At 46.0% G+C, this 72089-nt stretch overlaps 1 protein-coding gene, 2 long non-coding RNA genes and 1 pseudogene across 4 annotated transcripts; 3 read left to right on the top strand and 1 right to left on the bottom strand.

The window, feature by feature from the left end:
• Positions 1 to 18174: 18174 nt before the first annotated feature.
• LOC122942552 lies at positions 18175 to 22031 on the bottom strand. The gene is made up of 2 exons (XM_044300214.1): positions 21902 to 22031; positions 18175 to 20127 (listed from the first exon to the last, which is right to left on the bottom strand). Exon 2 carries the CDS (start codon positions 19882 to 19884, stop codon positions 18937 to 18939), a length of 948 nt encoding a protein of 315 aa, XP_044156149.1. The 5' UTR covers positions 19885 to 20127; positions 21902 to 22031; the 3' UTR covers positions 18175 to 18936.
• A 490-nt stretch (positions 22032 to 22521) lies between these two features.
• On the top strand, positions 22522 to 54864 carry LOC122942554. Of its 2 annotated transcripts, XR_006390590.1 has the most exons (4): positions 22522 to 22642; positions 48507 to 48602; positions 54432 to 54575; positions 54705 to 54864. It is a non-coding gene; the product is annotated as an uncharacterized LOC122942554 (long non-coding RNA). The 2 variants fall into 2 exon arrangements; XR_006390589.1 differs by lacking the exon at positions 22522 to 22642 and having other exon boundaries at positions 48469 to 48602.
• A 200-nt stretch (positions 54865 to 55064) lies between these two features.
• LOC122942555 lies at positions 55065 to 56797 on the top strand. The gene is made up of 3 exons (XR_006390591.1): positions 55065 to 55090; positions 56503 to 56652; positions 56736 to 56797. It is a non-coding gene; the product is annotated as an uncharacterized LOC122942555 (long non-coding RNA).
• A 5791-nt stretch (positions 56798 to 62588) lies between these two features.
• On the top strand, positions 62589 to 69250 carry LOC122940648 (annotated as a pseudogene).
• The last annotated feature ends 2839 nt before the right edge of the window (positions 69251 to 72089 follow it).

The following is a 72089-nucleotide window of genomic DNA, read 5'->3' as shown; positions in this document are numbered from 1 at the left end:
ATTTTTGGTGATCTAAGGCGCATGGGAGATATGACATCTCTAGTGTTAGAAATGTTTGATTTTTATTCTATATGTTTTTGTATCTCTACGACAGTAACTGGTTAATCTCAAGTTGTTTCAAACTTCTCCTCATTTCAGGAACCTCCCCCCTCCCCTTTCTGCTGTTACTCGAGCTCTGTCTATGCAACGCTATGAGGAGAGGAAGGGGGGCAGGGAGCTGCGATGTGGTTTGGGCAGGGAAGGGGGGCAGGGAGCTGCGCAGATGCTTTGAAGAAGTGTGCACTGTGAAAGGATGCTAGAGTGTTATCTCTTCTCCTCCTATCTCTCCTTCCCTTTTGAGCCAATGAAATAATGCCTGGGCCTCAAAGTATTGCCCTTTTAATCTGAGTCATCTTTTGGCAGGGATGGATATATATGTGGGATATTTCCTAAATAGGGAGGAGGGAGCTTCTGGAGTGAACCCCTTGTCAATTCTTTTTCTAACTCATGTTTCTTTTTATATCCCTCCCGGTTCACTGCCGTCTTGTTGTGAACCCTTTTATTTGGTCTATCATATCATTATGGTGCATAAGTAAGCCAATTTTCCCCTCATAATATGGGTAAGCATTCAGTGAATTTATACTCTTCACCCCCTCCATCCATCCTGCCATATTATCCACCCAGGGAGTAACTAAATAATAATCAGTCCCACAGACCCAGGCTACATAATCCTTACATGTTTCTCCTACATACGGAGGGGGTGGAGAGACCTTCCCCTGCTTTGCACCCATTTCTTATAACTTAATTGAGACGGAGGCAGAGCAAAACTGTCCCCAGGACTGGCTGTACAGAACCGTGAAGGACTTATGTCTATGCACAACCTCCTTCTCAACTGTCTGTTAGTATGAGCCCTTAAAACAGTTACTTGCATTCACTAGTTTCTGGGTTAGTGGGTCATCCAGGACACACACAATAAAGTTTGTACATTTGTTACAGTATCATTTGCTGCTTACCTTCAGCATAAAAATTACTTAATGCTTCATAACATCATAACAACAGAAAGCATAGAAAGCGACAGAAAAGAAGCAATAGAAATATGGGTGACAAGAGAAATCAAGGAACAGACTCTATTTGAATTCTTCCCAAAAGAATTCCTCTGGTAAATCCTTCCCTAAAGAATTTATCTGTTAGAATTGGCCAGTAGTCTATTTACAGTCTATCTTGCCTAAAGATAGATACCATTTCTTTCATTCTATCTTGCCTAAAGATAGATTCCCTTTCTTTGAGTGTGTCTAAAGCTGGTTCAAAATAGAAGCAACAGAAAGGGTTACGGAAAGCATCGGACTGTCCCCAGTCCTTAAAGACAGAAATGTTCTGTTACTTACCAAATTCCTGTGTACTCTATTCCGCGGACGAGCCCCCAGCTGAAAGTGTTGTTTCCTTCTCAATGCGCCTTGATTCCTTCCTTTGTCCCTGAAGACAGGCGCCTGGAGAACTTATTTCTCAATGACACATGCAGTATGATGTCAGAAACAGTTTGGTTTATTCCTTACCATACGGGCCTTTTATACATCCATCCATATATACAGGAACAGCTGCAGCTCTCATTACAATAGTGCTGACTAGGAACAGTTCCTTATATAGATAGAAGGTCAAATGTAAATATAGTCACCCTCTAATATGATGTCACTCAATCTCCTGTCCTTCATACAGATCATACAGCTAATTCTATTTAACCCTTCATCATTCACAAGCCTCTGAAAGGTGGCTGGCGCATTCTTCATCCCAAAAGGCATTACCGTAAATTCGTATAAGCCGAAAGGGGTGATGAAGGCAGACTTCTCCTGAGCCTCCGAGGTCAGGGGAATCTAATACCAATACCCCCTGCTCAGGTCCATGATTGTCAGGTAGCCGGTGCCTGCCAACTTATCTAACAATTCATCGATCCTGGGCATGAGGTAAGCATCAGAGGTTTTGATGGCATTCAGTTTCCGATAATTCACGCAGAACCTGGTTGTCTGATCTTTCTTAGGGACCAGAACCACCGGCAAGGCCCAAGCGCTTTGAGATTTCTGAATAGCTGGGATAGCTGCAACATCTCTTCAATTTCCTTCCTGATGTCTGCCTGAACCTCTAAAGAGACACACTAGGCAGACTGCTTGGTGGGAGAATGTGTACCTGTGTCCACATGGTGCACTGCAAGGTGTGTCCTCCAGGTAGTCCTGTAAAAGTGTTGTGGTCCCAAAAGCTGGGATTTCTGTTGGGGCGAGAGTTTTGGGTTGATGTTTAAGTCAGCTCCCAACTCTCGAGTGTCGGCAGGCAAGTCTAGCAGGGGGTCAGCCTCCTCCCTCTCAGGCAGGCTGCAGACTGGCATGACATTTGGGTCTCTCTAATGATGCTCCTTGAGCATGTTTACATGAAACGTTTTCGGTCGTCTACCTCCTTCTCCAAGGCTCACCACATAATTCACTTTGTTCAGACACTTTACAATTGGGTATGGTCCCTCCCATGCGGCTTGCAGTTTGTTCTGTCGCCTAGGAAGCAGAATATATACCATTTGACCCTCCTGGTATATCCGCTCTCTAGTAGTGTGGTCATACCACTGTTTCTGCTTACTCTGGGCCTGTGCCATATTCTCTTTGACCATACCAACAAGTGTCTCCATTTTGTCTCGGAACCTGAGTACATAGTCTACCACAGAGACCTCAGTTCCGGTAACCTTACCTTCCCAAGACTCTCTGGTTAGATCTAGGGGGCCTCTTACTCGTCGACCATACAGGAGTTCGAAAGGTGAAAACCTGGTTGACTCCTGGGGGACTTCTCTGTAGGCAAATAGCAAGTGATGCAGATACCGCTCCCTGTCCCTCCCTTGCGAGCCCACAAACGTCTTTAGCATCTGTTTCAACGTCCCGTTGAATCGCTCACACAGGCGGTTTGTTTGTGGGTGGTAAGGGCTGGCCACGATATGATTCACTGTATTTTCCTGCATCAGCTCAGACATAAACTGCGGTCCTTGGTCGCTGAGAAGTTCCGCTGGGAACCCCACTCTTGTGAAGATCCCAAGCAGGGCATCTGCAACTTTGTCCACTCTAATGGAAGACAATGCCACTGCTTCAGGGTAGCGAGTGGCGTAATCCACCACAGTCAAGATGAATTGTTTGCCTGAACTGCTGGGGATCGCCAATGGACCAATAATGTCCACCGCCACTCTCCGGAAAGGTTCATCCATTACAGGCAAGGGATTCAGCGGAGCTCTGTGACCATCTCCAGCTTTTCCAACTCGCTGGCAGGCGTCACAGGACCTACAGTAATTTGCTTTGTCCGTTCCGATGCCAGGCCAGAAAAAATTCTGCATCACCCGGGATTTTGTCTTTGTTATTCCCAGGTGACCAGCTAAGGGGATCTCATGAGCCACTTGCAGTAATTGTCCCCTGAACTGCACAGGTACAATGAGCTGCCTTTTGAGTGGCTCCACCCTACTGTCACTGCGGGAGCTTTGCTCTTTATACAGCTTCCCATTGTCCCAATACACCTTGCATTTATACCCCTCTGGGGGAGTGTTGGCAGCTAAGCTTCTCAGCTGCTCCAAACTAGGGTCATCCCGCAGGGCGTGCTCAAAGGCGGCACTACAAGTCCCAGCCAGCTGTCCTGTGGCAAACAATGACAGCTGCTGAGGCTCTGAAGCAGCTGAGTCCACTGAGGCAGAACAGGTGGACATTGACACTTCCACCTTCTCTTCCCTGATGGACTGATCCGCTGCGGCCTTTGCAGCACTGCGAGTGACAGGCAAAACAGGTACAACAATATAATCACATTCAACATTTCCATCACTTGAATTGAATAAATATACATCTGTTACCTGTGTACATACACCTGCTATCCCTTCCACATCTCCTGTCTTAGGAGAACTGCTCCCACACACCCCACTTCCCACCTCCATCTGTCCATCCCCAAGGTGATCTGGTTATACAAACATCCTCATACAGTACCTCGGTATGTCTAGGGGGTTCTGTTAGGATGGGTGAGTCCTGTGTGCTTTCAGGGGGCACATAGCACGAGACCAATCGTCCCAGGTCAGTGCCTAACAAAACTTTGGTAGGGATCTCCGCAGAGACCCCGACTTCTCTTACTCCACTTCCAGCTCCCCAATCAAGAAATACACGAGCAAGGGGAACATTGGGACTCGTCCCCCCAACTCCAGTGATTGGGAGACTTTTGCCTGGAATAAGCTCCTTGTTCGGACCGGACTAGTGTGACCTCTGAGCTGGTGTCACGGAAGCCCGTGGTGCACAGGTTGCCCACAGTAACAGCCTGTAGATTGTCTGTGTTGCTCTTAGCACTCCCACTCATGAACAGCACGGCTGATGGGTTGCTGGCAGGCTTGCTAGGTGGCGCTGACTTTTTCTTCTCAGGACAGGCGTTGCTAAGATGTCCTGGCTTGCCGCACGCATAGCACGTGCGCAAGTCTGTAGGTGCTGGCTTGATTCTGGCAGCTCCAGTTGCTGGTCGGTGGAAGCGTTTGTCACGGAAGGTGTACAGGAAACAAGAAAACACAAAATGAATATACGACTGACTGGATCCAAAACTAAGGAACAAAAAGGGAGAGCCCTGCATCAGACCTGGCTCTCTCCCTTACTGCTAAGCCTATGCGAAAATCCCAATGATAGATGATTGCATATCCTCGTACCTCGACTGTATAACACCTGAACACCCTATAATAGTGAGGGGACACGACCACCGGCTCCCTACACTAGATACGGAGGGAGTCAGGGTCACCTGGGATCCAGCAAACATAAAAACACAAATGAATGAACAAAACTTATCTTGTAGAAGACTCAGAAGTAGGATCAACATGCACACACTCCAGGAAGTAATATAAACCGCAAACTGATGCACTATGGGAGGGATTTAAAGGGATGCAATCAGTGCAACTACATGACAGCTGAGAGAGGCTAACGAGATGAGAAAATGAAAGCAAAACAAAGGAACCTCAAGGAGGAGGTTCTGAAAGGCATCTGTCAGAGCTTCTCAGATGTCTGGTGGTGACAGCGTTGCTTTGCTGGGAATGAATATTTCTCAAACGGGAGAAAGAATAGCCATGTGGATCAGGTGTCACCTTAGCAAGATATTAATCGGCTATGTCTGCGGCCTCGGCAGCTATTGCTGGCTTACGCTCCTCCACATACTTCTTGATGTCAGGGTATTTGTGGCACATTTCATAGAACTGCTCTAGGACCATCAACTCTCTCAGGGCCGCACGGGTGACAACTGTATAGGTTGCTCGTCGTATCAGCAAAGGAGTCGGCAGGTCCCTTTTCCATGGACCTAAACTTCCTTCTGTAGACCTCTGGTGTCAACTGATATTTTTTAATAATAGCATTCTTAAGGGCCTGATAATCATTGTCCTTTTCAGGTGGTAATGCCGCATGGGCCTGCTGGGCTTTGCCTCTCAGCCCGGGTGTCAGGTACCTGGCCCACTGTGACTCAGGCAGTTTATGGTAACTTCTCAAAAGATAGCAAGAAAACCTCAGTGTCACAGTTCTCATCCATAACTGGAAATGTGGTCCTTGCAACTAGAGGTATCTCTCCGCCCACAGCGGGTCGATCTGACTGCTGATGCTGCAGCTTTGCCAGATCCAGTTCATGCCATACAATGCCCTGACAGCATTTTATAACAGTTCTAAAACAGGAGGTGCCAACAATTCTGCCCACCAATGGTACAAACGTGTGGGCAGGATCGAGAAGGTGTCAGCAAGGTTTATGACTCAGCTAAGGTCAGCCCAGAATGTCCTTATTCTGGCTGAGCCCACAGTTCTGTGGAACCACTAAATACAGCTATGACATTTAGGTATTACTGACCCTTATGATTTTACAACAAAACCAAACTTGACTCTGCTGGGGCTTGTGGTTCTCCAGGACGGCTTAAAGCTGGCGTTTCAGCCTCCCAAGGGCACAAGAACATACTGTTTGATATCTCCGTGATCGTACTGGTCCACGAAGGTTGAATCCAGCCTTAGCCAGTGCAGAATATGCCTACAACCAGAGATATGAAAAATGACTACCTTTTGAGTCCCTCAAAGGTTCAATAGGTTGCTTTCCCATCTTTCTCTGGTTCCTTGCTGTTATTGTAATCAAGATGTCTGGCTAATTTTAGCCAGGTGAGTGTGTGTGTATTTAAAAAGGGGACTCTACTTGGGGTACCCTCGTCACAGTCTGCCCCCATTTTCTTCTCTTCTTTCTGAATACTGAATACTGTACATTGCTCCCAGCCAGAAGGCTTCTAATGCCGCCCGCACTGTTAATCTCTCTAAGTTATCTTTGCATGTACATGCAATCTGAACACTTTCCTAACTCCCTGAAGCTAGAGGACAGCTGCCGATAACCTGTTCTCTCCTTCTGGAAAGGGGCATATATGTCATATGAGCCCGTCCTCATTTTCCGAGGATATACGTTACAACAACCTATACTCCATCCACTAATATGACTCTCTTTTTCATATTAACTGGAAGACATCTATCGGTGTGACAGATACGCGACACCAATAGGAACATGCCTACCAATGTGACAATAGTCTACTGCTGGTAGAACGAGTAAATATTTTTAATCATCAACTGTCTAAAGTTAAGGAATGTAAACTATAGATAAGTGGGGAGTGATCCCGGATGCCAGCGCCATCTTGTAATGGCTTCAGATCTTTCAGTCTCATATCCATAACAGGAGCAGTGGTTATATGAGGGATCTGGATATCCAAGACAGACTACTAAGGCTACTTTCATACTCACGTTTTGACTTTCCTTTCGTAAGATCCGTTCAGGGCTCTCACAAGCGGTCCAAAATGGATCAGTTTTGCCCTAATGCATTCTGAGTGAAAGAATCCGCTCAGAATGCATGAGTTTACCTCCGTTCAGTCACCATAACACTTTAGAGGCGGACACCAAAATGCTGCTTGTAGCGTTTTAATGTCCGTCTGACGAAACTGAGCCAAACGATCTGTCCTGCCACACAATATAAGTCAATGGGGACGGATCCGTCCCCTATTGACTTCCAATGGAGTTCATGACGGATCCATCTTGGCTATGTTAAAGATAATACAAACGGATCCGTTCAGAACAGATGCAGATGGTTGTATTCTGTGAATGGAAGCGTTTTTGCAGATCCATGACGGATCCACTCAGAACGCAAGTGTGAAAGTAGCCTAACAGAGAGGATTGTTAGATTTATGGAGAACCTGTTCTGTTACACGCTGATACAAGTAGCGGGCCCATGACAGAGTGGAGAGGGTGTTAGCAGTAAGTTTCTGTTGACGTTTATTTTTCCCTTCTTCTGATCTGTTACAAGAACAGCCCCAAAATAATGGATCCTGTCTTTTGAGAATCCGTCGTCACATAGTGAGTAATTGGTCAGTATTGGTAAGGCAAAAACAGGAGTGGGTCCAAAACAGAGATGACACGTGATGGTAATATTTGCATGTCTTCTGTGTTTTGGACCTCTCTTGCTTTTGGCTTCCAACTCATGATCAAATCCTGATGCAAAATACTGACTGTGTGATAGAGGCCTTATGGATGCAAATACAGGATCCGTTGTGGTTTTCATTTTTTTGGTTCTGCTGACAGATAAGAAGAAGAGTCAAATACATGGTGATGACAACAAGGCCAAACACAGACACTAGTGGTGCGAGGGTGGCAAAAGCAAGAGGAGTTAACATAGTGGTCCTGTTCTGGTGTGGCAGCAAACTGCAGTCAGAACATTACTGCCAGAATGATCTAGTCCAGGCATGCTCAACCTGCGGCCCTCCAGCTGTTACAAAACTACAACTCCCAGCATGCCTGAACAGCTTACAGCTATTAACCTAGAGCAAGGCATGGTGGGATTGTAGTTTTACAACAGCTGGAGGGCCGCAGGTTGAGCATCCCTGATCTAGTCTGATGCATCAGGGATCGGTGTGTAGACATCATGGCTGATCCACGCCTGATTCATCTTTACAAAGGTTAATCTCCCTACATTTTGTGTTCAAAGGTGAGTTCTCTGAACACCCTCTCTGATGCCACACTACTGGCCAGGCAGGAAAGCTTGTCCAGAGCAAACACCGCCAGTTGCGGCCACGATTCAAGTTTGCCTGCCCAGTAGTCCAGGGGATCTGGGATTTCAGGGTACAGTCCAAGTATACCATCAGCTGCTGGTTCCATGTCCTGCTGCTGGGTGGTTTGTTCAGTAGGCAGGTGAAGAAAAGTACTCATTCGAGGCTCAATACTTAAAGGGGTAGGCCACTTTCCGGCTACCGTTTATCAATGTGTTTGCAAAATGAGTATATAGCACTTACTAATATAGTCTTTGCTGATATTCTGCAACATTTTCTATATTTAATAAAGTAGTCTCTTTTTTTGGCCAAGTCCTTTGTGCTGACCACACAGCAGTCCTTTCCATAAAATGGCTGCTGATGGAGGGTCATGTGACCAGGCAAATTACTCACCACACCTGCACTAAACTCTTCAACTTTCAAGTGCAGATAGCAGATATGGTGCATTTGAGTGGAGAAGGCTGAGTGATGTGTCTGGAGTTATTTTTGCTTGGCCACATGACCCTCCATCAGCGGCCGTCTTATGGACAGATCTCCTGTGTGGACAGCACAGAATATTTGCCCAACAAGGGGACACGACTTATAAAATATAGCAAATGTCACATAAAATCAACAATGGCTATATTAGTAAGTGTCATATAATCATCTTACATGCATATTGATCAACAATAACCAGAAAGTGGCCAACCCCTTTATGTTGTTGCTGATGGAGCTGGTGCTCCTCCTGCCCCCTTCCCCCCAGCAGTCATGGCAGTGGAGCGTGAGCTTAGAGGGTCCCCCGGGTCAGACCTTTGTGAGGATGGGCAATGGGGCACATAGGCAAAGACCAACCGACTACATAGGATGTCTCGATAGTAGTTACATTTATCATTCCTCAGCAGGTGTAAAAAGGCCCCCATTTTGGCCTGGTAGTAAGGGACTAACATGGTGGAGAGCCAGTAGTCACCCTCTTCCGAATGGTGATAATGCAGTTGTCACTACGCAAGCAACTCAGCATGTATCTGGCCATTTGCACAAGGGAATCAGAGGGACTCCCTGATTCTATCTCCACTGCATACTGTCACGGTCTGTTGGGGTCATCTGCCTGGTCTTCCACATTACTCTGCAGCTCATCATGTTCCTCTCCTGTCAGTTGGGGAGATAAACCACCTATTTCTGTATATAATTCCTGTGCGTCAATGTCCTCCTTCTCGTCCTCCTACTCCACCAGTTCAGCCCCCACAGGGCTCAGGTGACCGTAAAATGTAAGCACCACGTCTCCTGTCCCCTAGCCAGCCAGACATATAAGCATCTGCTTCAGGATGTCAAGGAGTGGAATGGCATCATTCATCCCATAGTCCTGGCGACTGTCAAATAAAGTGGTCTCCTCAAAGGGCCTAAGCAAACGGCAAGTGTCACGCATGAGCTGCCACAGGGTAATGTCGAAGTTACATAGGGGAGTACCCCTGTCTGATTGCATCATCAAGAAATCATTGACACCTTTTCTCTGTTCGTATAGTCAGTCCAACATTTGGAGGGTGGAGTTCCAACATGTGGAAACGTTGCATATGAGGCGATGTTGGGAAACACTATTCTGCCTTTGCAGCTCAAGGAGGGCATGTTTTGTACTGTAAAAGTGACTGAAGTGCACCATGGTTCCGATATTCAGTTGACGAGGATTCGATTTCATGGTTGAAGACGTGGAGCGGTTTCTCCCCGATGTGACTCAGTTCGCCATGCTGGCCAGGTGCAGAACAGCCTGACACTGCCATGCTCTGCATAGGTGGTAAACTGAAGGTGGTGCTGGAATCACAGCTTTAGAACACGGAGGCGGCATTGCAATCACCTGGGCAAGTTGTTGGTGCATCTAGGCTGGAACCACATTTACCCAGTGGGCTGTAAAGGATGTATATTGTACTTGACCATTGTTACAGCATCACACTTCGGCGGTGCCATGAACTTTGCCAGACACCGACAGGCTCAAGGACTAGCCCACCTTCTGCTGTATGTACGTATGCAGGGCTGGTACAGCTTTTTTAGAGAAATAGTGGTGGCATGGGACTCTTCACCTTGGCTTGGCACAAGCCATCAGTTATTTGAAATGTGCAGAGTCAACTGTAGTACCAGCAACTTGGCCAGGATCACGTTCAGATTCTGTACTGTTGGATGAGTGTACGCATACTGTTGTCTTTTTGCAATAGCCTTGTGATCAATCGCTGACGAGGAGCATCAGGACCAGTAGACGATGGGAAGGAAACTTTGTTCCCTTCTGCTGAGGTGGTGGAACCCTGACTTTTGGAGAAAGTGTACAGGCTGCTGGGAGATGGGTCAGGCTGTACCACTACATTAGCACCATGGTTTTCCCAGGTCACTTTATGGTGACGCTCCATGTGTCGACGCAGGGCCATTGTGACACCATTGGCACCATGGCCACTCTTCACCCTCTGCCCACAGATCCTACATATGGCCACGCTGACGTCCTCTGGTGACTTGTTTAAAAATTCCCACACCAGCAAGCTTGGCATTTTACCCCCACCACTGCGTGCTGACTGACTACCGCTGTCTCTATGAAGACTTGCACCGCTAGTTGTTTCCGGAGAGGTAGGCTCCTGAGTAGCAGATGGTCTACCCTGAGCACGTTTGGCTCCAGATCTCACACTGCTGCCACCCTGCTGGCTCAAGGCCACGCTTGCAGCCTGCTGACTCAACCACATGCTGCTGCTCTGCCGCTGTCTTAAGGACATGCTGGCATTCTCACTCCCTGATGATGAAGCCCGCTCTTCACCTGGCTCCCATGTGCGATTGGCTACATCATCCACTACTTTTTGCTTATCACTTACAGTTTTGCCCTTAATTATTCATAGCCCTGGCAAATTTTGACTTAAAGTTACTGTTATTCAACCAGCAAGTACTTTTTTGACGGGAAATGACATAGGTGTCTCCTAAAAGATAATAAGACGATGTACAAGAGGCATTATTGTGGGGGAAAAAAAATACATTTCTCAGCTTTTATTTACATTTGAGCAAAAAATACAAGATGTTCCGCACAGGGTGGAAAATCTCAGAGGACTTGGTCGGAAGCCAAAAGTGACACCTGTGCTGGCCAGGAGGATAGTTAGAGAGGTGAAAAAGAATCCAAGGATCACCACCAAGGCCATCCTGGTGAATCTCGGCTCTGCTGGTGGCAATGTCTCAAGGCAGACAATCCAACGGACACTGCACACTGCTGGGTTCCACGGATGCAGAGCAGGCACACAAAAGCTCGCTTGGCCTTTGCAAAAGCTCATCTGGACAAAGAAGACAGACTTCTGGTCTTCTGTGTTATGCCCAGATGAAATAAAAATTTAATTGTTTGGTCACAATGATGTTTCCTTCATTTGGAGTAAAAAAGGAGAAGCCTTCAACCCAAAGAACACTTTCCCCACTGTCAAACATGGTGGTGGGAACCTAATGCTTTAGGGGTGTTTTTCAGCCAATGGACCAGGGAACCTAATAACAGTAAACGGCACCATGAAAAAAGAGCAATAGATGAAGATTCCCAAATACAACATTAGGCAGTCTGCAGAGAAACTTGGCCTTGGGCACCAGTGGACATTTCAGCATGACAATGACCCAAAACACACTGCAAAAGTGGTGAAGAAATGGTTAGAAGACAACAACATTAACGTTTTGGAGTGGCCCAGCCAGAGTCCAGACTTGAATCCAATTGAGAATCTGTGGAGGGAGCTAAAGATCAGGGTGATGGCAAGAAGACCCTTTAACCTGAAAGATTTAGAGCTCATTGCTAAAGATAAATGGCCAAACATACCTGTGGAGACATGCAGAAAAGTTGGACTGCAATTATAGGAAGCATTTGATTGCTGTAATAGCCAATAAAGGCTTTTCTATTGATTTTTGAGAAGGGTATGAATAATTTTGGACTGGACACTTTTTGCTGAAATGTAAATAAAAGCTGAGAAATGTTTTTTTTTCCCACAATAATGGCTCTTGTACATTGTCTTATTATCTTTTGGGAGACAACTATGTCATTTCCCGTCAAGAAATTACTTGCTGGTTGAATAAAAGTAACTAAGTCAAAATTCGCCAGGGGTATAAATAGTTATGGCAGCACTGTATGTCACCCTCACCAGTCTCATGGCCGCATCCTTGACCGCTCGCAACATCTGTTGCAACAACTAATCTGTCATCGTCACTACTTGGAAGAAACAGGAGGAAACAGCGGACCTTATCTCCAAATCTGGACTGGGCAGTAGCTGCTGACTGTCCTCAGTAATATCTTCCTCACTAAAAAGCGGAGCAGAGCTGGCGGCATACATCGCTTGCCTGGCAGAAGGAGCAACAAAAGAAAGAGGCAGGTTCAGGAGAGGTGAGGGCAGAGAGCTTGTTCCTGGGCCATGCCACCTAAGTGTGGTGTTAGAAGAACCCACCCTCTCCTGGCTGTGTGTATCTGATGTCAGTTGATATGATGTTGAAGACTGAGTCAACCATTTCAGGACAGCGGGAATGATCGTCAAAACACAACTGCTGGATGACTGTGGAAGCTCTCGCCTGTTGCTGCGGTTGTTGCTACCACCCCCATCCTTCTTCTGCTGTTACTTCTTCTGGCTCCAGCAACATTTTTGCCACTGCCCTTCCTTTGGAGGGCCCTGGCATCTCTTTTTTTGGACATTCCTAAACGGAAGGTGTGTTGTACAGACCAAACGACATTACTAGATACTCATAATGTCCGTTACGGGTACTGAAGGCCGTTTTCCACTCATCGCCTTCACGGATACGGATTCAATTGTAGGCTCCATGCAGATCCAGTTTAGAGACTATCCTGGCACCCCAGAATTTAACAAAAAGTTCAGAAATAAAAGACAAAGTGTGATTTTGTTTAGTCCACGATAATCAATGCAAGGACAAAGAGATTCATCTTTCTTTTTTTACAAAAAAGAAGCCAGCCCCAGCCAGATATATGGACTTGCGAATTAACCTTCTTTCCAGATTTTCCTTGATATAGTCAGCCATCGCTTGAGATTCAGGTGAGAGGAGATACACCCTACCATGAGGAGGAGTAGATCCAGGCAACATATCAAAGGGGAAATCGTATGGATTATGAGGAGGAAAAGTCTCTGCTCCTTTTTTATTGAAGACATACACAAACCGATGGTTTACGGTAGGTAGGCGTCCTAAATTTGCAGTTGGTTGGGAGTGAACTTTTGGCTGTACATAGGTCAGGCACTTGCCCTGGCACAACTGTTCCCAGTGGATTATCTCTCCTGATTTCCATTCCAGGATGGATTCATGGACTCAGAGCCAGGGAAGCCCCAACATGACAGGGTTCCAGAAGTAAATACAGGGAAATCTCCTCAGAATGTAGGACTCCAACTTGAAGATCCAGAGGCTCCGTGTCATATAACACAGATTCGGATAGGGCTTTGCAGTTGACTGATGTCATAACCAAGGGATTCTTGAGTAGTCGAACTGGTATTCAATACTGATCCACCACAGCCTGGTGCAGAAAGTTTCCTGCTGAACCAGAGTCAATAGAGGCTGTCACAGAGAACCTAGCATTACCAAATGACAGTAAAACAGAGGTTTACAGAAATTAACTATCTTCAATTAGGGTCATCTCTACTAATGACCCAATGCTCTGGAGTCCCGACTTCCTAGGACAGTTGTGGACATGATGGCCGGAACTACCACAGTATAGGCAAAGACCAGCAGAGAGACGGTGCCGTCTTTCCTCATCTGACAGCCTAATGTGATTCACCTGCATGGGTTTAGGAACAGCAGACACAGTAGACAGAGCCACCCAGGGCATAAGTGTTCTGGTAGAAGACTCTCTGAGGGATTCATGGGATGTCGATTCTACAGTAGTAGCCAGAGTCACTATGGCTTCCAAAGCAGATGGAATCTCTTTTCCCTCCAAGTACATCCTTGATTTCCCAGAAGGTAGCAATGAGAGCATTTTCATTCCAGGACAGTTTATAGGATAAAGTACGTAATTCAATGGCATATTGTCCAACAGAGCGCGCACCTTGACAGATGCACGGGAGAGCTGAGGAAGCAGATAAAAGACGATCTGGTTCAATCACTTTGCAAAATTAGTCCAAAAAATAGAGCAATATTGTTAGTGATGAGACTGGCTCTCTCCCAGATAGGATTTGCCCGTGCCAAGGACTTTCCTTCTAGATAGGAAATAATAAATACCACTTTAGCACGTTCAGAAGCAAATTGGTAACATAAAAGTTCAAAACGGATGATGCACAGTTTCAGGAATCCTCTGCATGATTGGGATCTCCATTGTAGAGAGGAGATGGAGACAAACAAGGACCAGCATTAGGATGAGCAGTAATAGTCACAGGAGTAGTGGCAGATGAACCCATAGGAGCCTGTGCAGGTTGAATAGCCGCAGAAAAGGAATCCAGATGAGCAGTCACATGCTAAAGATAAGATGTTACTTGCTTTTGAATGGTACGCTGTTGTTGCAGTTGAGATAGGACTTTGGCCATGTCAGGTTATGAGTCAGCGGAATCCATGGCCTGAGCGTACTGTTACGACTAGTGGGTGGGACCTATTGGTCAAACCAGAGATATTGTGGATTCACTGTGTCAACCTAGGGATGGCAGCCACTAACCCCTAGGGTGTTATACAGCACTCTCCCAGGAGACAGGACAAGACCCAGCAAGAGAGAAACTGAACCACTACCTACAGGATTAGTAAACATGGCTGACTTACTGAGTAAGACAACAGGTAACACTCAAATAGCTCAAGTTGTGGTTAGAACGGCAGTGTTAGTGTGACCTTAGTCCAATAGCAGACACGGTGGTGAGAAGTGGTAAGCTGCAGAGAGGACTGGAGTAATGGTAGCAGATGATAATGATGATGATGATTGTCAGAGACAGAAGCTGAAGCATGGTCAGAGACAAGCCAGAGATCAGAAGCCAGTACCAGGTAGGAGTGCGGTGCAGAGGATCAGACAATTTCAGTGTCAGACAGGTCCGGTGTTCGATGCAGGCAGCAGCCAAACATGGCCAAGAATGGTCAAACAGGCTGGGTCAAACACAGAAGATCCGAACAGAACACATTCGCTATTATTGTTAGTTTCTCAATGCTCAGCTAACTTCCTAGCAGAGGAAGCTTCTATTTATACTTATATCAACAAGGAGAGCAGGTACCACAAAATACCCAAAGTATCAAAAATTTATTGAACATAAAAACATGAACACAGATACAAATAAGTAGAGACAATACAAAGTGCCCACAACGGCAGCTCACAAAGATCCCATAACAATGCAGCTAAAGGAGATCACATATGATATTCACAGCAGGAATACTCGAAATCTGCATAGCATATATCTAATAAGGAACATATCTACCATAATAGCTAACTTCAATATGCGATGTGAGTATAGCGGGTACAGATGATATATGTGCAATGTAGCCGACTCGGTAAATCAAGTGTATACGTATATGCATCAGTAAGGTGCAAATCATATGTTTACCGAGCAGGTCAGTGCCTGGCAGTGACCGCTGTGTGTGAGTGAGCGGTCACTGCCTGGCGTGGTCCTCTACGCACGTTTCGCGTTAGCTTCTTCAGGAGAATTCGCTATCTATTAGCACAGGAGGTCTTTAAACTATCTTGTGGCCAATAGTTGGTTTCCCTCCAGTCATGTGATCTATCAGGTGTTGACTCCACTTACGGCGCATCACGTAGTCAGCCGGTCGGGTATTCAAAGGACTTCCGCCCTTCCGATCGCGCGACTCTAGTGAGGGCAGCACACGTCTGACGTCACTAGGATCACGCCTGACGGAACGGCGCAAGTCCACCCACCTCCGACCCGTGATGCGCACCGAAGTCATTCAGCTCACTTACTAAGTCCATGGGTGCATAGAGGTAAATTGCTGGTGTTATCGAATATATTATTAATTCCCTCTTCTAATGGATGCGACTATGAATGCTGACTTATTCAATAGTCGCATATGGTATATATAACGTATATCTCCACTCCACACATAGGGGAAATGTATATAGTTATGAGTGGTATATATTTAGAATGTACATCAGGGTGAGAGAGATCCAGACCCGCTCGGAATCTATACATATACAGTAGCCAACATACAGGAAAGCATGTGGGGGAATAAGTATATATCTAATGTGAATTAATATCCCATATACATAAATATCCATAATAAATATGTGCAAAAACAAGCGTATAAAATGCATATTCGGATGCGTGTATACAATAATAAATTATTAATTAATACATATAAATACAATAGTGTACATAAAGACGGGTGGGTCTAAGCCGAACAGGACACGACAGATCCTGTCTATCCCATGATACACCGACCCTCCGTGCATCACAGTGCCCACAATATATATGTGCCAATCCATGTGACGACATGGATAAGTGGACCGGGGAGCCACCCACCTCAGGGTATACCCCCGAAGCTGATTTTGGCCACAAGGAATCAGTTAATTAAAGTGCTCAGTGCATACCTAAATTAATCAAGAACTATAGTGTTATAGCTTATACATCTATGTCGCCACTCATCAATGGTGCGATAGTAGTGCTTAATAATATATAATACATCTATATTAAAGTGCTAATTTCATAGGCTATCTCCATCTGTATTATTATACGTGATATATATTTTATGTAAGTATTCTCTCTTTACATATAATTTATAATCAGTTGTTGGTTCTAAATATACTCAATATGTATTTATTTTTTTCCTTCCACAGGTTCCCATGGACTTCCATGGATTGGAGGATCCAGCCATCAGCCTAATTTCAAGGCGACCACAGGTAAGTTCTATAATAAATCAAACAAGACAGTATTAAAATACAATATATATATATATCTATTAACATAAAAACATAATTAAAACCCCTTACAGTTTTACAAGAAGGAACTAAATCCCAAGGTTTTGTTTAAACTTTTAGGTGCCATAGTGCCCAATTGAAAGATCCATTTGCTTTCGATTTGGGCCAGCCTCTTACTGAGGTCCCCCCCCCCCCCCGCATTCCCATGTGTACCTGATCTATACCTATAAACTTCAACAATTTTTCATTACTTTGATGAAACCATTTAAAGTGTCGGGGTATCGTTTTAAGATTGTTTAGGTCCTCTTCATCTTTACTTTTCTCTATATCCCGTATGTGTTCCCTAACTCGCTTTCTCAATTCCCTGGTTGTCAGATCTATATAGATCTTATTACATGGGCATTTAGCGTGGTAGATAACACCTTTTGAGGAACATGAGATATATTCTCTAATTGTATAGCTTTTATCATGGTTGAGGCCTTTCAATTCCGTAGATCTTACCATATTTTTGCAGGCCTTGCATGTTCCGCAGGGGAAGGATCCTTCCAATTTATCATTATCTTTGCTCTCTGTTTTTCCTATATAGTGACTATGCACCAGTAGGTCTTTAAAATTTTTTGCTCTTTTTGCTGTCACAAGAGTTATTTCGGAAACACATTTTTTCAGGGTCAAATCTGTTTGTAATATATTCCGGTGTTTCTGTAAAATTCCTTTATTTTGCCACCACTGGCTATTGTATTCCGTAAAAAATCTGGTGTCAAATGATGTCTCTTCAGTTTTTATCACATTAGGGCATAATAGTTGTTCTCGGGTCTTTTTCTTTATTTTTCCAGCTCCTCTTTTAATTTGTCTGTTACTATATCCCCTGGCTTTGAATCTCTCTATCATATTTTTACTTTGTTCTTTATACTTTCCTTCATTAGAACAGATCCTTTTTATCCTAGCTATGTGTGGAGTGGAGATATACGTTATATATACCATATGCGACTATTGAATAAGTCAGCATTCATAGTCGCATCCATTAGAAGAGGGAATTAATAATATATTCGATAACACCAGCAATTTACCTCTATGCACCCATGGACTTAGTAAGTGAACTGAATGACTTCGGTGCGCATCACGGGTCGGAGGTGGGTGGACTTGCGCCGTTCCGTCAGGCGTGATCCTAGTGACGTCAGACGTGTGCTGCCCTCACTAGAGTCGCGCGATCGGAAGGGCGGAAGTCCTTTGAATACCCAGCCGGCTGACTACATGATGCGCCTTAAGTGGAGTCAACACTTGATAGATCACATGACTTGTATTGCCATGTTTTTGGCGGTGCTAAGGCCTCACCTTTCCTCTCACTAGCTTCCCAACTAGGAAACACACAGCATACAATTTCTCTCTGTTATTAATGATTTATTATATGAATACTTATGTTAATATACAGTTTTCTAAAGTATATAATGAAATCGTGGATAAATCATAGAGTAAGAATCAATACATTACCGGATATTGCATCATCACTCCATATCGGGGGACCAGCGATTCATCAGGAGGCAGCGCATACACATCACACGGCTCGTCAGCAGTGGAAAAGTCCCAACCAAATGGGAAAGATCCTCTGCCTATATGCCCATAACTCCACCCATCATCTTGTTGCATCCTGGGGATGCTCAGTCATGAGCTTCATTATGATTGGATGGCTTGTAGCCATTTCCTCATGAACAGCACTAGTTATAGTTAAGTACTGCTTGTGCGCGCTTACTATTACGCGCATTGCAACATACTATTATATAAGAGTATCACGTTCTACGCAAGCTCAGTACTCTGTTTTCAACGGGCGGTGTCCCTATGAACCAATTGTATGATTGCTGGTATGAGCTATTTTTCGTTATCAGTAGATGATTACAGCTCACACAACATGTCTTTATGAACTGTAGTAACCTAATGTTCTTGTAGAATGGTTTCTTATGAGACGATCAGCATTACCTAAGATGTAAAATGAATTCTTATCTACCTATCCTTTATATAACTATGGGGGCCCTTTTCCTATAGCCCTCCAGTCATGCACACATTCGTATCAGATTTACATCACATTCGGTCCTTAATGCTGACCGTTGGTATAGGAGACCATTATCATTTTTCGTTTTTTACAACATATACCGTAGGCTACATAACAATTCCAAATAGATAGTACAATTACTACTATGATGACTACCAACAAGGGGTGAACCACCCAATCCATGGTAGTCCTGGCCGATGGGGAATACCCCATGAATATGTCCCACCAATGATGGGATGTAGCGTCCGCTATGGTGGATCCTACTTTTACTATTTTATCATACACTACCGTAGTAAAGAGCTTGTGTCCCGTGATACTCCTGTTCAAATTTTTAATTGCTGCATTAACTTCTATCGATTTGTCCAGCAAAGCTTTCAGTCTAGTCAAATTTAGATCCCAATTAGGGACTTCTAAAGCCGTGTCTTGCCATAACACCTTGGTGCTTAGCTCATTATCTGGATTTAACATAAAAGTTTCATTTTCCCATTGAATAACCGTGATGTTGTGTATGCATCCTGCAAAAGGCACCCTCATTTTAGGGACCACCTGACGATCTGTCACTACGCATATCACCTGGGGTGCTACTTCAACCATCCATCGGTATGACGTAGGCATTATGGTCCACTCGCATTTATTTACAGTGTTCTGTAACAAGCAAGGCTCATATACAGCAGACTGTAACTTACAGATTTTACCTTCAAGAGTGTCATCACAGAAAGTTAAATCATGTGTGCTATTATTGCTATCAATTACTTGTCCATAAAATGTAGGTACCCAAAAATGTTGATTACCTTCTGGGCCCATTAACATTGGTAATACTACAAACTTGCACATTATATTACTTTTAGTCACATTGTAGTAGACCAATTTACCGGTGCAGGACGTATCATTACACCTTATTTTAGGCGCTTTGATGTCCAGCCAGTGTTTTTCCCTTACAAAAGAGTTAAACACGGTCCTCCAAACTTCCTCATTCCCCGTCAACAACATGGTTTGGGACAACCCTTTCTGTTGTTGCTGCTGTAGGGTTTGCAAAGAACAAATGCAGAGTCAATTGGCTTCACATGTAACACTGTCCTGTTTCCTGGTTTTAGAATGGTTTCTCCATCCCCACGTCCAATTTCTGGATTCAGCCAGGCTCAGCTTGTGTCCGGGTGTATTACCGTCTGCGTAGGATGCCAACCACACGATACCAAGGAGACCAAGGGCGATGCCACAATGTCTTAGTGGATTCTGTAAGTCAAGAATACAGCATTATTCCCTTAAGTAGCATTTTTCCTGTGGGATATATTCCCACTTCTCTACTCCAGGCCTCATCACGAGTAGAGTACGGTCCTTGCCAACCGCTATTACTTCAGCAGGTGACGGAGGTCCGTTTACATCTTGAATCCAAATCTTAGCACCTACACTAATTTCATTAGTGGATCCAAATCCTTTCTGTCCCCTCACAGTTAGTTCCTTGGGGGCTGTTGTTTCTTTTATCTGTGCTATATATATTGGGATTAATAGCAATTGTGCCACCCTATCTCTTTTTGATATTATAGCATCCATTTTACCCAGATTTCCTTTCCATGTATAACCCAATCATGTTTTTTCCAGCCCATCAACCAAGTAGCCAAGCCATTAGCTACCGACCATGAGTCTGTGAAAATGTGACATTGATCTCCCTGTTCTTTTTTCACGCAAGGAAAACAGCCATGAGTTCCGCATATTGACTACTCATGCCATCCCCTTCTGCTGTGAGTGTAGCAGACAACCGAGGGTTGTATGCCACACTCTTACCCTATTTTTTCCCTTATTTCCGGTCCTAAGGTAGTTTTTTTCCTTCCTACGTAGCACCGGGAATGCCTTAGCAGATGGGGGATCCATCACTGGATCAGGACAATCAGGACCATCGGGACAATCATCCCAATCATCCGAGTCTGAATCCCAGATATCCCCATCCCATCTACTAGGGTCCCGATCCACACTAGCGGCAGCTATATGTTTATAAACTTTATTCTTGTTAATTTTACCCCTTCTTTTCTTATATTTATTCGCCGCTATGTATACAGCAGAGTTTTCTGCTATAGTCTGATAGTGGGTCAACTTGTCTTTCAACAGTTTTCCACTACATTCCAACATCAGAGCACGCCCCTCGGCTTCCAACTGAGCCTGTTCCGCGCGCCTCTGATCTTGAATTGCCTTCTGCAATCGCTTGTGCACTCCACGATATGCAGATGCCAACACCCAGCTCCTTCGAGCCAGGGTAACTACATCACCAGTTTTCGCTGGGAGTTTCTCAAGTACTTGAACTACATCCACCGGATTTGATTCTTTTAACTGTTTATCCCATGATTCCGCTAACCCGTGACCAGCTAATTCTGTTGCTATTATATTATAGGGAGCCTCGGTCCAGCCGGGGATCTCCACGGGTTCTTTCTGGGATTTGCCCTTTTTTTTAAACATACTGTTATATTTTTGGCTTTTTGCCAAAATGGGTGGGGCTGTGCTCAGAGGTGTCCCTTGTTACTTGGAACGTTTTAAGACAACCTCCGACAGATAAATTGTTTTTAGTTTCTAAGATATTTTGCTTTGAAACTGGAAAGGAGGAGCTTCTTACTCCTGTCTTAATCTAATCGGTGCTTTACCGGATGATTTGTTCAGATACCAAGTTTCAAGTCAAAATATCCTTCAGGGGCAATTTTACGAGCTTATGTATCAATTGCCCCTTACTTCTGGCAACATGCCAAACTTCTACAAATTACTCCCCTGGATTCCCCTGCCCCAAACAATATGTTATAAAAGGTCAAATCCCATCCTCGTCGCCAATTAATGTATTGCCATGTTTTTGGCGGTGCTAAGGCCTCACCTTTCCTCTCACTAGCTTCCCAACTAGGAAACACACAGCATACAATTTCTCTCTGTTATTAATGATTTATTATATGAATACTTATGTTAATATACAGTTTTCTAAAGTATATAATGAAATCGTGGATAAATCATAGAGTAAGAATCAATACATTACCGGATATTGCATCATCACTCCATATCGGGGGACCAGCGATTCATCAGGAGGCAGCGCATACACATCACACGGCTCGTCAGCAGTGGAAAAGTCCCAACCATATGGGAAAGATCCTCTGCCTATATGCCCATAACTCCACCCATCATCTTGTTGCATCCTGGGGATGCTCAGTCATGAGCTTCATTATGATTGGATGGCTTGTAGCCATTTCCTCATGAACAGCACTAGTTATAGTTAAGTACTGTTTGTGCGCGCTTACTATTACGCGCATTGCAACATACTATTATATAAGAGTATCACGTTCTACGCAAGCTCAGTACTCTGTTTTCAACGGGCGGTGTCCCTATGAACCAATTGTATGATTGCTGGTATGAGCTATTTTTCGTTATCAGTAGATGATTACAGCTCACACAACATGTCTTTATGAACTGTAGTAACCTAATGTTCTTGTAGAATGGTTTCTTATGAGACGATCAGCATTACCTAAGATGTAAAAGGAATTCTTATCTACCTATCCTTTATATAACTATGGGGGCCCTTTTCCTATAGCCCTCCAGTCATGCACACATTCGTATCAGATTTACATCACATGACTGGAGGGAAACCAACTATTGGCCACAAGATAGTTTAAAGACCTCCTGTGCTAATAGATAGCGAATTCTCCTGAAGAAGCTAACGCGAAACGTGCGTAGAGGACCACGCCAGGCAGTGACAGCTCACTCACACACAGCGGGATATCAGGTAAGAGAGATCTGACCTGCTCGGTAAACATATGATTTGCACCTTACTGATGCATATACGTATACACTTGATTTACCGAGCCGCTACATTGCACATATATCATCTGTACCCGCTATACTCCCATCGCATATTGAAGTTAGCTATTATGGTAGATATGTTCCTTATTAGATATATGCTATGCAGATTTCGAGTATTCCTGCTGTGAATATCATATGTGATCTCCTTTAGCTGCATTGTTATGGGATCTTTGTGAGCTGCCGTTGTGGGCACTTTGTATTGTCTCTACTTATTTGTATCTGTGTTCATGTTTTTATGTCCAATACATTTTTTCACGGCTGCTAAACACATCGCCGGAGGCTGTATCTCTTGAAGCTGCACGCGCGCAAATAGCAGCGTGCAGCGTCCTCCATCAGTGTGCAGAGTGTAGAATTGTCCATGACTATAATAATCTACACACATGCCGCTGTTACTTCTGCTCCTGAAGAAATGTCACCACACATAGAGTGACACAGAAACGCGTCGAGCAGACGCTTATATTTGCAGAGACGGTTCTCAATAAGATAGTGATCGGATATTAGGGATGCTAATCAGCTGGGTTGTAAGTAGAGCTCGTACATAACGGCTCTCACCCACAGTTCATCTATCCTTTCCTCTATCTACCCATGTTCACTATGTGGAAACATTGTTGCAGCTGACCACTGAAGCTGCAAACTTTGTTGCTGGTACCCTTGACACATCTTTGGGAATCCAAGCACCACTAGTGAATATATGGGAGTGCATCTGTGAATTATCAGAAGAGGCATCCAGTACGGACCATACTGATATTCCAGCTCTGCACGTCTTACAAGCCTGCTTTGAGTGGCTGTACCCATACAATTGTGGAGTGGGCCACTCATCCAGGCTTAGCCTGACAAATCCTACATGTGGCAAGCTCGCCACGATTTTAATATATGAAAAATAAAATTTCCTTTAAAGCGTATATTCAGGCAGTAAAACACTTTGTATTGTCTCTACTTATTTGTATCTGTGTTCATGTTTTTATGTCCAATACATTTTTGATACTTTGGGTATTTTGTGGTACCTGCTCTCCTTGTTGATATATATTTAGGGGGTACACCCGTGCAAGCACTAGGTGGTGTCGATCCAGTTGATTGCTATATATACTTGTGACCCCACCCAGGGGCTGTGCTGGGAGGCAGGAAGCACGCACCCCTGGAATAATAAATGACAGGAAGCTGCGGGCGCGCACCTCTATGGAACGCTAGCTTGGGATGGGGCACAGAGGCAGCATGGCCGAAGGATTCGTCTGGCAGGCGCGCGCCTGCCCTATCTGGTGTAGACAGCAACGGGCAGCGAGGCAGGAGATAAGGGATATGACAGGTGAGACAGAGGGAGGTATGGCAAAAGGCCCAGGCCCAGGTCAGACCAACGGTCCACAGACATAGAAACAGGCAAACATAAAGGGCCCCTGTCACATACACATCCGAGTTCTTGGAGCGCCAATAAAAACCTGACACCTGCACATTACATAACACACATAAAACATTATAGAAATGTAAGTGGTTCCTCTCCACACATTTACTACCTCAATTTATACAGTCACTTTTTCCTTGCTATTAATATGACTTACTGTTAGTATGCACCCATGCTTTACTTGCCTTCATACAAGTACCCAACTTTCCTGTAACTCAACAACGCATTCACACACAGCTATTCATATTTACTGCCTGAGAAGAACGCTTAAAATATTAATTTATTCTGATAAAGGTTAAAATTCAGGCTAGGTGCAATGAAGTGGTGGACTGTTTGTATAATTTACAGCCACTGGCTTCCCTAGTACCAATAATACTTCTGTGTGCAGTACTGGAATTAATCTCCACCAGGATAACTGCTCTCAGAATAGATACACTTGATGTCTGTAATGTGTATCAAGGGTTAATAGGTCAGTCAGAGCTAATGACAGCACTCACTACGTGAGGGGGCGATTGATTAAATGTGCGTTTGTAGCTAGCAATCATACCCCAAACAGCTGTCACACTCTGGGACCTAGTATTAGGCTCTTATGTGCATAGTCCCTGCCTAATGTAGCGTCCACTCGATTCTTATGCTGACCAGTAGGGGCAGTCTGTCATCAGGAGCAGAGTGACTTAGCTCGCATTGCGCCTCGCCTGTGTATTTTAGCGTGACTGCATCTGGGAGAGAACAGGGAATAGCGCTGCACGCTGGAGGAGCCACTCGTGCAGCTGAGTGATCGCACAGCCTCCGGCTCTATGACGGCCGTAATCGCGGCTGCCACGAGCGCTCTTTACATAGATGGGGCCACTCCCACTGGGTGGAGCTACAGACGTCGAGAATCGGACGAGGCAGAATAGACCTCCCCTCATGCCGTCCTTCATTTTATGCATAGTGCTGACGTGGATACTGGTTGATTGGCTACATTAGCTACTTGTAAGTAGAAATATAGATCCTATATGTGGATTATGGGTTACAGCAAGGGAAGGGTTTAAACAAGGTATAGTCAGTCTCCCTTGACAGGGAAATACTATATATGATTATCTATTCTTTATATTTATACATACAGCACTTAGGTGTTATTACTGACATGGGCGGAGGGCATTGGAGCCTGTATGCATCACATATAAAGGCATAGAAACGGCATGACATATATATCATACATAGCTGCTATTAGTAAGCTGCAGATTTTTTTTCTAAAATTAGATGAAGTTAGTATATAAAATAAAGTCATTCAAGCCGCTTGGTTTAAGTAAGATAAGATAAGATGCCTTTATTGTCACCGTACAATACAATGTAATACAATGTACAATACAATGAAATGTTGTTTTTGGAGCAATCCTAGATGCCATGGACAGAGGAACAAGAACTGACATTTAAACTAAAGCATTACACTAGAAAAATACAAAACATTGCACTAGAAAGCATTACTATTCCCAGTTCACAGCATATATATAGCAAGAGTAAAGTAGGAAGTGCTTATAAGTATATATACACACTGATTCAGACACCACTGCAGAGATCATCATGGGTTCATGAATGCAGCAGTCACTTTCAGTCTGTGGTAGCTTCTATCCTAAGAAGGGGCAATAATCTCCGAGCATTTAGGAGACTGATTGCTTTGGGGTAAAAGCTGTTCTTCAGCCTAGTGGTGCGGGCATGTAGGGCTCTAAGACGCCTACCAGAGGGTAGGGGAGTGAAAAGGCTGTGGCCGGGGTGAGTTGGATCCCCGCAGATAATTTTTGCCCTGTTGCTGCAGCGAGCAGTGAAGATGTCATCCAGAGATGGTAACTGAGTACCAGTGATTCTGCCAGCCATTCTGATGATGCGCTTGAGGGTCTTTTTGTCCTCAGAAGAGCAGCCGGAGGACCACACTGTGATGCAGTATGTGATAACAGATTCTATGGTGCACCTGTAAGAATTGACTAGCAGCTGTTTTGGGAGTTGTGCTTTCTTCAGACTCCTCAGAAAATAAAGCCTCTGAAGGCCTTTTTTGGTAATTTCTGTTGTGTTTTTTATCCATGACAGGTCCTGACTAATATGAACTCCCAAGAATCTGAAACTTTGAACTATCTCCACGTTTCCACCATTAATGCTAATGTTAGTCTTAATGATGAAGAAAAGTGCTTGCCCATGCGTACGATTTGTGGTCTTTTTGTAAGAAAATCCAGTATCCAGTTGCACAGGTGTGAGCTAAGACCCAATTTGTTCAGTTTCGTTGCCAAATTGTTGGGAGGGATGGTGTTAAAGGCCGAGCTGTAATCAATGACCAGCATCCGCACATAGCTGTCTCTCTGCTCCAGGTGTGACAACGCAGTGTGAAGGGTAAGTGAGACGGCATCCTCAGCCGACCTATGTACTCTGTAAGCAAACTGGTATTGGTCAATGGAGGTGCAGATCTTGCTCTTCATGTGCCTGAGGACAAGTTGTTCAAAGCACTTCAAAGCAATAGGAGTGAGAGCCACCGGGCGATAATCACTTAGGCTTGTTTCACACGAGCGGATGCCGTGCGTGGCATCCGCTCCGTGAAAGAGTGCCAAGACCCGATGCGGACAGCAGAAGCACGGAGCAGTAACATGACTGATAATGATCCGTGCCTCTCTGTGATCTCTATACTACGAAATCACAGTGACAACTTTATCTCACCGTGATTTCGTAGTAAAGAGATCACAGAGAGGCACGGATCATTATCAGTCATGTTACTGCTCCGTGCTTCTGCTGTCCGCATCGGGTCTTGGCACTCTTTCACGGAGCGGATGCCACGCATGGCATCCACTCGTGTGAAACAGCCCTTAAGGTCTTCACCCCGGCCTGTTTTGGAATTGGGACAATTGTGGAGGACTTCAGGCAAGTGGGGACAATGGCCGGCTCTAGTGAGCTGTTAAACATACTGGTAAACACTGTTTTCAGCTGTTTAGCACAGTTTTTTAGGACTTTTCCAGGAACTTCATCAGGGCCAGCTGCTTTGTGGGGATTAATGTGGTTTAAGGCCCATTCTACCTCATGTGCTCTCAGCATCAGGGAACATGATCTCTTGCTGGGCAAATTTGATGATAGGCAGCTCATTGTCTTTGTCAAATCGTGCAAAAAAATGATTTAGGTCATCAGGAGAGAAAGAGTTTCCAGTGTTGATAGAACAGGTGTTGCCACATGCGTCGGGAATCAGAGCTTGTAAAATGATGTATTTTTGTTTTGTAGCAGCGCTTCGCCTCCTTAATGCCCCTCTTCAGATTGGACCTGGCTGTTTTGTACTCATCTGGGTCTCCCTTTCGTAAAGCAATGTCACGTGCCTTCAAAAGGTTTTGGACATTTCTGTTTATCCATGGTTTCCTATTTGGGAAGGTCCGAATGATTTTGGTATCAGTGACATTGTCTATGCAAAATTTAATATAGGGTAGGACAGAGGAGGCATATATGTTTAAGTCTGTGTGATTTTCCTTTGTAGCTGCCTGTTCAAACAAATCCCAACCGGTGTCCTCAAAACAATCCTGTCGTCTCATTGTGGCTCCTTCAGGCCAAACTCTGATTGTATGCAAAGTAGGCTTAATCCTGGTGATAAGAGGTTTGTATGCTGGAGCTAAAAACAAAGAAATGTGATCCAACCTGCCAAGATGGGGGGCAGGTGATGCTGTATAAGCATTTGCTATGTTGCAATAAACACGGTCCAATGTATTTCTCCCCCTAGTTGGGAATTTAACAAACTGGTAGAATTTGGGGAGCACAGTTTTGAGATTGGCTTGGTTAAAATCACCCGCTAAGATGAGCACTCCATCTGGATGGATATTTTGCAGACTGTTCGTAGTATCATGCAATTTGGACAGTGCCAGCTTAATATTAGCTTGTGGAGGAATATAAACTACGGTGAGATACACGACGGTGAATTCCCTCGGTGAGTAGAACGGTCTGCATTTAAGTGTCATAAGTTCTAAATCAGCAGAGCAATATTGTTCAGCAATGACTGTGGAGGTACACAGCGCCGATGACGTCTTCTCTTTCGGTGAAGTCATCGGCGCAGGCACGCTGAGGAGGCGAGCCTCCTTATCTCAGAGCGCCTGCGCCGAATCAACACAGGCACGCGATTTTTGAAATGCTGACCGGGCCAGCCGGAGGAGGAGATTGCGGCTGGCCCTGTCAATCAACAGGAAGAGGGGGAGTTTTTTTGCGGCTGCTACCAGCAAGTAGACGCCCTACTTACTGGTAGACAGGTAATTAGCATATTATAAAAGTATGTTTTTGACATATCTACAGAACGAAAATGATTAATAACATAATGTATAGCTATATCACAGGATAGGGATTATAAGTACCCCCAAAAAAAGAGTTTAGTGGGGTGACAGAAGCCCTTTAAAGGTGCCCATGGGTTTGTTACTCAGCCCTGTAGCATCTATAGGGGGATTGTATAAGCTGTGCACCAACTTGTCTCTCAGATTGCTTCCCCTTCTGTATGTTACCAAGGGATAGTCTCCCACCAGGTGACCTACTATTGGGTCTGATTTCAATAGTCCCCAATGTTCATTTAGTAGGTCACGAATTTCACTATTTTCCACATCATAGGTCCCTATGATCTGGATTGTACCGTCATTAGAGTCACGTTTTTTAGGGAGCAAGAGGTCATATGTGTTACTCACTGATGCGTGTGCGTACACCTCAGTGAGACATGACTTTGGATATCGTCTTTGGGAAAATCTTTTTTGCAGGTCATTGGCAGCCCTTTTAAAATCTACTCACTCAGAACAATTGCACCTGACTCGTTAATATTGGCCTTTGGGTATGCCACGTTTGAGCCTCTTTGGATGAGTGCTTTCCCATCTGAGTAGGTTGTTGGTGGCCGTAGGTTTGCGGTACATATTAGTAACAATCTTTCTGGATTTGTCAATGGTGATTGACAAATCCAGGAATGTCAGATGGGTGTCATCAATTTCACTGGTGAAAAACAGGCCAATATCATTGTTATTTAACTGTGATACAAATTCATGGAAGGCCGTATGTGTGCCATTCCATAAAATAAAGACGTAGTCTATGAATCTTAACCAGAGAGTCACAGACGACGTCCATTGGTACATTTTATCACTGAAGACAAATTCTCTTTTCCACCAGCCCAGGTAGAGATTGGCAAAGGTTGGGGCACAAGGACTGCCCATTGACACTCCCCTGAGCTGGTGGTAAAATTTCCGGTTGAAGAGGAATACATTTTGTCCAGAACGAACTCTAATAATTCCATCACCAGCTTGCCATGGGCCATTAAATGTGATCCCCTCTCATGAAGGAATGTTCTGACTGCTCCACATCCATTCCTGTGTGGTATAGAGCTGAAGTGCCTAGGTCAAGGCTGGCTAGGTATGTTTCTGTGTCACAGTAGACGTCGTTTAGGCGTCTGAGGACGTCCATGGAGTCTCGTATGTATGACGGGAGATTGAATACGAAAGGTCTTTAAATTTCATCCACGTACATACTGATTTTTTCAGTGAGACTCCCTACGCCTGACACTGCCCTTTAAGGGACTAAGCCCTTTGTGTATTTTTGGCACCGGACATTCAGGTAACAGGAAAGAGAATTCTGTCTTATCAATAAGGTGACATTGTCCAGCCTTTGATAGGATGTGCCTAAGTTGAAGTTTAAATGCATTCATAGGATTGTGGTCCAACCGCCTGTAGCAGCATGAACTATCATTTAAGATGCGTGTACACATGTCTTCATATTTGTCCACGTCCATAATCACAACGTTACCCCCCTTGTCCGAGGGTTTGATTACTATAGTGGAATCTTTTTGTAGGGTTTCAAGAGCCACTAAGACTGGTTTCATACAAGCGTTGCGGATTGGGGCCGGATGAGTTCAGAGTGCGTTCAGTGAAACTCGCACTATTTTACAAGCAAGTTCAGTCAGTTTTGTCTGCGGTTGCGTTTAGTTGTTTAGTTTTTTCCACGCGGGTGCAACGCGTTTTGATGTGTTTTTCACGCGCGTGATAAAATACTGAAGGTTTACAAACAACATCTCTTAGCAACCATCAGTGAAAAACGCTTGCTTGCGGATGCAATGCGTTTTTCACGCAGCCTCATTCACTTCTATGGGGCCAGGGCTGCGTGAAAAACGCAGAATATAGAGCATGCTGCGATTTTCACACAACGCAGAACTGATGCGTGAAAAACAACGCTCATCTGCACAGCCCCATTGAAATGAGTGGGTCAGGATTCAGTGCGGGTGCTATGCGTTCACGTCACGCACTGCACACGCGCGGAAATCACGCACGTGTGAAAGGGACCTAATTTTTCCTCTCTCATCTTGGATGCGTGGGATACTGTATATATGGAAGGAGAGATTTTAGTTTATCCGTAATGACTGAGAAACGCATCCAGCGGGGAATAGTCACCTATTTTGCGTGATTGTGATCTCAGATTAGTAAATGGGCCCTGGCCTGGATGTTTATCCCCTTCTTCCAACAGGTCAGTTAGCATTCTGACATCTTGTAAATCTTCAGGTTCAATGCCTAATCTATGACATTGCTCACTGTCATTTTGTAGGAAGAATTTCTTCCATTTGAGCTTCCTGATATACAGGTTAATGTCTTTGACCCAAAGGAAGGGGTTAAAGCGACAGTCTGGGACAAATAAAAAAAAACCTTTATATAAGGCCTCATGCACACAACAGTATTTTTTCACGGTCCGCAAAACGGGGCTCCGTTGTTCCGTGATCCGTTTCCGTTTTTGTTTCCGTGTGTCTTCCTTGATTTTTGGAGGATCACCAGACATGAAGGAAAGTGAAAAAAAAGTCAAGTTTGCCATGCAAATGATAGGACAAAAACGGACGAGGACGCGTGGACGTGGATGACAATCTTGTGTGCCTCCGCAATTACGGCCGTCATAGAGCCGGAGGCTGTGCGATTACTCAGCTGCACGAGTGGCTCCTCCAGCGTGCAGCGCTATTCCCTGTTCTCTCCCAGATGCAGTCACGCTAAAATACACAGGCTAGGCCCAATGCAAGCTAAGTCACTCTGCTCCTGATGACAGACTGCCCCTACTGGTCAGCATTAGAATCGAGTGGACGCTACATTAGGCGGGGACTATGCACATAAGAGCCTAATACTAGGTCCCAGAGTGTGACAGCTGTTTGGGGTATGATTGCTAGCTACAAACGCACATTTAATCAATCGCCCCCTCACGTAGTGAGTGCTGTCATTAGCTCTGACTGACCTATTAACTAGGGCTGCAACGATTAATTGAAGTTATCGATAATATTCGATAACGGTAATCGTTGTCACAACGAATCCCGTTATCGAATAATCGGCCGATTCGTTGCTATGCGGGGCGGGAGCGGGCGGTCAGGGTCCTTAACCAGCAGTAACTTTTACTTAAACTTTAAATCAGCGCATCTTTACTAACTGAGGCCTCCTGCACACTACAGTATTTTTTAACGTCCCGCAAAACGTGGTTACGTTGTACCGTGATCCGTGCCCGTTTTTTCTTCCGTGATTTTTGGAGGATCCACGGACATGAAAAATGAAAATAAAATCTAAGTCAAGTTTGCCATTGAAATGATAGGAAAAAACGGACACGGATCACGGACGCGGATGACAATCTTGTGTGCATCCGTGATTTTCACTGACCCATTGACTTGAATGGGTCCGTGAACCGTTGGCCGTGAAAAAAATAGGACAGGTCATATTTTTTTCATGGCCAGGAAACACGGATCACGGACGCGGCTGCCAAACGGTGCAGTTTCCGATTTTTTTCACGGATCCATTGAAAGTCAATGGGACCGCAGAAAAACACGTTAAACGGGACAACGGCCACGGGTGCACACAACAGTCGTGTGCAGGAGGCCTTACAATGAAGCTCCGGTAACAGGCAAATTGGGCGGCGGCGTTACGTCACTTACTCACGTGACGGGCCTGCTTCATTCATAAAGTTGGCGGAGCAGGCGCATCACGTGAGTTAGTGACGTTACGCCGCCGCCTGCTCTGCCTGTTACTGGAGTTTTATTGTATTTGTAAGGTAATAAAGATCATAGAGCTGATAGTTCAAGTAAAAGCTACTGCCAGTTAAGGAATAGTCTGAATACAGATGTGGCCGGTGTATTGGGAGATCTGTGGATGGCACTGTTATGGAGGGGATCTGTGGATGGCACTGTTATGGAGGGGATCTGTGGATGGCACTGTTATGGAGGGGATCTGTGGATGGCACTGTTATGGAGGGGTTCTGTGGATGGCACTGTTATGGAGGGGTTCTGTGGATGGCACTGTTATGGAGGGGTTCTGTGGATGGCACTGTTATGGAGGGGATCTGTGGATGGCACTGTTATGGAGGGGATCTGTGGATGGCACTGTTATGGAGGGGATCTGTGGATGGCACTGTTATGGAGGGGATCTGTGGATGGCACTGTTATGGAGGGGATCTGTGGATGGCACTGTTATGGAGGGGATCTGTGGATGGCACTGTTATGGAGGGGATCTGTGGATGGCACTGTTATGGAGGGGATCTGTGGATGGCACTGTTATGGAGGGGATCTGTGGATGGCACTGTTATGGAGGGGATCTGTGGATGGCACTGTTATGGAGGGGATCTGTGGATGGCACTGTTATGGAGGGGATCTGTGGATGGCACTGTTATGGAGGGGATCTGTGGATGGCACTGTTATGGAGGGGATCTGTGGATGGCACTGTTATGAGGAGAGGGATCTGTGGATGGCACATATAGCATATGATACTACATAGTGTCATCCATAGATCCCCCCATAGCAGTGTCGTACACTGATCCCCCTCCCCATAACAGTGCCATCCACAGATCCCCCTCCCCATAATAGTACCATCCACAGATCCCCCTCCCCATAACAGTGCCATCCACAGTCTTTTTTACATTGTAATGCAAAATTTTAATAATTATGTAACTCCTAAATTTGTTTTAATATGGCCTTTAAACATAATTTTTCAAGTGAAATCATATAAACCCCATTTTTTTTTGTCATTTTGGTGTTTTTTCCAGATTAAATCGATGAAATTATCGACAACTAATCGATTATTCAAATAATCGTTAGCTGCAGCTCTACTGTTAACCCTTGATACACATTACAGACATCAAGTGTATCTATTCTGAGAGCAGTTATCCTGGTGGAGATTAATTCCAGTACTGCACACAGAAGTATTATTGGTACTAGTGAAGCCAGTGGCTGTAAATTATACAAACAGTCCACCGCTTCATTGCACCTAGCCTGAATTTTAACCTTTATCAGTATAAATTAATATTTTAAGCGTTCTTCTCAGGCAGTAAATAGTAATTCTAATCAAGTTCGCAAACAGATTGCAACACATAGTTACTCCACAGCTCTTCATAGCCACAACCAGAGCTGCACCGAGAGAGAGAAACATCTTTTAAACGTAATTGCTCGTTTCTGGCTAATTTTGCCCATTTCTCTTCTCTTCTACAAACAGAAAGTTAAACAAACAGATGCAAATCGAATTTTTCAAGACAAAATAGTAAAAAGTGCAAATAACAGAATAACAAAATCAATACAATGCCATGTAGACGTAATATATAAGGGACATCCTATCTTATATGCAAATAATCATTAAAATTGCTTATTACCATATTTTTCGCCCTATAAGACGCACCGGCCTATAAGACGCACCTAGGTTTTAGAGGGTGAAAATAGGAAAAAATATATTTTGAACAAAAGGTGTGTTAATAATGAGCAACATGGGGTTAAAGCATGACGTACATGAACAGTCACTTGCTATTAATGTTATCAGCTCAGTCTTATGAATTTTGACTTCCATCATTTCATGTGCCTAACATTAATAATAAGTGGCCTGTATTCTGTATCTCACATTAACCCCACGTTGCCTATTATTTGAGAAGATATGGTACTTTGGGGGTCACTTACTAATAACGTGAGGCACATGTGCCCAGCCTGACATTAAAAATAAGTGACTCCCGTTCATGTTTAAAACATGGCAGTGGCAAGATTGGCGTTAATGAGTCACATTAACCCCAATCTTGCTGGCTGCCTGGTACATATGTTGTTGCCTGCCCTTATTTTCAGGCAGGCTAATCACTTTTGTACTGGGGGGATAGCTGCTATGCTGCTGAGTGCACCCTGGGGCCCGGGCTGATGCTGAGGAGGACAGTCAGTAGGGAAGGCTGCTGCTGCTGTTCGTCACGCTCACAAGGTCAGACAGCGCAGCAGTTTATTCCTCTCCCAGTCCCTCCTCCCCCTTTAATTATCATCACATTCATTGGTGGCAGTGGCGCGGGAAGATTCAGAGCCCACAGTTTTCATTTGGGCAGTGGCGGCTGCATCACAGGAGAGAGGGACTCCAACCAACCTTCTCTGCTGTGCCGCCGGAGTGAACATGATGAGCGCCAAGCGGCACACCGCCCACATGCTGCAGATGGGAAGGAACGCTGCCGGCCAGGCTGTCCCATTATGTATGCCACATAGAAGCGCCGGGCTCTTCCCTCTTCCTCAGTAGGTACCGTACATGCCAGGATAGAGGTCCGGTACATCGCAGAATGATGTCCTTATGCAGTACAGCCTGCAATGTATCGGCAACATGCAAAGCGCCGGCTCCGCCCCCTCCCTGTATTTGTCCTATAAGACGCACTATAATTTTCACCCCACTTTGGGGAGAAAAGAGTGCATCTTATAGGGTGAAAAATACGGTATTTAAGTGAATATATATATATTTATATATATATATATATATATATATATATATATATATATACACACACAGGGAGTGCAGAATTATTAGGCAACTAGATGACAGCTGAGAGAGGGAAACGAGATGACAAAACGAAAGCAAAACAAAAGAACCTCAAGCAGGAGGTTCTGAAGAACGTCTGTCAGAGCTTCTCAGATGTCTGGCAGTGACAACGTGGAACCGAACTCGAGTTTGGGAAATTATTTTTTACAGTACAAATTAATTTACGAACTCATTGCGGGAAGTCTCACAAGACTTTGCGAAGCAATAACTTCGACTCATCTGAGCCAATACATTCTAATACTGTACGGCGCTCCTGCTCTGTACAGTGTTAGAACGAAGTTTTATGCGAATTGACTAAAGATGTTTCATCCGAAGTCGATTCGCTCATCCCTAGTCATCATCATAGAGATTGTACTGAAAACTAAATTTTCTGATAGTCTGTCCGATCGGGGTGGTGTAGAGAGAGAAGAGTAGAGGACCTAGGACTGAACCCTGATGAACTCCAACACCGAGAGGGAGATAAGAAGAAGCAGAGCCAGCAAATTATACATTAAAGGAGTGATCAGAGAGAAAGGAAGCGAACCAGGAGAAAACAGTGTCCTTAAGGCCAATTAAGTGGAGCATGGTGAGAAGGAGTTTGTCATCTACCGTATGAAACGTTGCAGAGAGATCAAGAAGAATCAGTAGAGAATAGTCGCCATTCCTGTTTGCTGTCAGGAGATCATTAGACATTTTAGTAAAGGCAGTTTCTGTAGAGTGGAGAGAGGGAAAGGCAGATTGAAAAGGTAGAAGAGAGTAAAAGAGATGTTTCAGAAGTTCAGAAATGAAGGGGAGGTTAGAAACAGGTTGGTAGTGAGCGGCACAGGTCGGGTCAAGATGTTATTTTTTTAGTAGTGGGGTTATGACAAAATGTTTCAAAGAGGATGGGAAGCGATAGGGTGACCACATGTCCCGGATTGCCCGGGACAGTCCCGCATTTGGAGAGTCTGTCCCGGGTCCCGGTCACCCTCATTCCGGGACAATTTAGTGTCCCGGAATGACCTGAGCCGCAGCCGCCGACCGCATTACAGTCCAATCACCTACCCGGATAGAAACCTTTGGGCGGTGAGGTGATCCGCTTCCCAGCGTGACGTCACTTAACGGCGCCACGGCCACTAGCCTAGGTCGCTGGCTGATGACGTCAGGACTCTGAGTCTGAGAGTAGGCGGCGCACGGGCGACGGCGCAGTGATGTGAGCAGTCACCAGTGAGCTGTGCTGAGGTAACTGGCTGGCGGGAATGGATGATGATGACAATTCTTAACTTCTTACAACGTTTCACTCTACTGTCCATTTGGGCTGTCTGGTGGTGGCACTAAACATAGCCTTATCCAGGAAAGGGGGATATTTTTTTCACAAGTTTTTACTAGTTTGGGGAAAAGTTTGGTTTTCCCTTTCACTGCAGCCCAGTAATACAGAGCAGACAATATACTATAAAGTGTCTCCTGCTAGGAGTATATAATACAATCACTTCCATAAACCTCCACTCCACTTGTAATTGTAATCTATGGCTCATCCCTATACCCCTAATAATTAGGGGTATAGGGATGAGCCATAGATTACAATTACAAGTGGAGTGGAGGTTTATGGAAGTGATTGTATTATATACTCCTAGCAGGAGACACTTTATAGTATATTGTCTGCTCTGTATTACTGGGCTGCAGTGAAAGGGAAAACCAAACTTTTCCCCAAACTAGTAAAAACTTGTGAAAAAAATATCCCCCTTTCCTGGATAAGGCTATGTTTAGTGCCACCACCAGACAGCCCACGTGACCTGACAACCCTACCGCTCACTATCCGGCCATAGTTCACACTAGATCCTGCACCCCCAATGCCCTGGCTGCAGCGCCCCATTACACAGCACTGCTCCCCAACATCCTGGTGCCCATATTCACCCATAACCCGGGGGCACCGCTCTGCCCCTGAGGCCGTCGCCCCCTCCCCTCCATCCTCCATAACTTCGATGCAATGAACTTGCCAGCGTAAGTACAAAGTACTCCGCTGTCACTAAGTGACTTAATTTTTTTTAAAAAGTATCAAAAATCATATTTTTTGGGGAGTGGACATGGGTGCGGGGGGGCCGGGGCGGGTGTCCCTGAATGGCAGTTTGGAAATGTGGTCACCCTAGAAGCGAGAGAGAGAGAGGTTATCTATTGTAGTAAGGCGGGTAATGACAGCCGGGGAGAGGGACTGGAGAAGGTGTGAGGGGATAGGATTAGAGTTGAGCGAACACCTGGATGTTCGGGTTCGAGAAGTTCGGCCAAACATCCCGGAAATGTTCGGGTTCGGGATCCGAACCCGATCCGAACTTCGTCCCGAACCCGAACCCCATTGAAGTCAATGGGGACCCGAACTTTTCGGCACTAAAAAGGCTGTAAAACAGCCCAGGAAAGAGCTAGAGGGCTGCAAAAGGCAGCAACATGTAGGTAAATCCCCTGCAAACAAATGTGGATAGGGAAATGAATTAAAATAAAAATTAAATAAATAAAAATTAACCAAAATCAATTGGAGAGAGGTTCCATAGCAGAGAATCTGGCTTCCCGTCACCCACCACTGGAACAGTCCATTCTCAGATATTTAGGCCCCGGCACCCAGGCAGAGGAGAGAGGTCCCGTAACAGAGAATCTGTCTTCATGTCAGCAGAGAATTAGTCTGCATGTCATAGCAGAGAATGAGGCTTCACGTCAGCCACCACTGCAACAGTCCATTGGCATATATTTAGGCCCAGCACCCAGGCAGAGGAGGGAGGTCCCGTAACAGAGAATCTGTCTTCATGTCAGCAGAGAATTAGTCTGCATGTCATAGCAGAGAATGAGGCTTCACGTCAGCCACCACTGCAACAGTCCATTGGCATATATTTAGGCCCAGCACACACACAGGCAGAGGAGAGAGGTCCCGTAACAGAGAATCTGGCTTCATGTCAGCAGAGAATCAGTCTGCATGTCATAGCAGAGAATGAGGCTTCACGTCAGCCACCACTGCAACAGTCCATTGGCATATATTTAGGCCCAGCACACACACAGGCAGAGGAGAGAGGTCCCGTAACAGAGAATCTGGCTTCATGTCAGCAGAGAATCAGTCTGCATGTCATAGCAGAGAATGAGGCTTCACGTCACCCACCACTGCAACAGTCCATTGTCATAAATTTAGGCCCAGCACTAGTGTTGAGCGGCATGTCCCATATTCGAATTCGCGAAATTTTGTGAATATTCGAAAGAATATTCGTAAAATATTCGCGATTATTCAAATTCGTTATTATTTCGCATATGCGATAATTTGAATTTTCGCATCGCATAATACATATGCTATGCAAAATTCACATGTGCGCTAATGAAATCGCCTTACGAAGATTCGCAACTCAATTCAATCACTAATGTATGAATGCAATGGCCTTTGCCTCTGTTCTGGGACAAGTGTAGATATTCGCATGTGCGCTAATAAAATCGCCTTACGAAGATTCGCACCTCAATCACTTTCTAGGGAATGTAAGACTTTTGGGAATCAATCGAGATACAGTGGGGGGTGATGACAGTAGTTGACAGAGTACAGATCAATGTAATCTGTAAGGTGGAAAGTAAAATAAAAAATACGAATATTCGTAAATCGAATTTTACGAAGTTCTACGTATTCGCGAATATGGTGCTATACTATATGAATGCACAGGCCTTTGCCTCTCTGTTCTGGGGACAAGTGTAGATATTTGCATTTGCGTTAATAAAATCGCCTTACGAAGATTCGCAGCTCAATTCAATCACTAATGTATGAATGCAATGGCCTTTGCCTCTGTTCTGGGACAAGTGTAGATATTCGCATGTGCGCTAATAAAATCGCCTTACGAAGATTCGCAACTCAATTCACTAATGTATGAATGCAAAGCCCTTTGCCTCTGTTCTGGGACGTGCCGATATTCGCATGTGCGCTAATAAAATCGCCTTACGAAGATTCGCGCCTCAATCACTTTCTAGGCAATGTGAGTAAGATCTGAGCTGTTGGACCTTTGGGAAACAATCAATTATATGTGTACTGTAATTTTGGGGGGGGGGGGGGGGAAACAAAAAACGAATATTCGTTTTTACGAATATATAGCACTATATTCGAAATATTCGCGAAATCGCGAAGTTGCGATATTCGCGAAAAAAATTTGCTTTTCGAATATTCGCGCTCAACACTACCCAGCACCCAGGCAGAGGAGAGAGGTCCCGTAACAGACAATCTGGCTTCATGTCAGCAGAGAATCAGTCTGCATGTCATAGCAGAGAATGAGGCTTCACGTCAGCCACCACTGCAACAGTCCATTGGCATATATTTAGGCCCAGCACCCAGGCAGAGGAGAGAGGTCCCGTAACAGACAATCTGGCTTCATGTCAGCAGAGAATCAGTCTTCATATCATAGCAGAGAATCAGGCTTCACGTCACCCACCACTGTAAGAGTCCATTTTCATAAATTTAGGCCCAGCACACAAGCAGAGGAGAGAGGTCCCGTAACAGAGGATCTGGCTTCATGTCAGCAGAGAATTAGTCTGCATGTCATAGCAGAGAATGAGGCTTCACGTCACCCACCACTGCAACAGTCCATTGGCATATATTTAGGCCCAGCACCCAGGCAGAGGAGGGAGGTCCCGTAACAGAGAATCTGTCTTCATGTCAGCAGAGAATTAGTCTGCATGTCATAGCAGAGAATGAGGCTTCACGTCAGCCACCACTGCAACAGTCCATTGGCATATATTTAGGCCCAGCACACACACAGGCAGAGGAGAGAGGTCCCGTAACAGAGAATCTGGCTTCATGTCAGCAGAGAATCAGTCTGCATGTCATAGCAGAGAATGAGACTTCACGTCAGCCACCACTGCAACAGTCCATTGGCATATATTTAGGCCCAGCACACACACAGGCAGAGGAGAGAGGTCCCGTAACAGAGAATCTGGCTTCATGTCAGCAGAGAATCAGTCTGCATGTCATAGCAGAGAATGAGGCTTCACGTCAGCCACCACTGCAACAGTCCATTGGCATATATTTAGGCCCAGCACACACACAGGCAGAGGAGAGAGGTCCCGTAACAGAGGATCTGGCTTCATGTCAGCAGAGAATCAGTCTGCATGTCATAGCAGAGAATCAGGCTTCACGTCAGCCACCACTGCAACAGTCCATTGTCATAAATTTAGGCCCAGCACCCAGGCAGAGGAGAGAGGTCCCGTAACAGACAATCTGGCTTCATGTCAGCAGAGAATTAGTCTGCATGTCATAGCAGAGAATGAGGCTTCACGTCAGCCACCACTGCAACAGTCCATTGGCATATATTTAGGCCTAGCACACAGGCAGAGGAGAGAGGTCCCGTAACAGACAATCTGGCTTCATGTCAGCAGAGAATCAGTCTGCATGTCATAGCAGAGAATGAGGCTTCACGTCACCCACCACTGCAACAGTCCATTGGCATATATTTAGGCCTAGCACACAGGCAGAGCAGAGAGGTCCCGTAACAGACAATCTGGCTTCATGACAGCAGAGAATCAGTCTGCATGTCATAGCAGAGAATCAGGCTTCACGTCAGCCACCACTGCAACAGTCCATTGTCATAAATTTAGGCCCAGCACCCAGGCAGAGGAGAGAGGTCCCGTAACAGAGGATCTGGCTTCATGTCAGCAGAGAATCAGTCTGCATGTCATAGCAGAGAATGAGGCTTCACGTCAGCCACCACTGCAACAGTCCATTGTCATAAATTTAGGCCCAGCACCCAGGCAGAGGAGAGAGGTCCCGTAAAAGAGGATCTGGCTTCATGTCAGCAGAGAATCAGTCTGCATGTCATAGCAGAGAATGAGGCTTCACGTCAGCCACCACTGCAACAGTCCATTGTCATAAATTTAGGCCCAGCACCCAGGCAGAGGAGAGAGGTCCCGTAACAGAGGATCTGGCTTCATGTCAGCAGAGAATCAGTCTGCATGTCATAGCAGAGAATGAGGCTTCACGTCAGCCACCACTGCAACAGTCCATTGTCATAAATTTAGGCCCAGCACCCAGGCAGAGGAGAGAGGTCCCGTAACAGAGGATCTGGCTTCATGTCAGCAGAGAATCAGTCTGCATGTCATAGCAGAGAATGAGGCTTCACGTCAGCCACCACTGCAACAGTCCATTGTCATAAATTTAGGCCCAGCACCCAGGCAGAGGAGAGAGGTCCCGTAACAGACAATCTGGCTTCATGTCAGCAGAGAATTAGTCTGCATGTCATAGCAGAGAATGAGGCTTCACGTCAGCCACCACTGCAACAGTCCATTGGCATATATTTAGGCCTAGCACACAGGCAGAGCAGAGAGGTCCCGTAACAGACAATCTGGCTTCATGACAGCAGAGAATCAGTCTGCATGTCATAGCAGAGAATGAGGCTTCACGTCACCCACCACTGCAACAGTCCATTGGCATATATTTAGGCCTAGCACACAGGCAGAGGAGAGGTTCATTCAACTTTGGGTAGCCTCGCAATATAATGGTAAAATGAAAATAAAAATAGGATTGAATGAGGAAGTGCCCTGGAGTCCAATAATATATGGTTATGGGGAGGTAGTTAATGTCTAATCTGGACAAGGGACGGACAGGTCCTGTGGGATCCATGCCTGGTTCATTTTTATGAACGTCAGCTTGTCCACATTGGCTGTAGACAGGCGGCTGCGTTTGTCTGTAATGACGCCCCCTGCCGTGCTGAATACACGTTCAGACAAAACGCTGGCTGCCGGGCAGGCCAGCACCTCCAAGGCATAAAAGGCTAGCTCTGGCCACGTGGACAATTTAGAGACCCAGAAGTTGAATGGGGCCGAACCATCAGTCAGTACGTGGAGGGGTGTGCACACGTACTGTTCCACCATGTTAGTGAAATGTTGCCTCCTGCTAACACGTTGCGTATCAGGTGGTGGTGCAGTTAGCTGTGGCGTGTTGACAAAAGTTTTCCACATCTCTGCCATGCTAACCCTGCCCTCAGAGGAGCTGGCCGTGACACAGCTGCCTTGGCGACCTCTTGCTCCTCCTCTGCCTTGGCCTTGGGCTTCCACTTGTTCCCCTGTGACATTTGGGAATGCTCTCAGTAGCACGTCTACCAACGTGCGCTTGTACTCGCGCATCTTCCTATCACGCTCCAGTGCAGTAAGTAAGGTGGGCACATTGTCTTTGTAGCGTGGATCCAGCAGGGTGGCAACCCAGTAGTCCGCACAGGTTAAAATGTGGGCAACTCTGCTGTCGTTGCGCAGGCACTGCAGCATGTAGTCGCTCATGTGTGCCAGGCTGCCCAGGGGTAAGGACAAGCTGTCCTCTGTGGGAGGCGTATCGTCATCGTCCTGCCTTTCCCCCCAGCCACGCACCAGTGATGGACCCGAGCTGCGTTGGGTGCCACCCCGCTGTGACCATGCTTCATCCTCATCCTCCTCCACCTCCTCCTCATCCTCGTCCTCCTCGTCCTCCAGTAGTGGGCCCTGGCTGGCCACATTTGTACCTGGCCTCTGCTGTTGCCAAAAACCTCCCTCTGAGTCACTTCGAAGAGACTGGCCTGAAAGTGCTAAAAATGACCCCTCTTCCTCCTCCTCCTGGGCCACCTCCTCTTCCATCATCGCCCTAAGTGTTTTCTCAAGGAGACATAGAAGTGGTATTGTAACGCTGATAACGGTGTCATCGCCACTGGCCATGTTGGTGGAGTACTCGAAACAGCGCAACAGGGCACACAGGTCTCGCATGGAGGCCCAGTCATTGGTGGTGAAGTGGTGCTGTTCTGTAGTGCGACTGACCCGTGCGTGCTGCAGCTGAAACTCCACTATGGCCTGCTGCTGCTCGCACAGTCTGTCCAGCATGTGCAAGGTGGAGTTCCACCTGGTGGGCACGTCGCATATGAGGCGGTGAGCGGGAAGGCCGAAGTTACGCTGTAGCGCAGACAGGCGAGCAGCAGCAGGATGTGAACGCCGGAAGCGCGAACAGACGGCCCGCACTTTATGCAGCAGCTCTGACATGTCGGGGTAGTTGTGAATGAACTTCTGCACCACCAAATTCAGCACATGCGCCAAGCAAGGGATGTGCGTCAAATTGGCTAGTCCCAGAGCTGCAACGAGATTTCGCCCATTATCACACACCACCAGGCCGGGCTTGAGGCTCACCGGCAGCAACCACTCGTCGGTCTGTTGTTCTATACCCCGCCACAACTCCTGTGCGGTGTGGGGCCTGTCCCCCAAACATATGAGTTTCAGAATGGCCTGCTGACGTTTACCCCGGGCTGTGCTGAAGTTGGTGGTGAAGGTGTGTGGCTGACTGGATGAGCAGGTGGAAGAAGAGGAGGAGGAAGCCGAGAAGGAGGAGGTGGCAACAGGAGGCAAAGAATGTTGCCCTGCGATCCTTGGCGGCGGAAGGACGTGCGCCAAACAGCTCTCCGCCTGGGGCCCAGCTGCCACTACATTTACCCAGTGTGCAGTTAGGGAGATATAGCGTCCCTGGCCGTGCTTACTGGTCCACGTATCTGTGGTTAGGTGGACCTTGCTACAGATGGCGTTGCGCAGTGCACACTTGATTTTATCGGATACTTGGTTGTGCAGGGAAGGCACGGCTCTCTTGGAGAAGTAGTGCCGGCTGGGAACAACATACTGTGGGACAGCAAGCGACATGAGCTGTTTGAAGCTGTCTGTGTCCACCAGCCTAAATGACAGCATTTCATAGGCCAGTAGTTTAGAAATGCTGGCATTCAGGGCCAGGGATCGAGGGTGGCTAGGTGGGAATTTACGCTTTCTATCAAATGTTTGTGAGATGGAGAGCTGAACGCTGGCGTGTGACATGGTTGAGACGATTGGTGACGGAGGTGGTGGTGGTGGTGTTGGTGGTACATCCCCTGTTTGCTGGGCGGCAGGTGCCAACGTTCCTCCAGAGGCGGAGGAAGAGGCCGAGGCGGCAGCAGCAGAATAGGCCGAGGCGGCAGCAGCAGAAGAGGTAGCAGGGGGAGCCTGAGTGACTTCCTTGGTTTTAAGGTGTTTACTCCACTGCAGTTCATGCTTTGCATGCAGGTGCCTGGTCATGCAGGTTGTGCTCAGGTTCAGAACGTTAATGCCTCGCTTCAGGCTCTGATGGCACAGCGTGCAAACCACTCGGGTCTTGTCGTCAGCACATTGTTTGAAGAAGTGCCATGCCAGGGAACTCCTTGAAGCTGCCTTTGGGGTGCTCGGTCCCAGATGGCGGCGGTCAGTAGCAGGCGGAGTCTCTTGGCGGCGGGTGTTCTGCTTTTGCCCACTGCTCCCTCTTTTGCTACGCTGTTGGCTCGGTCTCACCACTGCCTCTTCCTCTGAACTGTGAAAGTCAGTGGCACGACCTTCATTCCATGTGGGGTCTAGGACCTCATCGTCCCCTGCATCGTCTTCCACCCAGTCTTGATCCCTGACCTCCTGTTCAGTCTGCACACTGCAGAAAGACGCAGCAGTTGGCACCTGTGTTTCGTCATCATCAGAGACATGCTGAGGTGGTATTCCCATGTCTCATCATCAGGAAACATAAGTGGTTGTGCGTCAGTGCATTCTATGTCTTTCACCGCTGGGGAAGGGCTAGGTGGATGCCCTTGGGAAACCCTGCCAGCGGAGTCTTCAAACAGCATAAGAGACTGCTGCATAACTTGAGGCTGAGACAGTTTCCCTGGTATGCATGGGGGTGATGTGACAGACTGATGGGGTTGGTTTTCAGGCGCCATCTGTGCGCTTTCTGCAGAAGACTGGGTGGGAGATAATGTGAACGTGCTGGATCCACTGTCGGCCACCCAATTGACTAATGCCTGTACCTGCTCAGGCCTTACCATCCTTAGAACGGCATTGGGCCCCACCATATATCGCTGTAAATTCTGGCGGCTACTGGGACCTGAGGTAGTTGGTACACTAGGACGTGTGGATGTGGCAGAACGGCCACGTCCTCTCCCAGCACCAGAGGGTCCACTAACACCACCACGACCATGTCCACGTCCGCGTCCCTTACTAGATGTTTTTCTCATTGTTATGGTTCACCACAACAACAAATATATTATTTGGCCCAATGTATTGTATTCAAATTCAGCGGGATATAAATTTGAGGCCTAGTATTTAGGCGCTATGGTTCACCACAACAACAAATATATTATTTGGCCCAATGTATTGTATTCAAATTCAGCGGGATATAAATTTGAGGCCTAGTATTTAGGCGCTGGATTTAGTGACAGAATTAGACTTGGAAATGCACAGAAGCGTGTGTGTGTGAAGTTATTCTGAATGACCCAATGTGCACCTTGAATATTATATACCCTTTTAGGGATAGATTTCAAATAGCTCTGATATAGCAGAAACCACTAAATTATGAAATTGCTAAATTGGGAATTGTATTTCAACCCAGAACAAGAAATGTGCTTGAACGGACACTAAATAACTCGCCCAGCTACAGCACTAACGACAGATTTAGCTGGATATGAATTTGAGGCCTAGTATTTAGGCGCTGGGTGACAGGTATGGGTTTAGTGACAGAATTAGACTTGGAAATGCACAGTAGCGTGTGTGTGAAGTTATTCTGAATGACCCTATGTGCACCTTGAATATTATATACCCTTTTAGGGATAGATTTCAAATAGCTCTGATACAGCAGAAACCACTAAATTTTTAAATTGCTAAATTGGGAATTGTATTTCAACCCAGAACAAAAAATGTGCTTTGACGGACACTAAATAACTTTCCCAGCCACAACAGGACAACGGTAACGAGAGATTTAGCGGGATATAAATTTGAGGCCTAGTATTTAGGCGCTGGGTGACCGGTATGGATTTAGTGACAGAATTAGACTGGGATATGGCCAAAAAATAACCACACTATTGCTGGTTAAATGCACTTGGTGATGGGCGCAGCTTGCCCCTGATGTAGTATATGGCCAAAAAATGAACAGACTATTGCTGGTTAAATGCACTTGGTGACAGGCGCAGCTTGCCCCTGATTTAGTATATGGCCAAAAAATGAACAGACTATTGCTGGTTAAATGCACTTGGTGTGATAGCTTGACCAACCACACTACTGAGGGTTAAATGCACTTGGTGACGGGCGCAGCTTGCCCCTGATGTAGTATATGGCCAAAAAATTAACAGACTATTGCTGGTTAAATGCACTTGGTGTGACAGCTTCACCCTGATGTAGGCTTTAGCCAAAAAACAAACGCACCATTGAGGGTTAAATGCACTTGGTGACAGGCGCAGCTTGCCCCTGATGTAGTATATGGCCAAAAAATAAACAGACTATTGCTGGTTAAATGCACTTGGTGTGACAGCTTCACCCTGATGTAGGCTTTAGCCAAAAAACAACCACACCATTGAGGGTTAAATGCACTTGGTCGCAGCTTGTGCTGGCGCACCACAAGACACAAAATGGCCGCCGATCACCCCAGAAAAATGTGACTGACAAACGGTCTGGGCAGCCTAAAAACAGTGAGCAATTGAGGATCAGCAGCTCAATGATCCACAGCTGCAGATCGATCAGTTAATCAAGTCCTTTGGAGGAGTTAATCTGCCTAATCTCGCCCTACTGTCGCAGCCGCAACCTCTCCCTACGCTAATCAGAGCAGAGTGACGGGCGGCGCTATGTGACTCCAGCTTAAATAGAGGCTGGGTCACATGGTGCTCTGGCCAATCACAGCCATGCCAATAGTAGGCATGGCTGTGACGGCCTCTTGGGGCAAGTAGTATGACGCTTGTTGATTGGCTGCTTTGCAGCCTTTCAAAAAGCGCCAAGAAAGCGTCACAAAAGCGCGAAGAAAGCGACGAACACCGAACCCGAACCCGGACTTTTACGAAAATGTCCGGGTTCGGGTCCGTGTCACGGACACCCCAAAATTCGGTACGAACCCGAACTATACAGTTCGAGTTCGCTCATCCCTAGATAGGATCACTGCTACAGGTGGGGGGTCGAGAAGCAGAGAGAAGCCTAAAGACTTCTTCATCTGTTATAGCGTCAGAGGAGAGAGAGTGCATGGAAGTGTGGGAGGGAGGAGGATCGAAACTGGTTGGGACTGGGAAATTATTTCCTGCCGGATGTAACCGATCTGGTCTCTGAAGTAGGTGGCCAGGTCATCAGTGCAGGTCCTATCTTCTCTTCATGATGCAGCCGCTGTCTTCTAGAACTCCACAAGCTCTCACCCCTGCGTCTAACACAGAGCAGAACCCAACAAATCCATCCCCAGCCCCGACACAAAACAGACAGAAAAGCTGAGGCTTCCAGAGTCCAGAACGAAGCCAGAAGAAATCCCACCCAAAGAAGACTTCATGGCCTACAGAGAAGCAGCTTCATGTCTGCTCTCACCTCCTCACAGCAGGACTTCTTCACTTCTATTACGTCGTCTCTGTCCCACAACCCCAAATAATGATTTCATACCTTTACCTCCCTCTGCCCCCCGTACCCCGTCTGACCCCCCTCATCTCAGCTGAGGACTATGCCTCTTATCTCTAAACCATCGGCAGCGTTAGATGAAGCTCGGAGCCGCCGTCCTCTCAGCCTCTCTACGTTACTACTCGCTGCTCTTCCCACATAACCTGCTTTACCTCTGTCACTGAGGACAACCTTCCCGCCTTCTCCCCCGTCACACTAATCACCGCTTTACCTCCCCGAGCCGGTCCTGCCTCCGACCACAATCTGTCCGACATTTCCGCCGTTCTCCAGCGTCGCCCGATGCGTTTTTTCTAGAAAGACTAAAATCTCATCTTTGAAATTCAGCCAATGATACAAGACTGAAACAAGGGAACTTATCTCCTGTCCACTGATTGTGGGGTCCATCCGCTGGGGGCCCCTGCCAGTCAGGAGAACGGGGCCCATGTTCCCCCATTGGAGCAGCAGACAAGCTCAGATCAACTACAGAGACAATCCCCAGCGATAAGACACAGCGCGGCCATTTATGTGCTAACACTAGGAATAACAGAAGAGAAGGTTATTCCTCCTTTTCCCCCACAGCGGAAATCCTACATCTGCCCCGACATAAGGTATCGCTGACATCATTTCTAATAACGGATATGGAGAAAAGGGACAGAGTTACCCCTAAACATCTCCTGAGCACACACACAGCCCCGATACCAGCAGATTACATCGCCGGCTCTGCTACATGGACATGAGAAAGACTCCGCTGTAGTAACTGAACATTACACATACACAGCTCTGCTACATGGACATGACAGAGACTCTGCTGTAGTAACTGAACATTACACATACACAGCTCTGCTACATGGACATGACAGAGACTCCACTGTAGTAACTGAACATTACACATACACAGCTCTCTGCACACACTGATAGAAGTCTTTAGAGGCATATTACACATAAACAGCTTGGTTGTATGCACATACAGCTCAGCTACACAGACATTACACGGATACAGCTCATCTATACAAACATTACAGGCTTACAGCTCTGCTACATACAGACTGGAATTCCACACAGCACAGCAGAGTCTGAAACACAGAGCAGATAAACCCGGTCATGTGATCTCGGTGACTCCTCCCACACCTGATCACATGGTCATGACATCATCACGGGTCCTGTACAGTCTGCAGCACAGCCTGACTCCGCCTACACACGGTCACATGGTCATGACATCATCACAGGTCCTGTACCTTCTCCTGCAGCACAGCCTGGAGCCCGACTACTGCACGGTGGTAGAAATTACAGCCCAGGAGGCTCCATAGTGAAGGGTTGTCAGAGGAGGACACGCCCGCCCCCAGGTAAGTGGAACACTCATCACATCCACACATATAAGGCACCACAGCCACAGAGATACACAGCTCCATCCGCCCTTAAGGCCCAGTTCACACTGCAGTTATTCCCTTCAGTTATTGAGCCCAGACCAGCAGTGAAGCGACTCAGAGATCAGGTGTAATGGGAAGATCTGCACTTGTTCTGTGGTTTTCTCCCGCACCAGGTTTTGGCTCGAAATAACTAATGAAATAACTGAAGTGTGAACTCAGCCTAATCTACAAATTCCAGAGAACATGAAGCAGGAAGTAAAGACGCAGCTTCTGGGGCAGGACACCAGCCTAAAGATAATAACATAACATACAAATCACAAGAGGTTGGTTCTAGTATACAATGCATTTCAAGGCGGCCTTCCTCAGGTGCAACAAAAGCCAAGAGCAGGGGGCGTTATATAGAAGACATATCCAGGAGATCAGAGACGTGGACTGGAGCAGGGGACGTTATATAGAAGACATATCCAGGAGATCTCAGAGACGTGGACTGGAGCAGGGGACGTTATATAGAAGACATATCCAGGAGATCAGAGACGTGGACTGGAGCAGGGGGTGTTATATAGAAGACATATCCAGGAGATCTCAGAGACGTGGACTGGAGCAGAGGACGTTATATAGAAGACATATCCAGGAGATCTCAGAGACGTGGACTGGAGCAGGGGGTGTTATATAGAAGACATATCCAGGAGATCTCAGAGACATGGACTGGAGCAGGGGGCGTTATATAGAAGACATATCCAGGAGATCTCAGAGACGTTAACTGGAGCAGGGGGCGTTATATAGAAGACATATCCAGGAGATCTCAGAGACGTTAACTGGAGCAGGGGGCGTTATATAGAAGACATATCCAGGAGATCTCAGAGACATGGACTGGAGGAGGGGGCGTTATATAGAAGACATATCCAGGAGATCTCAGAGACGTTAACTGGAGCAGGGGGCGTTATATAGAAGACATATCCAGGAGATCTCAGAGACGTTAACTGGAGCAGGGGGCGTTATATAGAAGACATATCCAGGAGACCTCAGAGACGTGGACTGGAGCAGGGGACTGGATCGCCCAAAACATAAAAATTCATCCTTTTCAAAAAATCACTAAAAACATGACTGGATAAAAATTAGTGGCACTAAAAGAAGAGGATCACCCCCCCCCCCAAGGATAATATATAAATACAGGACACGAGGCTGAAGTTGGTTTCTTATTCAGAAGTTGCAGTGAGCGTCCTGAGGGAAAAATCTGATGAAAGCGGCATTAAAATATAAAATTGTGGATTACATTGTTATGGGGGGACGCTGTGGATGACACTGTTATGGGGGGACGCTGCGGATGACACTGTTATGGGGGGACGCTGCGGATGACACTGTTATGGGGGGACGCTGCGGATGACACTGTTATGGGGGGCGCTGCGGATGACACTGTTATGGGGGGGCGCTGCGGACGACACTGTTATGGGGGGGCGCTGCGGACGACACTGTTATGGGGGGGCGCTGCGGACGTCACTGTTATGGGGGGGACGCTGCGGACGTCACTGTTATGGGGGGGACGCTGCGGACGTCACTGTTATGGGGGGGACGCTGCGGACGTCACTGTTATGGGGGGGACGCTGCGGACGTCACTGTTATGGGGGGGACGCTGCGGACGTCACTGTTATGGGGGGGACGCTGCGGACGTCACTGTTATGGGGGGGACGCTGCGGACGTCACTGTTATGGGGGGGACGCTGCGGACGTCACTGTTATGGGGGGGACGCTGCGGACGTCACTGTTATGGGAGGGACGCTGCGGACGTCACTGTTATGGGGGGGACGCTGCGGACGTCACTGTTATGGGGGGGACGCTGCGGACGTCACTGTTATGGGGGGCGGTGTGAAGCCGGTAATTCTGCTCATAGATGATGGAGAGGAAGTGCGCAGGTCTCCAGTGGGAGGCGCTGACGAGACAGAAATCATAGAACGGCGAAAGGAAATCCACAAGTAAAGTGACTGAAATAAACAATAGTAAAATCACCAACCGATATGACAGACGTCTGTAGGGGACGTGTCCTCCCCCACGCGCGTTTTAGCTGCTGCCTTCATCTTGGGGTTGGTGCTGCTGTGTGCGAGAAGCCTTTTATATCAGTGTTTAATATACCGTGCCTTGCAAAAGTATTCACCCCCCTGACTTTTTTCGCAGTTTGTTACATTACAGTTCAGTGTTTTGTTAATCTGACTTTTATGTGATGGATCAGAACACAATAGTCTCAGTCGGGAAAGTGAAAGGAGAAAAATATATAAATAAAACTATTGTTTAGAAATAGAAAACAGAAACTTGTCATGTGCGTATGTATTCACCCCCTTTGTTAGGAAGCTTTAAAAAGCTCTGGTGCCACCAATTACCTTCAGAAGTCACATAATTAGTGAGATGATGTCACCTGTGTGCAATCTAAGTGTCACATGATCTGTCATTACATATACACACCAGAGGCTGCAACACCTAAGGAAGAGGCATCACTGACCAAACACTGCCATGAAGACCAAGGAACTCTCCAAACAAGTAAGGGACAATGTTGTTGAGAAGTACAAGTCAGGGTTAGGTTATAAAAAATATCCAAATCTTTGATGATCCCCAGGAGCAACATCATAACCGAATGGAAAGAACATGGCACAACAGCAAACCTGCCAAGAGACGACCGCCCACCAAAACTACGGATCGGGCAAGGAGGGCATTAATCAGAGAGGCAGCCCAGAGACCTAAGGTAACCCTGGAGGAGCTGCAGAGTTCCACAGCAGAAACTGGAGTATCTGTACATAGGACGACAATAAGCCGTACGCTCCATAGAGTTGGGCTTTATGGCAGAGCGGCCAGAAGAAAGCCATTACTTTCAGCTAAAAACAGAAAGGCACGTTGTCAGTTTGCAAAAAGGCGTGTGGGAGACTTCCAAAATGTATGAAGGAAGGTGCTCTGGTCTGATGAGACATCAAAGAAAACGCTATGTCTGGCGCAAACCCAACACATCACATCACCCAAAGAACACCATCCCCACAGTGAGACCTGGTGGTGGCAGCATCATGCTGGGGGGACTGGGAAACTGGTCCGAGTGGAGGGAAAGATGGATGGTGCTAAATACAGGGATATTCTTGAGCAGAACCTGTTCCACTCTGTGCGTGATCTGAGGCTAGGACGGAGGTTCACCTTCCAGCAGGACAAGGACCCCAAACACACTGCTAAAGCCACACTGAGTGGTTTAAGGGGAAACATGTAAATGTGTTGGAATGGCCGAGTCACAGCCCAGATCTCAATCCAATAGAACATCTGTGGTCAGATGTAAAGATTGCTGTTCACAAGAGCAAACATCCAACGTGAAGGAGCTGGAGGAGTTTTGCAAGGAGGAATGGGCAAAAACCTCAGTGGTCAGATGTGGCGAGCTCATAGAGACTTATGCAAGATAAGGAGAGGCTGGGCGACACAACCTTAATCCCCTGGTCGATCCCCGCAGCACGGGCAACACCGGTGCGGAGGTACAAACGTGATCAAGTGGAGCTGCCGAACAGGTGGTGCAACGCCAGAAAGCAAACAGCCACAAATTCCACAAGGTAGGAGAAGAAAATAGGCGGCACTCGTACAAAAGCAGTACGTACAAAATTCCTCTATTTCATCCAGGATACAGGTAAGAGGCCTGTCAGGGCATACAGGGGTGGACGGTCATCAAGCATGCACAGCGGCGACAGCCGTTTTGCGCAAGGCTGCGCTTCTTCAGGCCGCTGACATGAGAACATGAAAGCATGCTCTCTTTTAAACTAACCCAGGGGGGCGTTGCTATGACATCACATGACGCTCCACCCCCTATTACAGGTAAGATACCTTAAAAAGACAGAACGTCTATAATTAATAGCAAATATAATACAGACAGCGAGGATCATAGAGACTTGTCCAAAGCGAGCTGTGATTGCCGCAAAAGGCGGCTCTACAAAGTACTGACTTTAGGGGCTGAATAGTTCTGCACATTGACCTTTTCTGTTATTTTGTCCCATTTGTTGTTTTTGCTTCACAATAAAAAAAAAAGAACATCTTAAAGTTGTGGGCATGTTCTGTATATTACATGATGCAAATCCTCAAACGATCCATGTTAATTCCAGGTTGTGAGGTACCAAAATACAAAAAAAGTCAAGGGGGTTAATTCTTTTGCAAGGCACTGTAATATGTTTCGTCTTATAAGACGCACTTTTTCCCCCCCAAAAGGGGGGGGGGATAGCAGTGCGTCTTATGGGGTGAATGCTGCTGATTTTGCCGAATTTTCAATGATACACCTGCTGCGATGCCGCACGGCGGGTGTATCAGCTGTGAGGGAGGAGGGGCTGGGGGCCGGCATCTGCTTTTATAATGACAGTGGGGCCCGTGCAGTGACTATTCTACACGGGCCCCGCTCACTGTATAATCGTATCTCTAATAGTTGATTGTTATGTATATAATCGAGTAATCAGCGCCTGTATACTTACAACTACAAGCGCTAGGTAGGAGGCAGGCCGGGAGGACGGGCGCTGGCAGCATGAGTCACTACGTCACGCACCTGCGCCGCGCACCCACTTTATGAATGAAGCAGGCGGCGTGGGTGCATGACGTAGTGACTCACGCTGCCAGCGCCCGTCCTCCCGGCCTGCCTCCTCCCTCCTCTCTCCTACCTACCGAGCGCTTGTAGTTGTAAGTAATACACAGCGCTCATTATGCGATTATATACATAACAATTAACTATTACAGATACGATTATACAGTGAGCGGGGCCAGTGTAGTAGAATACAGTCACTGCACGGGCCCCGCTGTCATTATAAAAGCAGATGCGACCCCCACCCCGTGTATTGAGGGTCATTCACTACACCCGCGGATCCCCCCCCCCCCATAAGCGTCACTCGCGGATCCCCCCCCCCCATAAGCGTCACCCGCGGATCCCCCCCCCCCATAAGCGTCACCCGCAGATCCCCCCCCCCATAAGCGTCACCCGCGGATCCACCCACGGAAACCCCCCCCCCGTAAGCGTCACCCGTGGACCCCCCCCCGTAAGCGTCACCCGTGGACCCCCCCCCATAAGTGTCACCCGTGGACCCCCCCCATAAGTGTCACCCGTGGACCCCCCCCATAAGTGTCACCCGTGGACCCCCCCCCCATAAGCGTCACCCGTGGACCCCCCCCCCCATAAGCGTCACCCGCGGATCCCCCCCCAATAAGCGTCACCCGCGGATCCCCCCCCAATAAGCGTCACCCGCGGATCCCCCCCCAATAAGCGTCACCCGCGGATCCCCCCCCCCAATAAGCGTCACCCGCGGATCCCCCCCCAATAAGCGTCACCCGCGGATCCCCCCCCATAAGCGTCACCCGCGGATCCCCCCCCCCCCCATAAGCGTCACCCGCGGATCCCCCCCCCCCATAAGCGTCACCCGCGGATCCCCCCCCCATAAGCGTCACCCGCGGATCCCCCCCCCATAAGCGTCACCCGCGGATCCCCCCCCCATAAGCGTCACCCGCGGATCCCCCCCCGTCACCCGCGGGTCTTCATTCTGGGGTGTTAGTTCGCTCTGCAGGTTTGTCTGCATTTTATTAAATTTTTTTATTCCCAGTTTTATTACTTGTTGCTCAAGTTATTATTTTATATATATATTGGATTTTATGACATATCATGAAACTGCCTTGACCTCGCACATGTTTCGATCCCTATAAAAAGAGAGAACACAACATCTACACTTTATTATCTCCTCCGATGTCTCCTCTTATCTCCAGTTATTGTATTTTACATGAGATTTTGTAGGATTTTACATCGTTTCATCTTCTCTCCATTCAGGTTTCTACAATATAGGATCCGTTCAGTGGAGATCTTCTATATAAGACTCTTCTCCTGATTGACCCATGAAAGATGGACAGGGACAAGATGGCGGAGAGGATAATAAATCTCACCCTAGAGATCCTCTTCCGGCTTACTGGAGAGGTGAGAGATTCTGATGATATCACATTACATCATCTTATCTATGTTACTAACAGATGGACATGACTGGAGAGGTGAGGGACTCTGGAGATGTATGGAGTGATAGTTATTACTGTGTCTCTCCATAACCAGGACTACACAGTAGTGAAGAAGACGTCTAATGAGCGCTGTCAGGACCCTGTGTCTGAAGGATGGGGAAGAACCATTAGCCCAATCATGGAGCCTCCACCTCACCCCCTGATGTATGAGGAAATCAATACAGAGAAGATCCTAGAACTTACCAACAAGATGATTGAGCTGCTGACTGGAGAGGTGACACTGCTGGGAATGCTGGGACATTATACAGGAATGCTATGAAGGGATCTGGGTGATGACTGTATCATTGTGTTGTCAGGTTCCTATAAGGTGTCAGGATGTCACCGTCTATTTCTCCATGGAGGAGTGGGAGTATTTAGAAGAACACAAAGATCTGTACAAGGACGTCATGATGGAGGATCACCGGCTCCTCACATCACCAGGTAAGACATGACTAAATACACATGTCCTCTCATTATCTGTATGTAAGGGATGAGTTCAGTCACTGGATTTGTTTTCTACTGTTGGAAATTGGCCACAACAACACAAAACTTCTTGAAGCAACTTCTTCAGAAGATTCTTTTGATTAAGCCTCATTCACACATCAGTGTTTTGTCAGTGATTTCCATCAGTGATTGTGAGCCAAAACCAGGATTTGAGCCTCCACAGACATAAGGTATAGGGGAAACTCTGTACCTGTTCTGTGTTTAGAGTCTCACCTGGTTTTGGCTTAAAATCTCTGATGGAAATCTGAAGAGCAGCAAGACCTCATTGAAGTCAAGGTAAAATGCAGACAGATTATAGCATAAGAGGTAAATGGAAGTAAATTACAGTAAAAGGCAGCGCTCTTGTCATAAGTCCTGGACACCGTCCTTTATACCTCAGAGAACAAAGGAATAATTAATATGTTAATTCCAGTTTTCCGCAGTGTGTCGCTGTACGTAGACTTCAGTGTTTTACACACAGATTCCATCATTATCATACGTAACCATAGATCTACACAAGTTACACCGACAACAACTGCTAATTGGATAAAAGTTCCTTATCACAATCTCTTGTTGCATAAATAATTTGTTCCTGGGGCCTTCCATTAATCCTCTCCAATTCAAGTACCAATCTCCATTCTTTCCAAAGAGCCCCATGGTCCATAAAGCCAAGATCCGCTCTTTCATTTATCACCGGTCCAACACCAAGGATCGATCCTGATCATAAACCTGCAAATGGTTAGTTTTATTAGACAAATACATTTATCATGGCCAAGGCTTCCACTTCTAGTGCAAATATTATCTACTTTCTAAAGGTCACCATTCCATCATCTTTAATCAATTACTTAAATGCGGGCCGCAATACACGAGCACAGTCCGTGGGGCAGCTGCAGCGGATCGCAGACCTATTCAGTCGAATGCGGTCCGCAACACGGCAACGGGGCTCACACGCCAGTGTGAAAGAGGCCTAACTCTTTAGGGAAGCTCCTTTTTGAGGTGTAAACACAAGGGAGGTCCTTTACTATTCTGAAATAAATTAGATCTCCTAAATTAGACGTATTTCAGGCGGAGAGGTCAGTGCAATGGGGGGCGGGCAGGTCTACAATTGTCTGTGGGCGGGGAGGGAAACGGGCCGGCAGGCCTGTCTCATTTACCATTTTCTACAAATGTTTCAGGTATAGAAAAGGGTCTAAATGTACAGAAGCCATCTTACATTTAGAACTGGTGCTCGAAGCCCTGAAGTTATGGAGAGTCCTGCGCCTCTTCATAACTTCGGCGGAACACAGGTCTTAATAAATGTGCCCCGAGATGTATACCTAAGACAACATGGCTGACCATCCGATCTAATCCTGATTCTGCAACACCTACAGTTAAGGAAGAGAGAACAACACCAGAGAGATGTCCCAGTCCTCCTCTTCCACAGCATAATTCAGAAGAACATCACTATGTCCCACAGGATGATCAGGTAGATGGATATAAGGGCATCATGATGAAGAATCACCAGCCCCTCACATCAACAGGTAATAGACATGACTAAATACACACGTCCTCTCATTATCTGTTTGTAAGAAATGAATTCAGTCACTGGATGTGTTTCCTACAGTTAAGGAAGAGATAACAACACCGGAGAGATGTCCCAGTCCTCTTCTTCTACAGGATGGTTCAGAAGAACATCACAATGTCCCACAGGATGATCAGGTAGATGGAGATAAGGTCTCATGAAATGTCCCCTATGATCTGTAAAAGGCTGTGAAGATCTTGTGTTCAGTCTTGTTTTATCCACCAGTATTATATGTTTTATCCTTGTATAATGAGAAAGATGGGGATGGCAGGATTACAGCTGACCATACACATTACATGTTGTCTGGATCTTCTCACTATTTTCTGCCTGTATAGACTTTTAAGATGACCTTCTCTGTCAACTGCTGCAGATCTTTTGTGGTCGCACAAGAGTGGCACAACAATTTTCTGAGAGGTCTTAGGCCGGGACCTTGCAATACTACAAATGGTCAACCAAAGTTGTGTTTGGATTGTCAGCTTGACCATAAACATCAGGAGATAAATGCATCATTATCTTCAAAGGTTTTGTAGTCTAGGGTGCAGTCTCCTGGTGTCTCCTTACTGTCAGAATGGCAGTACCAAGATCATACCACGGATTCTATTCTAGCACATGTAGATGCAAGTCATCCTTCTTACTTGTATAGAGTATAATATAATATTCAGGGGTGTAGCTAAAGGCTCATGTGCCCTGGTGCAAGAGTTCAGCTTGGACCCCCTTCCCTCAGTGCTTTTTGCCCAGGGGCAGGGAAGCACATAGCCTTCGTGCTGCCTGAGGTGAAAACTGAAACTGCATCCCCTGCCCCAAGCCAATTTCTTGACCTTACCCCTTCCCTCCAGCTAGAGATGTAACTTGACCTGCATGAACTTTGTATAGTTCCGGTGTCTTCTTATGTGGCACAAGGGTCTTTGGGACCCCTCAGGCTCCTAGGCCCAGTAGCGACTGCACCCCTTACAGCAGGGGTGGGGAACCTTTTTGCTGCCAAGGGCCATTTGGATATTTGTAACATCGTTTGGGGGCCATACAAAATTCTCAACTTATATGTTTGACCAAATATAGCCATCAAATGTTTAAGTGACTTAGGGGTAAGTTAAAGAAATTGTGCTTCAATAAAAAAAATCTAGCGCGCTGTATTTTTACAGCACAAAATGCGCTATATATTACAAATAGTACAGGCAGGGCCGGCTCCAGGTTCATGTGGTCCCTTGGGCAATAAAGCCTCAGTGGCCCCCCCCTGTGCTAAAGCCCCTTGCAGACGAGCGTTCCTCCCGCAGCGAGTCCGTATCGCAGCACCCAGCCTGACCTCCCAGCACTGACGGGATTCACATAGCATTATATTGATTTATGATGCTATGTAACCCTTACAGTCCTGGAATGTATTAGATGACACTAACAGCATTATGCCAGTGTTATCCAATACATTCCAGAACTTTAAGGGTTAGATCAATCAATATAATGCTATGTGACCTCCAGCAGGGTCTGGGAGGTCAGGCTGGGTGCTGCGATGTGGACTCGCTGCGGGAGGAACGCTAGTATGCAAGGGGCCTAAGGGCTCTTTCACATGAGCAGATGCTGTGCGGGTAATCCGTTGCGTGAAAGAGTGACAAGCTCCGTCCCGGACAGCAGAGACACGGAGCATTAACATGATTGATAATGCTCCGTGCCTCTCTGTGATCTTTTTGCTACAAAATTATGGTGACAACTGTATCTCACAGTGACTTTGTAGTAAAAATGTCACAGAGAGGCACGGAGCATCATCAATCATGTTAATGCTCCGTGTCGCTGCTGTCCGGAGCGGGGCTTGGCACTCTTTTACACAGCGGATTACCCACATGGCCGTTGTGCATTCATTGCGGTCCCCAATGCATGGGCAACGTCCGTGCAGCGGCCAGGACCGATCCGGACCCATTTAACTTGAATGGGTCCGTTAACCGTCCGCCCCCGCAACAAAATTGAGCAAGTTCTATTTTATTGGGGTGCGGAGGCACGGCCAGAAACACCACGGAAGCACTCCATAGTTCTTCCATGGGGTTCCGATCCATGCGTTTGTTCTGCATCTCTGTGATTGCGGACCCATAGTGCACATGGGCCAGTGCCCGTGTATTGCCTTGCGGACCTGCCGTATGCAGGCCGCAATACAGCCATGGGCAGTGGGCACACAACGGCCGTGTGCATGAGGCCTAAAACATAAACTCCTATAAGAAAATAATAATCAATAATACACTTTATTGGCGAAAATTCATTAGAGGAAATTTTCACCAATAAACTGTATAATTGATTTCATGCGTTCTGGTATTTTCTTATAGGAGTTTATATTGTGTTTTGGCATGTGTGCTGCTGAGCAAAGCAACACATGGTAATTGTCCTCTATTCAACCATTGGTTTGAGCCTTTATTTTGGTGTACACTGACACTGTAGATAGCCCCAGGTGGCAGGAAGCCCCCATGTAACATGAACTGGTCTTGGTCTGTCTGTTGTAGTACCTGAATTCTAAATTTAAAACGGGTCCAGCAGCATTCAGCTTGAGCTTCAGCCAGGTTTCCTCTGGGCTCGGCAGTCGGCTTGGCCAGGTCTTCTCTGGGCTCGGCTATGCGTCCTGTCTGAATCTTCTGCAGCTGCGCCGAGACCTGCTGCTGGCTGAGGGCCGGCTTACACTGCACAGCCTGTGCGCTGTGGAAAATGTACTCCCGCCGCGCGGAACACAGACGCTCTGCCTGGAGTCAGATCATGTGAGAGAGGGGCCGGGCGCTGCGCAGCATGAACTATCTACTAACTGAAGTATTAGTACAACCTACTCAATCATCCGATTAACATAACTGAAGTATGTAAAAATGTTAAAGGGGCCGCGCCGCGGAAACGAGTGGTCCCCGGCACTTGCCCGTGTATGCCGGGTTCTGACGCCGGCCCTGAGTAAAGGCGCCATTTTGACCACATATAGCAGTCTAATTTTTAAGTAGAGAATGTTATATATTTAGTTCTTAATTTGGCATTATTGACAGCCAAGCTTTCACTCTCCCTGCCACTGTCCTTGCCTCTTTCTGTACAAATGTCCCCGCCTTTGTCCCTTCCTCAGTCTAAAATCACCCTCCTATCAGACCCCCCATCCTTCATCAGCCTCAGATCAGACCCCGCCTTAAAATAAAATAAAGAAAAAAATAAACTTGCCTCTCCAGCTCCGGATGGTTGGCAGATTCACTTACCTTCCCGCCACAATGTACTGTGACCTGACAGCGCACAGAGTCAGGTCATAGTGCGCATCTACATGCTCTACGTCCTGACAATGTATGTGTTAGGGCACAGCGTAGGGCCGGAAGAAGACCAGGGAAGGTGAGTACAGCTAGCAATGCGCTGTTCTCGCCTTCCTGTGCCTCCCGCATGCTAATGACCGCTTCCGTAATGGGAGTAGTCATTAGCATTTTCACAGTATGTACTGGCAGGGGGCCACATGAAATGGTCCCGCAGGCCAGAGGTTCCCCACCCCTGCCTTACAGCTACGCCCCTGATAAAGTTGATTACTGGAAAAGCTATATAGGATTATTTTCATCAGCGCATATAATTCTAACTCGCCAAGAATTTTCGAGCTGCTCAGATGCATCCATACATTTTGAACCTTTGATTATGGACACCTGGTCATGTGATCTCTAGTCTGACCTCCAGTCTGAGGCTTGCTGTCTCTCTCCTGTGTGGCTGACATCCTGTGATCTACAAGATTACAGCATCATTTATCAGATCCCTCCGGAGAGCTCCCTCTCCACCAGCTACTCCTCCTTGTCTTCTGTATGTCCTGTGAGGCAGTGACAGGCCTCACGGCTGTTAGAGGAGGTATATGGCAGGAGTTTCCATCTCTTCCCCGTCAATCATCCGGTCTGAGGCAGCACCAGGTGCCACAATCAGTCTGGGATAAAAGCCCAGACTGTCAGTCAGGGGAGAGATTCTTTGTGCAACAGAGTCCTGCTGTAGGCTCTGCACGAGTGGTCTTAGCCGGACTGGCTGAGGGGCCACAAAGCTACGTGCTAGCCGGAACATTGGGGGACGCCGTGACGGCTGGGCACAAGGGTCACGAGGCCGGAGTCGGGAAGACTACTGGGCCGCACTCCCCCATAAAGGTACTGGACTTGAGACTGTGTGTGAATGGTTCTTTGGACTGGGAAAGCTGCATATTATTACTGTGTGTGACCGGTGCTTTAGATTAGGTAGGAAGATATCATGTTTAGTTAGAGGCCAGATGGGCAGGTGTTTGTTTGTTATTATTTATGTTTGCTTTTATTTGGCACCTCAGCAAAACAATGTATGGACCTTAAACTTGGTGTCTGGCGAAGAGACTTGTGAAAATGACCCCCGAAAGTGGGCTAACCCCTCACAGTCCCTAAACATATCATGCTGCTGAAGATATAATCTCTACATTATCCATTACACTAGAAGAGCAAAGGTTTAGAGTCTAAACTTTGTAGAAGTGGAGAGACATTTAATTGTACCACGTTCTTTAAATAAATAAAAACACACTTGCCATTTTGCTTGTCCTGTTAAATAATCTGTCTGTACCAAACCCCTGACTTTTCATTTATAGGCCTCATAATAAAATGTCTGAGAAATGGAAGAGTGCAAAACGAAAGACCCATGCCTCGTCCTCCCAGAATCAGAATGTATGTAGTACCAGCAGTATCAGTACCTGCCAGGAGTAGTAGTAGTTGGCCAGAGTTCTACCTGACTCCTAATGTTATTGAGGACACAGAGGTGGAATTGTGGACTGGGTGGCTCAGCGTTTAGACTACCATGAGGAGGAGATTTGGGGCGGAGGGGCACCCCATGCATAGCTGTGTTTGTGGTGGTAGGAGTAGTGGCACCTGTAGCTGCACTGGTGATGGTAGGGGCAGTGGTAGCAGCAGTGGAACTCAAGGCAAGTATAAAGCAGGTAATCTGGAGGGGGCTAGGAAGCCCATGATGACATATCACAGTTTTCATGGCGGGGAGGTTGAGGACTATTACAATGATTGTGTGTTGGACAGGATCTGGGAGCTAGATCAGGGAGCTGAGAAGAAGGTAACATCAGAGGAAGAGGATGGTGGCAGTGGCAGCAATACAGAATGAAGGCAACATACAGTTAGAACCTCCTAAAACCTGCCAGGGCCAGATCTGCTTCTAGTATTGTCAGCTTGGGAACTGGTGATCCTGATGATACTGTGGTCGCAGGCTGAAAACGGGCCAGACCTAAAACAAGCTCGGCTGCAGCTAGCTCTGTGTGGAGTGTGCAAGTATCTCCTGTCTGGCAGTTTTTCTCTACGGTGCTGGAAAACAAAAGCAATGCCCTGTGCAAGATCTGTCAGATTACAATAAGCCATGTGTCATGAGGTGCTATGTGCGGAAGCGGGGACTGCCGGGGTGCGCTCGCGTCATCAGCGCATCCGGCATCACCCGCTCCCATGGTAACCACATCAGGGCTGAGTTCCGAGCGGTTCACTCGGCGCTTGGCTGCATTAGGACTCAGAGTCATGTGACGCTGGCCACGTCACATGACTCCACCAGCGCCCTATTTAAACAGGCAATCTGATGGCTACAGATTGCCTGTTATTGAGGTCCTTTCTGCGTTATTCTTATCTGGTTATTTATTCCTGCTTGGTTTCTGATTTCCGTCATCGTCTGGTCTTGGCGTTACCTCCTGGTTTTGACTCCTGACGATCCTCTGCTTGATCCCCTGGTACCGTAGTTTTCTCTTGGTTATTGACTCCTGCTTGTTTGACCTTCCTGCTGCATGTGTTGTTTGTCTTCCCTGTACTTTCCTAGCTAAGGGTTTGTCGACCAGTTGTCCCTTGTCGCTAGGACTTGCGAGGCAAGTAGGCAGGGACCGGGGTGCGGGTGGAGTTCAGTGGTCACTTCCGCACCCCCGGTGTGTGTGACACCATGGGAGTGACAGAGGTGTATGCCAACTACCACAACAAGAGATTCCGCCTTCTCCCAGTCTCCTTTGTGGAAGCCAGGCGTCATCCACGTGCAGTACTGTGTCCAAGTCATCATCAGTTACTGCTTCTCCTGCTCAGACTATGCCTCCTCCTATTCTGTTCCACCATCAGCCATCGATAATGGAATGTGTGACCAAGAAACAACTCTGCTTGCACAAGTTGCTGGTGGTGCAGTCTCTGTGGTACCACTTTGTGGATTCTGTTGCCTTTAGGGGGCTAATGGCATGTGCTCAGCCTCACTAGAAGTCATCTAGCTGGCATTTTTCAAAAAAAGCCATCCCTGCTTTGTACTCTCAAGTGGCGGTGAATGTAGGCCACTCCTTGCAATTCTAGCTGTGCGGTAAGGTGCACACAATGGACACCTGGAGCAACGGTTACGGACTGGAACAGTTCATGCCTTTCACAGCCCATTAGATCAATGTTTTTGCAGTGAGGCAGCACTGTAGCAAAAAGGCCAGGTCCTATTGACACCTCCACGTTTGTTCCGACACCAGGCATTTATCGGCCTCCTCCATGGCTATCCTCCTGTCCCAAACAGAAGCAGGGCAGAACATCGCTCCCTCTCCCCCTTCTTCCTATCATGTGAAGCATTGCCATGCCGTTTTAGAGAGGATCTCCCTGGGTGATAGTAGCCACATAGCCAAATACTTTCTAAAGTGCATCAAGCAGCAAACAACCGCACTGGCTGTCTCCTCACCTAACTCCAACTGGGCAAGGTGGTCAGAGACAATTGCAGGAACATTGTGGCTGCTTTGTGTTTGGGAGAAATAACACCTGCTCCCTAAATGATGCATGCGATACGTCTAGTCTACATCAGCTCCGGTTATGTGTGCCACCTCCTGTGTGTCAATCTTCTAGTAAATGTTGTTTGCTCCCTTGCTGGCACAGGCATGGTCACCTGCTTTACTGCAGCCAATGACTGGCTTTAGTGATGATGTGTTTCTTGTGTACAAGTTACCCCTGAATCCAGTCATTGGCTGCAGCAGAGGAGATGATTATGCCCATTCCGAGGAGGTAAACAAGCCACGGATCAAAAGAACTGTGGCTTATCGGCTTCACAGCAATGGGGCGGCCAGCAAGGACAACACGTGCACAAACAATGTAATGTTATATACATACAATGTAATGTTAGGGATGGAATATAACCTGCATTGCAAACTGGTTGGAATAACGAAGCAATCAGATTGGATTTATACAGGAGACCTCCAGATATTTGGGTCAGATAACTCCTGCTGTCCGGTAATTTTTGGTAGTCTTTTCAGGTCATATAAAACCTTCCACACGACTTCTCCAACCGTCTGACTTCTACAATATTTGTTTTACAGCTTATGAATCCGGGTGAAGATCTGAACGATATTAATCCTACAGAGACATATGTGAGGGGTGATGAGCAGAGTACAGAGGACATTCCTACAGATAACCGCCCAGGTGAGTAGTGACCACTAAGTAATGCAGAGAAGTCTCTAAGATTCTGCTTATACAAATAAGAAAAAATATATTGTGCAATGTTGGAATAATGATATTACAATTATCATTATTGATGAGTTTATATGAAAGTATAAAGGAACAAACATAAATACCATCTACTGGACAGTTGTCAGCCCTTCTTTATATAATTGACAACTACAGTACCTTTGATATACTAATGGGCCGTTGTCTCAATAGACAGTACTCGCTCACACTGGCTTTGAGAGGACAAGTATAGGCTCTAATTACCAGGAAGTTGCTGAGAACAGGATACCAATGCAATATATGGCTTACATTATTTTCCTAAAAATTCTTCAAAATCTTTATTTCTCACACGTGCATAAATAAATTCAACTACACACGTTGACATGCTATTAATGGGGTTATTAACCCCTTAGTGACCACCCATATGCCTTTTTACGGCTGTCACTAAGGGGCCTTAGGCTGGGCCGCCGCTTTTTTTTTTACATCGGCCCAGTCTAAGCGCTGTAAAAGTCCCCCATCACATGAGAGCCACGGCCCTGCTCTAACAGCCCGGACTGGCAGGAGTGCTGATCCAGGCTGTTTAACACTTTACATGCCGCGGGCAGTGGCGCCTGCCGCATGTAAAGTGCTGAGAGAGGGAGTGGACTCCCTCTGTCTCCCATCGGCACCCTGTAAATGCGATCGCGGGGTGCCGATGTATGTGAAGGCTGGCTGGGGTCTCGTGTAGGCCTCAGACCAGCCTTGAGTAATTTCCAGCAGGCTGCGCCTCTCTGGCGCAGTCTGCTGGTCAATGTCAGAAAAGCACTAACCTTAAAATGCAATGCAATGTGACTACAGCTAAGAACTCATCACAACCCAAAGGACTCGTATACCTGGTAAACTGACTTTTGTTATGCTTAACCCTGTTGTACCATGCCATGTGTATTTACCAGACCACTTTATATATTTTCTATGCATATTGTGTTGCGAGGTGCGGTATTCGTCACAATACAGAAAAATAAACACCGTGAAATTTAGAATGTAAAAACACAGTGGCAGTATTGCTGTTTTTCCAGAAAAATTTAATAAAAGTTAATTAGAAAGTTATGTTTACCCCAAAATGGCTCCATTTAAAACTGCAAAAAAAACATTATAAAGCTATATAGACGGAAAAATAAAAAAGTTATAGCTCTTGGAACGAGAAGGAAAACGCTTGGCCAGTAAGGCCCAAAACAGGCTGGTCACTAAGGGGTTAATGATTGTCTCAGGAATGTTCTGCCATGGTGAATGCATTTGGGCAAACAAATCATCAACATCTGCTGTTAATATCTAAAGGTGCATTTACACCAACAGATTATCTGACAGATTTTATGAGCAATCATTGGTCAGATGGCCGTTGGTATCTGGTGGGACCTTCCATCGCCCTTTTGTATTAGTATAAATGGTGTCAGTGTACAGTATAATAAATCTTTTACATTAAATACCAAGTAATACTGGATCACATATTATTTAACATTCCCTAATTGACTCTTCTGATTGATTCATCAGAATTACACCTTAATTTCAAGAAATAGTTTGTCTGTAGTGATAGAATTTTCATTATCATTGGATGGTGTTTATATATGAATCGCAGGCCCTTAATATTAATCCACAAAAAAAAGGAAGATTTTATGGCGTGTGCCACCCAGTTTGTTTACTTGAGAGTGACAGGACTGTGCTTTCTACTGTCCATTCTACTCTCCTCCCTCCGAGTCCAGCTGCTGTATCTGTCATCCATTATAGCCCAGGTCTCATTCCCCGGCCTGCACTCTCCCCAGCAGCAGGTGTGATACAGTGATGTCATTGTACCTGCTGGGCTGAGAGGGAGAGCGCACAGACCAGAGATAATCCCCCGGCCTGTGCGCTCTCCTCAGCTCAGCAGGAGAGATGACGTCATCACATCACGTCTGCTACTGGGAAGAGCATGATGTGCTCGGTAATACTTTATTAATTTTTTTCATAGTACAGGAGCCTTACTACTATCAGGGGGACATTAAGGGGGCATAACTATTGTATAAGGGGACACAAAGGGGGCATAACTGTTGTGTGGAGGTACTAAGGGGAAGCATTATTGTAAGGGACATAACTACTGTGTGGGGACACTAACGGGACACTAACGGGGCATAACTACTGTGTGGGGACAGTACTACTGTAGAAGGGGACACAAAGGGGGCATAACTACTGTAGAAGGGGACATAACTATTGTGTGGAGGCACTAAGAGGAAGCATTATTGTAAGGGGCATAACTACTATGTGGGAGCACTAAGGGGGCATAATTACTGTGTGGGGCCACTAAGGAGAAGCATTATTGTAAGGGGAATAACTACTGTGTGGGGCACTAAGGGGGCATAATTACTGTGTGAGGCCACTAAGTGGAAGCATTATTGTAAGGGGCATAACTATTGTGTGGGGGCACTAAGGGGGCATAACTACTGTGTGGGGGCATAAGGGGGCATTCTCCTGAGGGCATTAAACAGGAATTCTACTGTGAAAGGGACTCTTAGGGGAGATAACTATGGTGTGGGGAACTAAGGGGACACTCAACGCCTCTTGTCCAGCGCTAGGAAATGTTTTATTTATATGTATTTAAAATGACTGGGTGGAGGTTGCAGGGAAGTTGCTTAAGGTGGGGGCCAACCTGGCCTAGTTATGCCCCTTGGTCTACTACTATATTCGTGATCTTTTTGGCCACCACTGTTTTAATCAGTTAATTCTTGTATTTTGTGCTATACCTTTCTGTGGATTTTTTTTATACTGAAATAGAATATTTAAATATTTCAGTATATAGAATATTTTGGTATATTATTCATAAATAATAAAATGTCTTTTGTTCTTGGCAGATGACTGTACCAGGAACTTGGAGAAACATCTGGCATCTTCAGATTTTGAAGTAGATGATTGTGGTATCATACAAGATATATATGAAGAGCATGCCAATATCCAAAATATACCCTCATCCAATCACAGCAACAATGCAACATTTGATACTTTTAAACGGGTCCAATCTTCTGATTCATCACAGACTGTAACACAGAATAAAAGTCACAGAAAAGGTGTTAAACATCAAACTCACGTAAGAGGGAAGCCAGTTTCATGTTCAGAATGTGGAAAATGTTTTAGATATAAATCAGAATTAGTGAGACATCAGAGAATTCACACAGGAGAGAAGCCATTTTCATGCTCAGAATGTGGGAACTGTTTTAAGTATAAACATGGTCTTGTTAAACATCAGAGAATTCACACGGGAGAAAGGCCATATCCATGTTCAGAATGTGGGAAATCTTTTAAAAGTAAAACAGATCTTGTTATACATCAGAGAACTCACACAGGGGAGAACCCATTTTCATGTTCAGAATGTGGGAAATGTTTTAAGTATAAACAAGGTCTTGTTAAACATCAGAGAATTCACACGGGAGAAAGGCCATATCTATGTTCAGAATGTGGTAAATCTTTTAAAAGTAAAACAGATCTTGTTATACATCAGAGAACTCACACAGGAGAGAAGCCATATCCATGTTCAGAATGTGGTAAATCTTTTAATAGTAAAGCAGATCTTGTTATACATCAGAGAACTCACACAGGAGAGAAGCCATATCCATGTTCAGAATGTGGGAAATGTTTTAAGAGGAAAACGGCTCTTGTTATACATCAGAGAGGTCACACAGGGGAGAAGCCATTTTCATGTTCAGAATGTGGGAAATGTTTTAAGTATAAACAAGGTCTTAAACATCAGAGAATTCACACGGGAGAAAGGCCATATACATGTTCAGAATGTGGGAAATATTTTTATAATAAAACAAATCTTGTTGTACATCAGAGAACTCACACAGGAGAGAAGCCATATCCATGTTCAGAATGTGGGGAATGTTTTAAGTATAAACAAAGTCTTGTTAAACATCAGAGTATTCACACGGGAGAAAGGCCATATCCATGTTCAGAATGTGGTAAATCTTTTAATAGTAAAACAAATCTTGTTATACATCAGAGAACTCACACAGGGGAGAACCCATTTTCATGTTCAGAATGTGGGAAATGTTTTAAGTATAAACAAGGTCTTGTTAAACATCAGAGAATTCACACGGGAGAAAGGCCATATCTATGTTCAGAATGTGGTAAATCTTTTAATAGTAAAGCAGATCTTGTTATACATCAGAGAACTCACACAGGAGAGAAGCCATATCCATGTTCAGAATGTGGGAAATGTTTTAAGAGGAAATCGGCTCTTGTTATACATCAGAGAGGTCACACAGGGGAGAAGCCATTTTTATGTTCAGAATGTGGGAAATGTTTTAAGTATAAACCAGGTCTTCTTAAACATCAGAGAATTCACACGGGAGAAAGGCCATATACATGTTCAGAATGTGGGAAATGTTTTAAGGATAAATCAGGTCTTGTTACACATCAAAGGATTCACACAGGGGAGAAGCCATTTTCATGCTCAGAATGTGGGAAATATTTTAAGTATAAACAAGGTCTTGATACACATCAGAGAAGTCACATAGGAGAGAGTCCATATCCATGTTAAGAATGTGGTAAATTTTTTAACAGTAAATCACATATTATACATCAGAGAACTCACACAGGGGAGAAGCCATTTTCATGCTCAGAATGTAGGAAATGTTTTACGCAGCAATCGGCTCTTATTGCACATCAGAGAATTCACACAGGGGAGAAGACATTTTCATGCTTAGAATGTGGGAAATGTTTTAAGCATAAATCAAATCTTGTTTCACATAAAAAAAACTCACATAGAGAAGCTATCTCCATGCTTAGCCCATTAGTGGCCACCCTTATGTGTTTTTATGGTAGTCCGTGTCGCTAACTGTTTTATCCGTCAGATACTCCTTTTTACAGGGAGATAAAACAGAACCTTGCTTTGAGTTACCAGAGGTGGCTGAGGGCTTGGAGTGATGATTGGGACCACTGTGAGAGCTCCCCAAACACGTATTGTCTCCTGTATTGAATGAATACCTGTCATCTAAGGACAGATCCAGTTAAAAGTGAAAGTTTATATAAACTGGATTCCAAAAAAGTTGGGACACTATACAAATCGTGAATAAAAACTGAATGCAATGATGTGGAGGTGCCAACTTCTAATATTTTATTCAGAATAGAACATAAATCACGGAACAAAAGTTTAAACTGAGAAAATGTACCATTTTAAGGGAAAAATATGTTGAATCAGAACTTCATGGTGTCAACAAATCCCCAAAAAGTTGGGACAAGGCCATTTTCACCACTGTGTGGCATCTCCCCTTCTTCTTACAACACTGAACAGCTGTCTGGGGACCAAGGAGACCAGTTTCTCAAGTTTAGAAATAGGAATGCTCTCCCATTTTTGTCTAATTCAGGCCTCTAACTGTTCAATCGTCTTGGGCATTCTTTGTTGCACCTTCCTCTTTATGATGCGCCAAATGTTCTCTATAGGTGAAAGATCTGGACTGCAGACTGGCCATTTCAGTACCCGGATCCTTCTCCTACGCAGCCATGATGTTGTGATTTGATGCAGAATGTGGTCTGGCATTATCTTGTTGAAAAATGCAGGGTCTTCCCTGAAAGAAATGACGTCTGGATGGGAGCATATGTTGTTCTAGAACCTGAATATATTTTTCTGCATTGATGGTGCCTTTCCAGACATGCAAGCTGCCCATTTCCAAAAAGAACTTCGAATCGTGACTCGTCTGACCACAGAACAGTCTTCCATTTTGCCACACTCCATTTTAAATGATCCCTGGCCCAGTGAAAACGCCTGAGCTTGTGGATCTTGCTTAGAAATGGCTTCTTCTTTGCACTGTAGAGTTTCAGCTGGCAACGGCGGATGGCACGGTGGATTGTGTTCACTGACAATGGTTTCTGGAAGTATTCCTGAGCCCATTCTGTGATTTCCTTTACAGCAGCATTCCTGTTTGTGGTGCGGTGTCGTTCAAATGCGCTGTAAAACACTCAACATATGAAAACCAATGCTTCCCTATTGCCCTGGTTCACACTTGAGCGTTTTTCTGCGCGTTTGATTGCATAGGAACGCGCAAATATGTTATTTCGCGCGTTTTTGACCATAAAAACGCACGTTCGAACGCGCGTTTGGCACGTAGCAACAGTCATAAAAGGCCACACCCTAGTGATCGGCAAGTGTCTAGCCTGACCAAGATGGAGGAAGCAGGCTGTGATAGTGAGACACTGATCAGGCTTGTGCAGGCAAAACGCTGCCTGTATGACATCCAAGATGCCAAGTACAAGAACAGGAGAAGCAGGCATGGGAGGATATTGGAGCAAGCATCTGGCCACAGTGGAAGACATTCTCAAAAACTGTGAAAGAAGGCAAAGGTGAAAAAAAAAAAAAAACTCCTTGTGTGCACTGGTGTAAAATCTCTATGTAATAGTCCAGCCCACCTCTACCTGCGGCCCTCCAGCTGTTGGCCAACTACAACTCCCAATATGCTGTGCTGCATTTTACTTGCTGTAGCCTGTTTAAGCATGCATGGAGTTTTGCTACAGCTGGAGGGCCGCAGCTTCACCATCCCTGTTCTAGTATATGGTCAGTCAATGGTTCCGCATCACCCACATTCTTGCACAATGTAGTCGGCCAGTATGCTCAATTTGCACTTGTTCCAATCTGGCAATGTATTTTAAATTCAAATGTTGGCCTACATTTGTGGTGCGGATTTGGGTTATAAAGTTGATATGGATATTGTCTATGTTGAAACATTATTGTGCTTGTGGGCTATTGCAGCACTGGCACATGATAGGTAATTGTATGTCTATATAGTACCAGTATTGGGCACATAAATAGGATCTGTAATTCTGGCAACATTGTTTTCCCTTGTTTTAATGGACGAGTATTGGGCACAAAAATGGGATCCGTAATTCTGCCAACATTGTTTTCCCTTGTTAAAGGACGAGTATTGGTGGGCACTATTGGGGCTTCTACAAGGGGCACGATATAGGTGAAAAAACGGCATTGCACAAATTCACTCTTCAAATCTTTTAATTCACCCATTACAATAAACAAAGAAAATGGAATATTACAAGATAAAGAAACAATTTTTGCAGCTGCAAAACACTAAATAATATTAAATTATATGGCTTGCATTTGCCACGGTAACTCCCCCTGTGGTGTCATAAAATAAGCCGCAAAGTGGTCTCGAATGGCGGCACCATGTGTGGTCCCACGCACACCGCTGCGATTCTGCCTCTCCATGGAATGGCTCAACGAATCTTCAAAATTGAAGCCATCCCTTTCACGGACAAAATTGTGAAGAGCACATGCTGCCTTCACAACCGAGATGGCAGTCTCCAATTTCAGATTTATGGGAGAATGCAGAACTCGCCATTTGTTGGCTAAGATGCCAAAGGCGCATTCCACCACCCTGCGTGCTCTTGTCAGGCGATAGTTAAAAATATGCCGCGCAATGGATAAATTACGGGTAGAGTATGGCCTCATAAGGTGCTCACCTAGACCAAATGCCTCGTCACCAATAAAAACAAAAGGCATAGAAGGAAAAGTGGTGCCAGGCAGTGTGGTGTTTCCGGGAAGGTCAAGGGCATTTCTACTGAGCATTTGCCCAAAGTCAGAATGCCCAAAAACAGCAGAGTCAGAGCTGCTGCCATAGGACCCCACATCGATGTAACGGAAACAATAGTTAGCATCACATACCGCAAAAAGAACAAACGAAAAGTATTTTTTATAATTAAAAAAACTGACTGCCACTCCTCATTGGCTTCAGAACGCGGATGTGTTTTCCATCAATTGCTCCGACACAGTTTGGGAAATTGCAGGTATTTATTTGGTTGGCCCATCACAACAGCATGAAGGACCTGCCAAATGGCGCTGCAGGTTTCCCTCACAATCACACTGACTGTGGATTTCCCGATCTGGAAGGTGTAGTGCAGACTGGTCAACGATTGGCCTGTAGCTAAATAGCTGAAAAAAAGGTGTGAAAAACGAAAACAACAATTAATGGATGTTATTTTA

This window comes from Bufo gargarizans, chromosome 6 (assembly GCF_014858855.1).
Source record: "Bufo gargarizans isolate SCDJY-AF-19 chromosome 6, ASM1485885v1, whole genome shotgun sequence".
Classification (NCBI taxonomy): Eukaryota; Metazoa; Chordata; class Amphibia; order Anura; family Bufonidae; genus Bufo; species Bufo gargarizans.
The sequence above is the reverse complement of the archived record's forward strand: the minus strand, read 5'-3'. Positions and strand labels throughout refer to the sequence as shown.

Excerpts from the sequence above, each read along its gene's own strand:
- LOC122942552 (XM_044300214.1), bottom strand. The coding sequence starts at position 19,884 with ATGTTGTTGACGGGGAATGAGGAAGTTTGGAGGACCGTGTTTAACTCT.